Source organism: Centropristis striata, chromosome 10 (genome assembly GCF_030273125.1).
Source record: "Centropristis striata isolate RG_2023a ecotype Rhode Island chromosome 10, C.striata_1.0, whole genome shotgun sequence".
Lineage (NCBI taxonomy): Eukaryota > Metazoa > Chordata > Actinopteri > Perciformes > Serranidae > Centropristis > Centropristis striata.
This window is the reverse complement of record NC_081526.1, coordinates 2,017,782-2,089,870: the sequence shown is the minus strand read 5'-3', so window position 1 is coordinate 2,089,870 and position 72,089 is coordinate 2,017,782. Positions and strand designations below refer to the sequence as shown.

Below are 72,089 nucleotides of genomic sequence, written 5' to 3'. Positions count from 1 at the left end.
ACTAAACACCATATCTCTAACAAAAATATACTGTAACATTTAATGGTAACATCTTTAATTTATGCGTTTTTATTTATAAAGTATTTTCTTGTCAATTATATGGCAAAACAGCGTTTCTTTTGATGGAAAAACTTGTTATTTTTACGGTAAAAAATGGAATAAAATGGAAATTTTAAACGTGAAATCAACAGCAGTGCTAATATCTTTTTACCGTAATATTAGGAAAAGTTGCACCTTATTTTTTACGGTTAAATTCTGGCAACCACAGCTGCCGGTTTTTTACTATTTATACAATTTAATTCAACTGTATTTATAGAGCGCATTTCATGCACAAGGCAGACTCAATGTGCTTCACAATGGATATGCATAATTACAGTTATGAAAACAAAACAAAACAAACAAACATACGGTAAATATGGAATAAAATGGAAATCTTAAACATGAAACAATCAATATCTTTTTACCGTAATATTAAAAAAAGTTGCACCGTATTTATTACAGTAAAGTTCTGGCAACTTCAGCTGCTGGTTTTTTTTGTGTAAAAACAACATGTTTTTTTTTTTTTTTTTACAGTGTAGTGTGGGAATAAGTTATAGGATAAAGTATTGCACAAAAATCTACAGAGAGCCATTGTGCTCCAATGATCCAGTGCTCAAACAGTGAACATGCTAAAATTGATACACTGTCCCAATATATGGAGCACACACACACACACACACACACACACACACACACACACACTGTGAGCATCAACAGTGTGGTATAGCAGCATGCCAGAGGATGTGCTAACTCACTGCTTTAGCTGCCAGAGTGGGTGTTGGATGTCGGGGAAACAATGCCATTGAGTGTGTGTTGGGATCAGAGCGTGGGACTGGAAACAATGGCATTCTGTGAGCATCTCTGTCAACAAGGTGCTTTCGGGAGAAAATCCAGAGCCGGCCTCACCGGGGAGGAGAGGCCGGGTAATCAAATGATATTACATGGTATCATGTTTTAAAAGGCAGGGCTATTTCAGTCAATCACAGAAAACACCAGCAGCCATGGCAACAACAACAGCATTCTTCAACACTTCATTTTCATTTAAAAAGACACCAGTCATCCTGGGCTCGTTAGCTGTCACTCATGTTATTTAAATGTGGAGTGCGGCAGAAAAAAAACTGCTAAAACCGCAGTTTTTACTGCTAGAAAGATAATTTGTGCAATGAGAGGAAGTGACAGTGAAAAGAATATAAAAAAGTGACATCAGTGTGTTTTGTGTGTGCAGTAAAAAATGATGGGAACCAAACAAAGAACATTTTTGCCCTAAAAGTCTAAATTTGGTGCCTCTCACACATTCTTATGCCACTATTTCATCTTAATCGTTGCATATTTTAATGAGTTATTGTAAAGGAGAATAAGGGTTCTTCTATGTTTTATTTAAAGCGTCTTATTTTGACAGTTTTCTTGCAAATTCTGTGGTGGATTCTGCAAACACATCCATGTGCTTTTACTTTGAAAGCTACATGTTTTTGCTTTTATTTTGAAGGCGGGTCTAACATTTTCTTACTGTAACGCCTTATGATGCGTTTAATTTACACTGAATGTCAGAATATTTTTTTTGTCAAAGTTCCTGTTGAGCCTGCAAAGACACCAGTCATCCTGGTTCGTTAGCTGTCACTCATGGTATTTAAATGTGGAGTGCGGCAGAAAAAACTGCAGAGTTTTTACTGCTAGAAAGAGATTTTGTGCAATGAGAGGAAGTGACAGTGAAAAGAATATAAAAAAGTGACATCAGTTTGTTTTGTGTGTGCAGTAAAAATGATGGGAACCAAACAAAGAACATTTTTGCCCTAAAAGCCTAAATTTGGTGCCTCTCACACATTCTAATGCCACTATTTCATCTTAATTATTGCATATTTTCATGAGTTATTGTAAAGGATAATAAGGTTTCTTCTATGTTTTATTTAAGGCGTCTTATTTTGACAGTTTTCTTGCAAATTCTGTGGAGGATTCTGTTAACACATCCATGTGCTTTTATTTTGAAAGCTACATGTGTTTGCTTTTATTTTGAAGGCGGGTCTAACACGTTCTTACCGTAACGCCTTATGGTGTGTTTAATTAACACTGAAAGTCAGAACTTGGAGCTCGGAACAACGTTGAAAATTCTGACATTGGTGTAGACCTTGAACGCACCATTAGCCGTTAGACTCTCTATGTGCTGCAATGTCAAGAGTTAATTTCATCGTTGTGTCTTTTTTGGTCAATTTGTGTCTTTTTAATTGTCATTTTTACATATATTTTTGGTAATTTTGTGTCTTTTTTGATAGTTGTGTGTCTTTTTCGGTCAATTTGTGTATTTTTCGTCATTTTTACATCTACACTCATGGAAACATTCTTGATAATAACCAAAATCATCACGTTAAATGTCTAGATATCAGATCTTAAATTAAACTCTTATCAGATATTTTTGTTGTTATCATTATATTTGTCCAAACAAATGAACCTTTGTTTGAACCAGACATTAAATTAATATCTTGATATCTTGTTTTAAGAGTTAATTTCTTATTTTAAGTGTTCAACATGCTTATTTCTAGATTTAATAATCTTAATTTAATAAATCTTGTCAAGGTAAATTATCTGTCCATGCAGCGAGATCATTTCCCTCAGATTTACTGTTTGATCTGGTTTTTAGACTAAACACATTTTTTGCAGTGTAGAGCTCAATCAATGTCAATGAAAAGAATATAAAAAGTGACATCAGTGTGTTTTGTGTGTTTGCAGTGAAAATGATGCGTCATCAGAGAACGAGCAGCTGTTGAGTCGCAGCATCGACAGCGACGAGGAGCCGCCGTCCGATAAACAAGGATCCACGGAGACCACCAACCCAAACCGCTGCCTGGTCAACCTGGGCAACAAGCCCGACCTGTGCCTGCTCTCTCTGGGGCTCCTGGAGCGAGAGCGAGCCTGCAACGGGGCCCCCAACATGGCCGCCGGACAGGCCAATAACATCCAGAGTCCCAACCGGATCGGCAGCGTCAACCACATCAGCAGCGTAAACGCCATCAACAACAACAATAAAACCCCGGGGGTAGGAAGATGGAGCTCTTAAAAGACGTTACAAGAGTCAAAGATATGATTGTGAACAGATTCCCAGTTCAGTTTCATCTGGAAATCACAAAGTGTTCTTCTTTTTTATGACACAGATGCTGCAGAGCCGAAGGAAAAAGATCCTGGATCTGTACGCCAGAGCCTGCAACGTGACCGAGGGTGAGTTCCTCTGGAGAATCTCTCATAAAAATAATAAGATGACTCCATTGTCATATAAAAAAACATGAAAAACGATAGACAACATGCTCCTCAAAAGTGAAGCCAAAACCTCTGTATCGCCCCCTGATGGCCGGCTGCAGAATCGGTCATAAATCCTCCTCCATGTTAGTGGAGAGATGAAAAAAATCAAATTTACACATCAAATAATTTTCTCTCAAAGATGGTTTCAGTCATTTTAGGTAGTTCTTGTCGTGCTGACGTTCAATTTTCTAATAAGTTCATGTTAATTCGTTATTTGTTGCTATAAAACAAGGTTATAATGTCATGACTGTCAGCTTTGATTGACTTGTGTTTGAGTATGACTCTGATCACAATTGTTCAGACTCTGGCTCCAAATGACATCATCAATACAAGATGGCAGCTCCTTAATCCTGGAGATTTTTGCTTCACTTTTGCACAGTTGGAGGAAGACGAGACGTTTGAAAGAGCCCACTATGTCCTATCCACCAGGCTTAATCCTAGATTTTATTTTTTCGGTCGACTACTCCTCCCAGAGTTTTGGCCACATGCACTAAAAAGGTGACAAGTGTGCTATGACTTTTCTAAGGGTTCCGACAGACGGTTTTCAAATTATTCAGCAAAAACACACCAAAAAATCCCCCCAATGTTACCCTATGGAGAGGCTAGAGTGATGACATCATCGCTAGAGTGCAGAGGGAGAGAAAAATTTGTCAAAAAATAAATTTGGAAACTGCGCTCCAGGCCACAAATTCCACTCTACAGAGATAATTTATACATAGAAACGTAGGAAAATTAGTCTTCTCCCTCACAATCCTCTGGTAAAGCTGTCAGAGTTATAGTTTGGGCGTAGGACGCACAGATGATCCACCAACACCACCAACAGCCTCATTGGCTCCCATATTAAAAACGCAGGAAGATTTCTGAAAAAGGGAGATGGAACAGTTTTTTCAGATCGCTCTAACAAAGCTATTTTTTTCATTTTTCTGAAAAAAAACCATATGTAGACGTTCAGGAAGAACTCAGGACGCTCAAAGTGAAGTCGGATCAATGATAGGTATTATGGTTTTGCCAAAAATGCTTTCTGTTCGAGGACATGGGAAAAAGGAGGGAACATTTCTGGAGGAAAGCAGAGCTAACAGTTTCTTCTGATCGCTCTAAAAAGACAATTTATTAATTTTTCTTCACAAAAAACATATGTAGACATTCAGGAAGAACTGAGGATGCTCAAAGTGAAGTCGGATCAATGATAGGAGCTACGGGTTGGACTAAAATGCTTGTTGGTGTGCTGTTTTTTTCGCTTCACAGCAGCAGTTGATTTCAGTTGATTGCTCTGCTCTGATTGGTGGCCGCCACCTGGCCCTGGTTGCTTAGCTACCAAAGCCTTCTGTATATATATATATATATATATCAGTGATATAATCTACCCTCCTGTCCCCCTGCAGGTCTGAGCCCCACTGAGCTGCCCTTCGACTGTCTGGAGAAGGCGAGCCGCATGCTGAGCTCGTCCTACAGCAGCGAGGCGGCCGTGGTCAAGACGTGGCGCCACCTCGCCGAGAGCTTCGGGCTGAAGCGCGACGAGATCGGCGGGATGAGCGACGGCCTGCAGCTGTTCGAGAGGGTGAGCACGGCGGGCTACAGCATCCCCGACCTGCTGACCCGCCTGGTGCAGATCGAGAGGCTGGACGCCGTCGAGTCGCTCTGCTCCGACGTGCTGGGCAGCGGGGAGATGGCGGCCGCCGCCGGTCGCCACGGCAACAGCAGCTTCCACAGCCAGCTGGTGTGTTCGTCCCCATGTCCGTCCCCCTCCCAACGCTGCGCCAGCGTCTGAACACGGCAAAGACTCTAGAGACTCCACGCCTTATAGTATAAATGAACGTAGGGACGGAACACAGAAAACCACAAAACTCACATGAAGAACGTCCCTGTAACTCCTATTAATGGGTTCTCTCTGATATCTGTCTGTTCTGTCTTTATAAAGAGTTAAAGAGGTTCAGAAAGACACAAATCAGGGACCAAAGATTCAGATTATTCTCTGGTTTACTACTACGATATTTTCTTTCACACTGCAAAAAAGTTCTAGATAAAAACCAGATCAAACAGTAAATCTGAGGGAAATGATCTTGCTGCATGGACAGATAATTTACCTTGACAAGATTTATTAAATTAAGATTATTAAATCTAGAAATAAGCATGTTGAACACTTAAAATAAGAAATTAACTCTTAAAACCAGATAAATGAAAGCTGCCAGCAGTGATGAACTGGCCCGAGCAGAGTGACCTGATGATCATTTGGTTCTAACCAAGATAAAAAAACAAACTTTAGATTTAGAAGTGTTAGATCATTTATCTTGTTTTAAGAGTTAATTTATTATTTTAGGCATTCAACATGCATGTTGAACACTTAAAACTGCCTGTTTCTAGGAATTCTTCAGCGCATTTTCCTTCAATCTGCGTATAAATAATATGACTTTAGACCAAAAAAAGACTCAAAATTACCCAAAAAATATATTAAATTCCAAAAGAAATATGTCAAATGAACCAAAAATGACACACAAAAAAACAAAATGATCGAAAAAGGATGTAAAATGACAAAAAAAAAGACACAAAGTTACCCAAAAAGACTTCCAGTAGTGATGGCATCCTTATTTTAAGTGTTCAACATGCTTATTTCTAGATTTAATAATCTTAATTTAATAAATCTTATCAAGGTAAATTATCTGTCCATGCAGCAAGATCATTTCCCTCAGATTTACTGTTTGATCTGGTTTTTAGTCCTTTTTTGCAGTGCAAAGATTAAGAATATTCTCTGGTTAACTACTTCAGATATTTTTTTCACTGCAAGAGAAAATTGTGGGAATTTATTTCTTTTTTTATTGGATTTTGGTTCCTTTGGAAATGCCAAAGAATTTTTGGCAGCAAAAGAAAAAAAAAAGCTATAAACTCTGCGCTGGACGCAAGACAATGGACTCTTTTACAGCCTTTTCTCAAAACTTTTGATACAAAATTTTGTACACAGTTAAAAAAAAAATGATGGGAATGTGTCCGTGCTAAGAGACCGCAGCATCAGTTAACATTCATAAACTGTGCTGTCATTGTACAGGAAACACATATGAGCAAATATGAGCCCTCTACTTAAAATGCAATCATCATGGCCAGCTGGAAATGCTAAAACAAGACTCAGAGCAGTTTCATCTGGTAAACTTTGCTCAAGAACTTTGAGTATTTGGCGTTTGGGGACTCTGCTAACTCTCAACATTACACAACAGTATTTTTTTTATGCTTTCAGGTTTTATGCTTATTATTTCAGGTTGATTCTGTGATGATGTTTCCTTTAAAACGCCAACTCGCCAAAGAATAATTTATAGATTACCGTTTGTGTGGAAACGCTGATCACAAACAGAGAAAATGCACAGCAAAGTTCAAACATTCATATTTAAAAACCCAACATGCACGGAACTATTTAGATGAATTGAGGCTCCGTTTACACGAGGACGCTTGTGGGTAAAAAAACGACAAAATATTCTATTGGAAGTGCCTTTCGTTTAGACGGTGACGCCGTTTTTGGGGCTTAAAAACACTAAAATGTGCCTCCAGACGCAAAACTCTGATCTGATCTGCTCACGTCACGTATGTGTTTACGTCACATACATGCTCCAGGACAGGAAATAAAGAAACGTGGGATTATTTCCATGGTGGGACCTTCAAGCTGCTCTGGCAGCTCTAATAAACTTACAGGAGTCTTTCCACCAAATGTCCAGGATATGTACAGATAGTATTAGTGAACAGAGAAGGATCTGGAATTACCTCCATCACATTCTGGATGCAGCGATTGGTGGGAGTAGTAATTAGTAAAGGAGTAGTAATGGCCAAAAAAACACACAAAATGACAAAAAAAAGATGCAAAATAACCGAAAAAGACACAAAATTACACAAAAAACAAACACAAAATGGCCAAAGACACAAATTGACCACAAAAAGACACAAAATTACAAAAAAGAGATATAAATTGACCAAAAAAAGATGCTAAATAACCCAAAAAGATGCTAAATAACCAAAAAAAGATGCAAAATAACCGAAAAAAAGATGCAAAATTGCAAAAGAAAGACAAAAATTGACCACAAAAAGACAAACTGACCAAAAAGGACACAAATTGACAAAAAAAGACACAAATTGACAAAAAAAGATGCAAAATAACCAAAAAAGATGCAAAATAACCAAAAAAAGATGCAGAATAACCAAAAAAAGATGCAGAATAACCAAAAAAAAGATGCAAAATTGCCAAATAAAGACACAAATTGACCACAAAAAGACACAAAATTACAAAAAAGAGACACAAATTGACCAAAAAAAGACACTACATGGCCAAAAAATCCAGAGGGCTTTGGAGGAGAACTTTGTGGAAGGAGTAGCTGATGAAAATATGTGGAAAGATGCTCTTATGGCTTTAAGTGATGCCGCCAATCACATTCACACACTCACACAGAATAAAAAGTGAAGACCACTTTAGGTCTTCTGTTCAGACCGTCACCATGGAAACGGAGCCTTACTTTGTTTTGGGTTTAAAAAACAAACTAGAGTTTCAGGCTGTATGTTCAGTGTTAATCCCGTAGAGAACATGAAAGCAGCATCACTCTGCTGCTCACGTTCTGCAGAAATCCTCGTGCAAATCCTCTCTTCTGAACTTTAACTCTCTTACAGCTACTACTTCCTCAGCAGTGACCCAGTCTGTGACCCCCCCCCTGTATAATTCTTCCTCCCCCCCTTACTCCCCATACACCCCTATGCTGCGGTCTACAGCTGCCGCCAGCCCTAATTATTTGGCGTGTGGCTCCGCGGGCCCCTAATAGGCTGAAGTGTTGTGGTTTACAGAGCGGGTGCAAAGTGCCTGTGATTTCCAGCACCCAATTAAGCATTTAGGGCCACTTAACCACTGAAAGCCCAGTGGAAAAGCTGTAAAAACCTGCATTAAATAAAGGAGATGCCATGGCATGACTAACGGCCCCGGGGCCACGCAGCCAAGAATGTAGCCGGCCGCGGTGCAGCTCCGACCACAGCAGGCTGACCTGACTCAGCTCTGTGGTCGGCTCAGACGGGATCTAAGCTCCTCCCCCTCTGCCCGATGGGACCAACACGGTAAATTAGAACAATATGGAGTTATAAAGGTTCTCCACCTTTACACTGTAAAAAGGTGTTTAGTCTAAAAAACAGATCAAACAGTAAATCTGAGGGAAATGATCTTGCTGCATGGACAGATAATTTACCTTATTACATTAAGATTATTAAATCTAGAAATAAGCATGTTGAACACTTAAAATAAGAAATTAACTCTTAAAATAGTTAATTTGAGCAGAGTGCCCTGATGATTATTTGGTTCTTACCAAGATAAAAAGAAACTTTGTGTCTTTTTTGTGGTGTATTTACGTCTTATGTGTCCTCTTTATGGGTTTTTTGTTGTTGTTTTTTTGTCTTTTTATGTCTTTTTTGGTCATTTTAGGTCTTTTTGTGTCTTTTTTGTGACACAAAATGACCAAATAAGACACAAAATGACCAAAAAAAGACACAAAATCACTAAAAAAGGACACTAAAAGACAAAATCACCCCCAAAAAAGACACAAAATGACCAAAAAAGACACAAAATGACAAAAAAAAAGACACAAAATGACCAAAAAAGGACACAAAAAGAGAATACATGTGGGTTTTGGCATGTGACATGTCTTTTTTTCTAGATTTAATAATCTTAATAATAACCTAAATTATCGAACACTTCTAAATGTAAAGTTTTTTTTTATCTTGGTAAGAACCAAATAATCATCAGGTCACTCTGCTCGGGCCAGTTCATCACTGCTGGCAGCTTTACTTTATCTGGTTTTAAGAGTTAATTTATTATTTTCAAAAGTCATGTCAAAGTTATGAGACCAAACCGCTAAACCTCCTTTTTTTAAATATCTATATAACGTTATATATAACTTTATTGCCACGTTGCCGTGGATACGCATTGTTCTGCTTCTCTCCTGATGACGGCTCGCCTTGTCAGTGACCTGTCAATCAAAGGTAGCCCCGCCCCAAATCATACGATTCTTTATCTTCTATTTTCTTCTAAATGGGGCCATTATTTACACTATTAACATCAGATTGTCTTGAAGAAGATGTTTTACCAGTGATTGAGACCATAGTGTTGTCCTGAAAAACATTTCTGAGGTCATAAATCAAGTGAGAAGTTTTCTCATTTTGAATTTAAATGAATGGACCAAAATGCTTCTGCAGCCAAACTTAGTGCCCCCTGCTGGAATTTTTGGTAGAATGCAGCTTAAGGCACTTCCTGGTTTGCCTCCCTGCTCAGACCCGGAGGTTGCCGCCTGGTCCAACCCTTACATTCCCATACAACAAAACTGCATTCTCAATTACATTTTGAGAGAAAAAAACATTCTCATAGATTATGGTCGCAGTTTTAAGCAACAAAACTACTTGGTTAGGTCAAGGAAAATCATGGTTTGGGTTAAAATGAAATAAAATTGGTTATATAACTTACGTAGGTCATTTAAAATGTGTCCACGTTGGCTTTTTTTTTTACATTTCTGAGCTAATAAATCAAGTGAGACGTTTTCTCATTTTGCATTGAAATGAATGGACCAAAATGCTTCTGCAGCCATAAGCACCTCCTGCTGGATTTTTCAGTAGAATACAGCTTACGGCACTTCCTGGTTTGCCTCCCTGCTCAGACCAGGAGGTTGCCGCCTGGTCCAACCCTTACATTCCCATACAACAAAATTGCATTCTCAATTACATTTTGAGAGAAAAAAAACAGTCTCATAGATTATGGTCGCAGTTTTAAGCAACAAAACTACTTGGTTAGGTCAAGGAAAATCATGGTTTGGGTTAAAATGAAATAAAATTGGTTATATAACTTATGTAGGTCATTTAAAATGTGTCCACGTTGGCTTTTTTTGACATTTCTGAGCTAATAAATCAAGTGAGACGTTTGCTCATTTTGCATTGAAATGAATGGAACAAAATGCTTCTGCAGCCAAACTTAGCGCCCCCTGCTGGATTTTTCAGTAGAATGCAGCTTAAGGCACTTCCTGGTTTGCCTCCCTGCTCAGACCAGGAGGTTACCGCCTGGTCCAACCCTTACATTCCCATACAACAAAACTGCATTCTCAATTACATTTTGAGAGAAAAAAACATTCTCATAGATTATGGTCGCAATTTTAAGCAACAAAACTACTTGGTTAGGTCAAGGAAAATCATGGTTTGGGTTAAAATGAAATAAAATTGGTTATATAACTTATGTAGGTCATTTAAAATGTGTCCACGTTGGCTTTTTTTGACATTTCTGAGCTAATAAATCAAGTGAGAAGTTTTCTCATTTTGCATGGAAATGAATGGAACAAAATGCTTCTGCAGCCAAATTTTCAGGAATTTTTCAGTAGAATGCAGCTTAAGGCACTTCCTGGTTTGCCTCCCTGCTCAGACCCGGAGGTTGCCGCCTGGATAAGATGCTGTATGTCATATTTGCGCTTTCTCTACCAGTTAAGCTCTAAAACTCAGCATTAAGCTCCTCAGTCCGACTTTAACAAGCGATGCCAAGACTCCCTTTGATCTCCTTCCTGGGGAACAGGACTGATCTTTATCTGAAGTCTGATGTTGTCAGCATAATGTCCCATGACTGCTCTGCACAAAATCAAACACATCACCCGCTGCCAAATCCTTCTTCAAATGCTTTTTTGTTTATATTTTTACTTTGCTGTCTCTGGGGCTGGCCTCCAGTACTTTAAATTAATTAATGTGCATGTGTATCCAGCATGTATTCACTATTTTTTTTTCTTCAATATCTCCTATGAGGGCAAATTAAAAGCACACATTTCATTATACTGGGTTGTCTTCATCACATCCATTACAATCCAAAACAGGTTGGAGTAGTTATTATTATTTTTATTATGATGTTTTATACTTTTGTAAATAATCTAATTGTGGATTGAATTGAAATGAAATGGACCCAAGCAGCTGGTTTTAGACAGGCCGAATCTTGTCCGACATGTATTATGCTAATAGGAAGATATAAGAAGCCAAACATGGATTACTTACCTCAGCAGCACAAACAGTAGAAAACGTGCAGAAACACACAAAACTCATCACAGAACCAAAGTATAACTGTATATATAACTTATTATTGTACATAATGTATACTTTAATAAAGATGTATGGCAAAAATGGCTTGGTGTTGTTGGTTACTTGTTGGTTATTTTAAATAAATGTTGTTTTTTGTGATCAGTTTTTTATTGGTTTTTCCATTTAGTTTAAAACAAACAAACAAACAAGCATCAATTGGGCAATAATAGCAACAGCAACAAAGACGATAAAATGGTAGTGTAGCATAACAAACAAAAATAAATAAATAAATAACAATGGCAATACTACCAACCAAACATATCAACAATATTAAGTGTTGAAAAATAAGAACATTTTTGACTAAATGTTGAAGTTGTCATGGTAACGTGCTGATGTTTAACAGGTATGAAGTTGCTGTTGCAGCATCTTAGTTTAGCCTGTTAGCATGCAAATATTTGCTTAGATTAGGATTAATTAACCCTTTTTACACACAAGTCCACCTGGGGAGCTGTGCAGGGGGTTAGGTGCCTTGCCCAAGGGTAAATGGTAAATGGACTGCACTTATATAGCTCTTTACACTACAGACTGCACTCATTCACCCAATCACACACACATTCATTCTGGTGGCAGAGGCTACCCTAAACGCTGCCACCTGCCACCATTAGGAATTCATTCTCACACCGATGAACGCAGCATCAGGAGCCATTTGGGGTTCAGTATCTTGCTCAAGGATACTTGGACATGTAGGCTGCCATGGTCGGGGATCAAACCACCAACCTTCCGATCGATGGGCGACCGCTCTACCAACTGAGCCACAGCTGCCCCAAGAGGGTCCTTGACCTGTCGGTCCCAGGATTCGAACAGGCGACAAGCCCGATTCCTAACCTCTAGACCATGGTCTGCCCTAACAATTAGGGCAAAAAAAGTTAAGCTATAGGATAAAGGCATGTTAACAGGTATTTGGTCATGATATATTAAAACATAGATGGGTTAATGGGAATCAATTCAAGGGTTTATTAATCATTCATTCATTCTCCTTTAATCGAGATGCAGGGGGAGGTCTCCCTGGACAGTTAACCAGACTATGATAGAGACAGACAATCATCCACACTCTCATTCACTCCTACGGGCAATTTAAAGTCACCAATTAAACCTAAGCTGCATTTTTTTTGGACTGTGGGACCCGGAGAAAACCCACACTGACACAGAGAGAACATGCAAACTCCATAAAGAGCAGCAACACTGCAAGGATCAATCAAAATGTTCGTTATAATTATGCCCAAACATAACACACTCTATACCAGGGCTATCAAACTCTAATTACCTGGGGGCCGCTGGAAGCAGTATCAAAATGACCAAAAAAGACACAAAATTAAAAAAAAAAGACACAAAATGAGAAAAAAAACACACAATTATCCAAAAAAGACACAAAATGATTAAAAAAAGACACAAAATGATTAAAAAAAGACACAAAATTACTAAAAAAGACACAAAATTATTCAAAAAAGACACTAAATAATTAAAAAAGACCCAAATTATTCAAAAAAGACACAAAATTACCAAAAAAAGTAATTAAAGGACTAAAGGACTAAAGGACTAATTAAATGGACCTTCCACACACAACACGGTAAAGTGCCATTCATATAAAACTCACATTAAACTTTCATATCAAGGTGGGGGCCACAAAATATCGTCACGAGGGCCACAATTGGCCCGCGGGCCGCGGGTTTGAGACCCATGCTCTATACAGAACAGAAAGGGAAAAACATGAAACGTACAATAGAACAAAGTCATAGAATCCAAATAAGTTCAAATCACATTCGATTAAATACATCGAGGCTTAATCGTGCAGCTCTACGGACTCGTAAAAAAACATTTTTATGTTTTTCAGACAAAGAAAAAGAGAAGCGTTTTCATATAAAGAAACATAAAATGACTTTTATAAATCATAGCTTATACTGTATTTAGAGCACACAATGAAATAATGGAACAATTAAAACTTCACACACAAGCGTCAGTAAAGCTCTGATCAGATAAAAACGTAATGAGCCATAAACGTCATGTCAGAGGTTAATAAAACTGATATGCAGAGAAATAAATGATTCCATATGTCTCAGATTGTTTTACAGCAGGAACACTGACAGTCTGTTAGCAGCTCAGAGAAACCCAACGGAAAATCACTAATCACCAACATTTTCCACTTCATTCAACACCACAACATTTAATTATACATCATTAAATGTGACATATTAACTGGATGCTTCATCAGATGAGAGATGATTTCATTGGAAAATGACTGTAGGACAAGAAGAGTAGACTGAACTTCACCCAGACGTTAGTCCCGTCCCCGCAATGCACCTTCACCCTCCCACTGGCCTGCTACTGCAAGTTTTAAAGAGTTCAGGGAGTCAAACCACTTTTCTCTTTCAATTAGAATTAATTACTGCCTTTATTTAACAGCATTACTCACTGTTCATACTCTTACCTACGGAAATAATGCAAGAAAATTACTATATAACCAACAAAATCATGAGCTGGGAGACCGAGAAGAAGACTGTGGGACCCGGAGAGAACCCACACTGACACAGGGAGAACATGCAAACTCCATACATAACCCACTCTATACCAGGGGTCTCAAACTCAAATTACCTGGGGGCCACTGGAGGCAGTACCAAAATTACCATAAAAAGACACAAAATTACTAAAAAAAGACACAAAATGACCAAAAAAAGACACAAAAGTACATAAAAAGAAACAAAATTACAAAAAAAGACACAAAATTACAAAAAAAAAAGACACAAATTACTAAAAAAAGACACAAAATTATTTAAAAAAGACACTAAATAATTAAAAAAGGGGACCTTCCACACAAGTTTTAAAGAGTTCAGGGAGTCAAACCACTTTTCTCTTTCAATTAGAATTAATTACTGCCTTTATTTAACAGCATTACTCACTCAGGCTGTTCACACAGTTCATACTCAGAAATAATGCAATAAAATTCCTATATAACCCACAAAATCATGAGCTGGGAGACCAAAAAAGACCAAAGTTTGTCTCAAATCGGGACGGGTGTTTGCAAAAAACCTGCTGACTCCAGCATCTATAATGTTAACGATCAATTAATCGATTATTACATACTCCAGTATGTATAAAAAACATGCATATGTGAGCAAAATAAGAGATATATATACAGTGTTATGCAAAAGCCTGTTTTTATAACGCATGCTTTTATTTTGAAAGGACAAAAAGAGACTCTGTTGATCGTGAAACTAACTCAGTGAGATTAAACTGTAAAGAAAACGTCAAGAAGTTCAATGTTTTATGTTTTTTTTTATGTTTTACCCCCAAAAAGGAATATTATAGATGATAAAAGTCATCAAAACTATTATTATTAATGTCAACACACTGCAAAAAAGGTGTTTAGTCTAAAAACCAGATCAAACAGTAAATCTGAGGGAAATGATCTTGTTGCATGGACAGATAATTTATCTTGACAAGATTTCTTAAATTAAGATTATTAAATCTAGAAATAAGCATGTTGAACACTTAAAATTATTATTTTTTTTTTTTTATCTTGGTAAGAACCAAATAATTTGCAGTGCATAAGGTTAGATTTTACAGTGATCTTCATATTTAAATGTGTTTTGTGTTTAAATAAGTTTTGGATCAAATTAAACTCAGTAATTCATGCAAGCAAGGTTTGATACAGTAAGATAGTTTCTCTTGTATTTCTGTGTGTTTTATAATTGTTATTGCCACTTTCAGTTTGTAATTTGTAGCTTTATCCAACTTAATTCTCAGATTATTGGCTTATTGACGAACGGCCACAGAACTGAACGCTCGGCGTGTCTCATAGTTTACATTATTCACTTTATCTCTTTGTCTTTTGAGAGTTTGGAGACAAAAATGCCAATAAATCTCAACTGTGTTCATATCTCTGACAAAAGAAACAAGAGTTCAGATTTATACATTAAGGAAAGAAGGAAACACAAAGTCTGAGCAATAAAAACCCAAAGAGCTGATAATTAGAGTCAACATGTGTTCTAATAAGGGACTCTTTATAGAATAATCACCTTTATTTTGTTGCAAAGTATAGCAATGAAACTATGACCTTTTTTTGTACGAATTTAATCGTGCTTCCTCCTGTAGTGTAATAATTATATATTTATATACACTACCGGTCAAAAGTTTTAGAACACCCCAATTTTTCCAGTTTTTTATTGAAATTCAAGCAGTTCAAGTCAAATGAACAGCTTGAAAGGGTCCAAAGGTAAGTGGTGAACTGCCAGAGGTAAATAAAAAAAGGTAAGCTTAACCAAAACTGGAAAATAATGTACATTTCAGAATTATACAAGTAGGCCTTTTTCAGGGAACAAGAAATGGGTTAACAACTTAACTCTATGGAGTCTTGGGCTATTTTGTCCATTTTTCAATTCTTTTCATGTCTTTGTAAGTCATTTTGTGTCTTTTTTTTGGTCATTTTGTGTCTTTTTTTGTCATTTTGTGTCTTTTTTTAGTCATTTGTGTCTTTTTTTGGTCATTTGTGTCTTTTTTTGGTCATTTTGTGTCTTTTGGTGTCTTTTTGTGTCTTTTTTGGTCATTTTGTGTCTTTTTTTGGGCATTTTGTGTCTTTTTTTAGTCATTTTGTGTCTTTTTTTGTCATTTTGTGTCTTTTTTTAGTCATTTGTGTCTTTTTTTGGTCATTTGTGTCTTTTTTTGGTCATTTTGTGTCTTTTGGTGTCTTTTTGTGTCTTTTTTGGTCATTTTGTGTCTTTTTTTGGGCATTTTGTGTCTTTTTTTAGTCATTTTGTGTCTTTTTTGGTCATTTGTGTCTTTTTTTGGTCATTTGTGTCTTTTTTTGGTCATTTGTGTCTTTTTTTAGTCATTTTGTGTCTTTTGGTGTCTTTTTTGGTCATTTTGTGTCATTTTTTGGTCATTTTATGTCTTTTTTTGATCATTTTGTTTCTTTTTTAGTCCTTTAGTCCAACATAAAATGTGATTCAAATCTTTTTTTTTACTTTCAAAACACTATCATGCTCAATAAAGAATTTTAAATGTTGCAAATGTGCATTAATTTCAGAGTACACTGAGACATTAAACTGCATCATTTTCAATTCAATTCTGGAAAAGTTGGTGTGTTGTAAAACTTTTGACCAGTAGTGTGTGTGTGTATATATATATATATATATATATATATATATATATATATATATATATATATATATATATATATATATATATATATATATATATATATAAAGATATCAGCCACTTTATTGGCAGCTGTCACCTTTGCCCACCACTCTGTTATCAGACTTTTACCATGTGGACGTGAACTCCAAGATTCCTGATGCCTGAGCTAAACGATTAGGTGTGTGTGTGTGTGTGTGTGTGTGTGTGTGTGTGTCTGTCTGGCTCTGTAAATGTCAGAGAAGCTGCTGTGGGGCATCGGGGGGGCAGCACTGAGGTCTTTCTCTCATCATGTTTCAAAATTGCCCACAAATAATCCAAGTGTGGAGGCTTTTAGTCTGATAACACACACACACACACACACACACACACACACACACACACACACACACACACACACACACACACACACACACTGAGTGGGTGCAGAGTGTGTCTGCAGGGTGTGTTTGTGCGTCTTAAAGAGCTTGGCTTGACTTTAAATGAGCAGGATGAAGCCGTAGAGCCTCTTCAGGGCAGGGAGTGCCAACCAGGAGACTCATTAAACTGCTGCCAGTCACTAACACCTTCACCCCAACACCACCAGCTGCACACACACATCCCAGTCACTCAGCTGCTCACACATCAAACAGCAGCAGTGCAGTAGTGTCCAGACCTCCGTCTGTCTGTCTGTCTGGAGGACAGGCTGAACTGTGTTTGCTCTCTACGGGAATTAAACTGATTTTAATTTAATTAATTAATAACAGCCAGAGAGAATATCTCCTCTAAAATACTGTCACATTATGAAATATAGTATCTGTCAGCAGTGCAGCTATGATAGGAAGAAAAAGCCAGTTTGTTTTCAGGAGCAACAGTTTCTTTAAAGAGCTCTGAGGGTAAAAATCCTGCAGACTGACAGTGTGTTCGTCTATATTCACTGAAAATAAAAACTGTTCAGAACTACTGTAGCACAGTGAGCAGTCTAAAGTCTGAAGTCAAAGAGAGGTGGCTGAGTGTCTGTGGGGGTTTGAACCCCTGGAACAAGTTGTTTACGCTACATGAAGCTGGAGAGAAACCACACCACTGTCCCTCTGATCCCCTTGTTCTTAACTTGTTCTTAACTTGTTCTTAACTTGTTCTTAACTTGTTCTTAACTCTCTCAATGGGAATTAACATCATACTTTGACAGCTTCAACAACTTAAACAACATTCTCCGATGGAAAAAAAAAAAACGTTTAGCTTTCCAGTTGTGCAGGTACATTAGTTTTAGTAATTATAGAGCGTTGCTAGCTAACCACTACCGGCTATCGTTAGCTAGCTAAGCAGTTTCCTTGAAACGCTGGTCATTTTGTGTCTTTTTTTGTTGTTGTTATTTTGTGTCTTTTTTAAATAATTTAATGTCTTTTTTGGTCATTTTGTTCCTTTTCTAAGTAATTTCGTTTTTTTCTGTCATTTTGTGTCTTTTTTGGGTAATTTTGTGTTTTTTTTCTGTCATTTTGTGGGGTTTTTTGTAATTTTGTGTCTTTTTTTGGTCATTTTGTGTCTTTTTGGTCATTTTGTATCTTTTTTGGTCATTTTGTGTCTTTTTTGGTCATTTTGTGTCTTTTTTAAGTAATTTTGTGTTTTTTCTGTCATTTTGTGTCTTTTTTTAGTAATTTTGTGTCTTTTTTTGGTCATTTTGATACTGCCTCCAGCAGCGCCCAAGTAATTTCAGTTTGAGACCCCTGCTCTAAGACATAGTGGAGTTAAAATTACATTTGTGGAAATACTAAATTAAATGCTAAATGCTAAATTTAACTTCGGGACAGTACTTGAGTAAATGTTCCATTCCGGTTTGGACATGAAGTCTAGATGTTTCTCACAGTGAAGGAGCGTTTCAGCCTCAGGTGGCCCAGTAAACACCAGGGTGTCTGCAGCTCCTGGCCTGGGACCAGCACCATCCCAAACACCCAGTCCTGGTGAGAAACCACGCTGGTTGGCAAAGAAAACAATCATAAAAAAGTGGTTAGAGTGAAACAATTTACTACCAAGTGCAGACACCAAGATCGGGCATGTTGGAAAGCTTACGAGAAACAGGAAAACAAACAAAAATTTGGGAAATCAGGGACAGGATGTTAGAGAAGAAATACTGCAGAATGAGCAGCATGTATTTAACCCTGTGGAGTCTCCAAAAGCTCCAAATAATCCAGACTTGTTGCCTCCATCAGAGTATAAAACAAAGCAGCGTGGAGCCCTACTGTACATTTACCTCTAAAGTTCTGGCTGTAAACTCCATGAGGCCAGTTTCAGTTTGATGATGATATACCAAGTAAAACTGGAGACAAGCTCAAATAGATTTAGTATCAAATGATAGAACTGGATGGAACCCTCTTATATGGTAGATTTGACACCTTTGGTCACATTTGACACATTTACAATTCTTTATTGAGCATGATAGTGTTTTGAAAATAAAAAAAGAAGATTCAAAATCACATTTTATGTTGGACTAAAGGACTAAAAAAAGACACAAAATGACAAAAAAAAAAATACACAAAATAACAAAAAAAAGACACAACAACAGACACAAAATGACCAAAAAAGACACAATTTACCAAAAAGACACAAAATGACCAAAAAAGACAAAATGTGAAGACAGAATGACCAAAAAAACCCACAGAAGACACAAAAAGACAAAAAAGACACAAAATAACTAAAAAAGACACAAAATAACTAAAAAAGACACAACAACAGACACAAAATGACCAAAAAAAGACACAAAAAGAAACAAATGACCAAAAAAAGGCACAAAATGACTAACAAAGAAATGAAAAGACATAAAAAGGCTTCAAAAATGGACAAAACAGCCCAATAAGACTCCATAGAGTTAAGTCCTAAATCAGGATTGACACTTTATTTTCATTTTCTCATGAAGTCTGTGTTAATGACAGAAAAACAGAATAAAAGAAGTGAAAACAAACTGGAAGTTGGAAACCAGAATGATCCCAGTCTGCCCACTATAAATAACCTGACAGATGCTTCCACTCACACACACACACACACACACACACACACACACAGGTACGTTAGCACAGCCTCCATGTGCTTATTGCATTACCAAGCAGCATACTGATGCATATTTTGGCGGGTGTAAATAATATAACATGGGTTTCTGTGCCATGTATCAAATCGCTGATTGACTGGACTTTATGGTGGCGCTGGAGTGGAACCGCTAATGTTTCCCCCTGCCAGCCGCGTCCCACCCACCAAATAACATTTTAATGAGGTTTACCAGCCAGACCAGAGCTCACTGGGTCTTTAGGGTAATTCTCTGGATTTTTGGTCCAGTGAAAAACCCCAAACATAAATCAAGAGGAGTGTGTTAAGTGGTGTGTGTGATGCTGTGCAGGGCGGACTGGCAGCGCGGAGCGTGAGCTGGAACTGGGAGCAGACACGCAGCAGACTTCACTCCAGTCCTGAGAGTCCATAAATCAGCCGCTGACAGGTCCTGGAGTCGCCGTAGAGGCCATAAATCCCAGTAAAGTAGTGATACTCCACCCAAAACATAAGTGAGTATCAAACGTTTACCTTGAGACGCAGCTGGAAGGATTTTATAGATTTCTTTTAGCTCGAGTTGATACTGAGGATACATTACGAATGGTTCACGTCCACCAGTTATTATTCAGAGTCCTGTCAGTGAACTCAACGTTTCTTTTTCTTTCCACGAGGAAGAAAGCCGTAGCGGGATATTACATGATTATTTTGATCAATATTGTATCACGATTATTCATCATGTTAGGGAAAACATCTTTATTTTTCTTGCACAACTTTTAAACAAACAACAGGAACAGTTTTTAGTGTCTGGTGCTTGTTGTAAACAAACAGAGATCGCTAAGCTAACACCTCCTGCAGCAGCAGCACATACACACTGTACTGCTACAGAGCTAACTGTTAGCCTGTTAGCACATACACACTGTACTGCTACAGAGCTAACTGTTAGCCTGTTAGCACATACACACTGTACTGCTACAGAGCTAACTGTTAGCCTGTTAGCACATACACACTGTACTGCTACAGAGCTAACTGTTAGCCTGTTAGCACATACACACTGTACTGCTACAGAGCTAACTGTTAGCCTGTTAGCTCATACACACTGTACTGCTACAGAGCTCACTGTTAGCCTGTTAGCGCATACACACTGTACTGCTACAGAGCTAACTGTTAGCCTGTTAACACATACATACTGCACTGCTACAGAGCTAACTCTTAGCCTGTTAGCAATTTGCAGACTGGACGCTAAGGGGTTAACATTCCCTCCGGCTCTACAGCTGGGAGAGACTGCTGCAGGAGGACTGTGCCGCTTCGGCTTGTTCTTACTCTTCTTAACGAGCCTCCGGTCCCCGTGGCTCTGCTACTATTTTTTCACTAAAAATGAGAGAACTGTCCGCCATGTTTTTTGTTCTGACCGCCGGGACCTTGAAAGTCACGTGACTTGGAACAAACCAATAGGAACAAATATCCATGGAATAGCCACGGGATATGACTGTCATTAACTTGCATTGTAGCGAAATCCGTGTCAGTTTCACGGAAATTTGAGTGATTCCGTGGCTATTCCACGGATTCCTGTGAGACCAGGTTCGTACCTTTACATAGCTTATAATATAATATAATAATAGTTTTTGTAGTCTGTGGAAACTTGAAGTATTTGTAACGTACTCACAATAAAATTGACAACTTAAAAAAAACATTTTACAAAGTGTCACTTTAAGGTCTTTTCTTTAATCTGCGTCAGGCTGAAATCCAAAGGGACTGATTGATTTATGAGGGGAAATGTGGACAAAATTAAGATCAGGACAATTTTATCAGGTGAGAAAAGGAGCGATTTTGTTTTGTTTTATTTTATTTAGTACGGTGTGTCGTGATGCTCCACAGTTGTCGTCTTTGTGAACAGAAACACATTGAACACACTAACACACATTCAGACCCAGATGATAAATGAACCAGAGAGAAGAGACAGAAACAAACTCCTTAAACAGTTACTGAAGCAACTGGCATTTTCATACAAACGCAGATTTATGTATTTATTGTTTTTTTCCGCTGTACCGAACTCACACTGAACCGCAGAACCTAAACCAGGAAACAAACATGACGGACAGTTAATCTAAAAACCAGATCAAACAGTAAATCTGAGGGAAATGATCTTGCTGCATGGACAGATAATTTACCTTGACAAGATTTATTAAATTAAGATTATTAAATCTAGAAATAAGCATGTTGAACGCTTAAAATAAGAAATTAACTCTTAAAACCAGATAAAGTAAAGTTGCCAGCAGTGATGAACTGGCCCGAGCAGAGTGACCTGATGATTATTTGGTTCTTACCAAGATTTTTTTTAATTTATTTATTTTTTTGTTTGTCTTTTTTTGTATTTTTTGGTCATTTAAGGTCTTTTTGTGCCTTTTTCATGTTTTTGTGTGTCTTTTTTTGTCTTTTTTGTGTCTTTTTTTGTCTTTTTTGCGTCTTTTTTTGTCTTTTGTCTTTTTTGTGTCTTTTTATGTATTTTTTGGTCATTTAAGGTCTTTTTGTGCCTTTTTCATGTTTTTGTGTGTCTTTTTTTGTCTTTTTTGTGTCTTTTTTGTCTTTTGTGTCTGTTTTGTGTCTTTTGTGTGTCTTTTTTGGTCATTTAAGGTCTTTTTGTGTCTTTTGTGTCTTTTTAGTGTCTTTTTTTGTCTTTTGTGTCTTTTTTGTGTCTTTTTTTGTCTTTTGTGTCTTTTGTGTCTTTTTTGTCTTTTGTGTCTTTTTTGTCTTTTGTGTGTCTTTTTTTGTCTTTTTTGTGTCTTTTTTTGTCTTTTGTGTCTTTTTTGTCTTTTGTGTCTTTTTTTGTCTTTTGTGTCTTTTTTGTCTTTTGTTTCTTTTTTGGTCATTTTACATCTTTTTATGTCTTTTTTGGTAATTTTAGGTCTTTGTGTGTCTTTTTGTGTCTTTTTGTGTTTTTTTGTGTCTTTTTTGGTCATTTAAGGTCTTTTTGTTTCTTTTTTGTCTTTTGTGTCTTTTTTTGTCTTTTTTGTGTCTTTTTTGGTCTTTTTTGTCTTTTGTGTGTCCTTTTTTTGTCTTTTGTGTCTTTTTTGTCTTTTGTGTCTTTTTTGTTTCTTTTTTGGTCATTTTACATCTTTGTATGTCTTTTTTTGGTAATTTTAGGTCTTTGTGTGTCTTTTTGTGTTTTTTTGTGACTTTTGTGTCTTTTTTGGTCATTTTAGGTCTTTTTTTGTCTTTTTGTGTCTTTTGTGGTCATTTTAGGTCTGTTTGTGTCTTTTTTGTGTCTTATTTTCCTAGATTTAATAATCTTAATTTAATAAATCTTGTCAAGGTAAATTATCTGTCCATGCAGAAGATAATTCCCTCAGATTTACTGTTTTATCCTGTTTTTTGTAGTGTGTGTGGCTCTCTGTGTGTTTACGTGGCTGCCGTGTGCAGGATTGTTGATCATAAAGTCAGTTTCCATCTGATTTCATCCAGATGCAACAAAATCCACAACAGCCACATTAGAGAGCAATGTAAATATTCTCCTCTCCAGCTGAATGTGACCTCCTCTTTTATATCTATAATATAATCTGCTCTGCTTATGGCTGCTGACAGCTGGTGAAGTAGTAAAAATGTAGAAGAATTTCAGGTTGGCTGAAACTTAATTAGGCTGATTTGCTCCGTAGGGTTTCTCCTCTCTGCATTAATGTCCCCGCAATTTAGTTTCCGACCCCAGTGGAGAAAATTAAAATTATACTACTTACTCAGAACAGCGCAGTAACTTTTTAAAGGGCACTAAAAATAAATTGTTTTCCAGTCATTTTGGGTATAAACAGTTCTGTTTTAACATTGTTCTGCTGCCTGCCACATATTAATACAAGTGGTTAGAAAACAAAGTCATTTAGGCTAATAACATTCTTTATCATTAAATGGGCTCAAATATCAGTTAAACATGAACTTTTATCACACGCAACATAAGGATGAATGATCCAGGATTTAGACAGGACCGAATATGGGAAAAACCCTTCATAAATGAGGCATTCTGGGGTAAAAGTGTTTTCTTGGTTGTTCCTTCAGTATTTTTTTGTGCTGAATCCATTCCTGCCAGATGTCAAGCTGTAAAAGTTACAGTTTAGTCATAATTATTGATTAGTTAGCATAATGATTGATTCATTGACCACAATGCTGCTCCAAAGAATGAATGGAGGTAAATTGACTTCTAATTTAAGGCTCACAATAACCTCTCACAGAGAAATAGTATGGGTTTATTATACTTATCCTGAACTAACAGAGTCTATTAAATATTACAGTTGTTGGTTTTTGGGTCCTGATGTCCCTTGATCCTACAGGGATCACATCAACTAGAGAGTTAAGGCCAAAATTGTAGGAAAATGTGTGTAATTTATGGTTTTAAGAGGTCATGTGACCTCAGAAAGATACATTACATCAAAATGACATTTAAACATTTATGCAGCATTTATAAAGTATTTTCTTGTCAATTATATGGCAGAACAGCATTTCTTTTGATGGAAAAACTTTTTATTTATACAGTAAATATGGAATAAAATGTCAATCTTAAACATGAAATCAACAGTGCTAATATCCTTTTACCGAAATATTAGAAAAAGTTCTGGCAACCACAGCTGCTGTTTTTTTACCCTAAAAACAACATTGTTTTTAGTTTTTTTTTTTTTTACAGTGTACCATATTTTAATTTCTAACTGCCCTATAATTATTTGCATCATATCAAAGCTTGTTGCCAACACTAATAATCCTGATCTGAGCAGCGTTTCACTTCATTCAGGAACTCAGATGCTTTTAGAGGCCTGAACAATGGGAAGCGCTCCTTTAAACCAGAGCAGCCGAAGCACCTCGAGTCCGTTTTAAATATCAGCTGTAATTGTTCCAATGCGTCCGATCCCGACACCAGCAGCGTGTCCCATCCTGAGACCATTACACCACCCACCCAGCCAGCCAGCCACTCTGGAACAAACAAATAGGACACGTTTATACAAAACATATGGATCTCAGCATCTCATACGCTCTCAGTGTCCTTCAGTTCTTCTGGTTTGTTGTCATTAAAAAGCACATCAGACAAACATTAGGGACACTGGCTCGTCTTCATCACACAAACAACACAAGACAACACATCAGATTAGCATGGAGGAGCAGCAAAACGGGCCAAAAGTGCAAAAATATACACCACGACGCTATAAAAAACACTTTTGGCAGACAAAAGGACTTCAAAAACACATCAGGAGGACAAAAAACAAGGAATGTGCATCTGCATATGTTGTTTTTTTGTTTTTTTCTGAGGTAGATGGAGCCTTGAAGTACAGTTGGAAATATGGTCATTACAGTTTGAGCACACATGAAAGACGGAGCAGCATCTTTATACCAACTGGGTCCAAGTCTGAATTGTTAAAGAGTCTTTTAATGGAGCAGAGAAACACATGACAGAGCTCTGAAAAACAGGTTTAAAAACCAGATCAAACAGTAAATCTGAGGGAAATGATCTTGCTGCATGGACAGATAATTTACCTTGACAAGATTTATTAAATTAAGATTATTAAGTCTAGAAATAAGCATGTTGAACACTTAAAATAAGGAATTAACTCTTAAAACAAGATCAATTATCTAACAAAAAGCCAAAAAAAGACACAAAAAAGACAAAAAAAAAGACACAAAAAAGACCTAAAAACACACAAAAAGACCAAAAAGACAAAAACCAAAAAGACACAAAAAAGACAAAAAAAAGACAAAAAAGACCAAAAAAGACCAAAAAATACACAAAAAAGACACAAAAAGACAAAAAAAAAACACACACAAAAAAAAAAAAAAGACACAAAAAAGACCAAAAAAAGACACAAAAAAGACCTAAAAACACACAAAAAAGGCACAAAAAGATCAAAAAGACAAAAACCAAAAAGACACAAAAAAGACAAAAAAAGACAAAAAAGGCCAAAAAATATACAATAAAGACACAAAAAGACAAAAAAAGACAGAAATAGACACAAAAAAAGACAAAAAAGAAACAAAAAGACCAAAAAAAAACCACACAAAAAAACAAAAAGACACAAAAAGCCAAAAAAAGACACAAAAAAGACCTAAAAACACACAAAAAAGGCACAAAAAGACAAAAACCAAAAAGACACAAAAAAGACACAAAAAGACAAAAAAAAGACACAAAACAAAATCACCATAAAAAAGACACAAAAAGTTTTTCTTTATCTTGGTAAGAACCAAATAATCATCAGGTCACTCTGCTCGGGCCAGTTCATCACTGCTGGCAGCTTTACTTTATCTGGTTTTAAGAGTTAATTTATTATTTTAAGTGTTCAACATGCTTATTTCTAGATTTAATAATCTTAATTTAATAAATTTTGTCAAGGTAAATTATCTGTCCATGCAGCAAGATCATTTCCCTCAGATTTACTGTTTGATCTGGTTTTAGACACCTTTTCTGCAGTGTGTGTGTGTGTGTGTGTGTGTGTGTGTGTTAGTGCAGGTTGTGTAGGATGGACTGCAGGTTGAGGCAGAGGAAGGTGTGTGTGTGCTTGTTTCTCTGGTTTAGTTCTTGTATCTGCAGGTGGAGGGAGGAGAGTTCAAACAGTCGACGGTTCCTCCTGATGAAGAAATAAAATACACAACAACCGTCAGTTCAGAGATGTTCTACGGAACAAAGTGAGTCAGTCACTGAACCAGAACTAAACCAGTACTGAACCAGTGGATCCAGCTGTGATGAAGATGTGTGTGAAAGCTCCTTTCAACAGAGCAACTCAAAGAGTTTTACACAAAACACTTAAAGCTTTTAAAAGACTCAAATATAAAATGACATTCAAATATTACAATTTGAGACTAAAACAAACAGATAAAATATTTAGGAAAAAATATAGAAGTACATTCAAATATAACATTTTCAAATTGAAAGTGAGCTGATAAAATATATATTTTTTAAACATAAAATTCTCTACTCTACTGTGTCTTTTTTTGGTCATTTTGTTTCTTTTTTTAAGTAATTTAGTTTTTTTCTGTCGTTTTGTGTCTTTTTTGGGTATTTTTGTGTCTTTTTAAATCATTTTGTGTCTTTTTTAAGTAATTTAGTGATTCAAATATTAAAACTGAGACTAAAAACAAGCAGATGCAATATTTAGGAAAAAATATAGAAGTACATTCAAATATAAAATGTTCAAATTGAAAGTGAGCTGTTAAAATATATATATTTTTAAACATAAAATTCTCTCCTCATATCACTAAACGAGGTGTTGAGTCGAGGAAATACACACGACTAAACTCCTCCAGATGTGGAGGTGCTAAAAGAAAAGTCAGGGGTCACCACAGCAATAAGGATTTATTATCTGGGAAACATAAATGTCATAAAAGATTATATTCATCTTCATTCTATCGCATAGATTTCTGTATAAGGCCAGAAATGACAGAAAACACCATATTATGCAATGTCCAAAAATGACCCCCTTAAAAAAAATATTTATTTATTTATCTATAACGTCTAAAAATACTTCAAATGGGTCAATTATAGTCTGTTGATCCATATGAGAGCATAATATCAGGTCCGCTGGGTCAGTGATCTCTTTTAAATCTTAAAACAGACTTTTATCGGAGAGACTTTCCCGATTTTACCTGTTACCTGTCCTTACATCACATGCATGGCTCCTTTTTCTCAAGACAAACTTGGCTATCAGTCAGATTTTACATTTTATTTTGAAGTATAAAGCTGCCAGGAACCAAAAATACAAACAAAAGACACAGGTTTCTATGGAAATGTACCTTTTTTTTTTTTTTTTTTTAAACTAACTGAATTTGAAAACAAAAAATCACAATGAAATTAAAACTAAAACTCATGAAAAATTCAAAACTATTATAACCTTGGTTGGAACCAGCGTAATAGTTGAAATGTTGCTGCTGTTTATGAGGAAAAGATAACAAGTAGTTTGAATTTTGAGTCATTTTTTTTTGGTCATCATTTTTTTGGTAATTTTGCGAATTTTTTTTTGTAATCTTGTGTATTTTTTTGGTCATTTTGTGTCTTTTTTGGGTAATTTTGTTTCTCTTTTTAAGTGTTTTAGTTTTTTTCTGTCGATTTGTGTCCTTTTTGGGTCATTTTTGTGTCTTATGGTAATTCTGAGTATTTTTTGGGTAATTTTGTGTCTATTTTTGGTCACTTTGTGTCTTTTTTCAGTAATTTTGTATCTTTTTTTGTCATTTTGTGTCTTTTTTAAGTAATTTAGTGTTTTTTTCAGTAATTTTGTGTCTTTTTTGGTAATTATGTGTATTCTTTTGGTAATTTTGTGTCTTTTTTTAAGTAATTCAGTGTTTTTCTTTCATTTTGTGTCTTTTTTTGTTTCTGTGTCTTTTTTTTGTCATTTTGTGTCTTTTTTTAAGTAATTCTGTGTCTTTTTTTGGTCATTTTGATACTGCCTCCAGCGGCCCCCAGGTAATTTGAAATTCGTAACAGAGTTGATATTTGGATCCAGGTTTTAGCATTTGTCAGATAAAGATCAGTGTGTGCAGACACATAAATGGATTATAAGTGTGTCTATTAGCCTGAGCATGCAGCTATTTACTCCTTGCTCTGTGTGTGATGTCATCATCAGTGTGTGATGTTATTATACCTGATGCCTGAGAGCTTCTGCAGCAGGATGGAGATCTGCTCCAGCGTTCGGAGCTCCACATCGGGCTTTTTGAGAATCTGGGAGGCCGTTTGGAAGAATTGCTCACAGCTACAAGCCTCCAGGAAGAGATTTAAGTAGCCTACAAGGACACAAACACAAGCCCAGCGCAGAAATCAGGATATTATGAAAACAATCCCTTCTAATGAAGAACACATTTTTTATTCCATTTTGAAACTTCTGAGGAGATGGAAATTATCAAGTTCAGATTTGCATAGAAATGAAAACTACATGGGAGCATAAACAAAGCATGAAAAGACATTAGGGATCAAACCGAGTGGGACGGGGACACAGATGCTCGTCAGCGCTGATACCATTTGGAAGAAAGTCCAGATTGTCGGATTGAACCCGACCTCCCTTCATCAAACATCACAACATCACTCCTCATACACTCGCACAGGGAGATGAGAGAGAAAGGACCACAGCATCAACACACACACATGGAGCTGCACCTTTTTCACATTAATAAAAGCAAATGTGAACCTCATGAAGTCCTAAAATTAATCGATTTCCTAGTAAACAAACATTTGTTTCTGCTAAAGTCGCATTCCTGCTGCTCTCAAAACTAACTCTCCTCCGTCAGAGGACAAAGAAGAGAAGAGAGAGAGAGAATAAAATATGAGACACAGAGACGACTTACTGGGACAAAAGGTTTTACTGGTATCCAGTCACAGCAGACTGGACAGAAGGACAGGGTCAGGGTCAGATAAGAAAAGATACAAGACGGGAATAATACGAGATGATATGAGAAGGACGAGGATTACTTTATTAATCCCACAATGGGGAAATTCAAGGTGCCTTGCTCAAGGGCACTTCAGTCCTAGACCTGTCAGTACCGGGATTCGAACCGGCAACTCTCCAGTTGCAAGCCTGATTCCTAACCTCTAGGCCACGGACTGAGATGGACGAAGCAGGAAAACATAGTTTGATCAGTTTAACCTATGACCTTTAACCTCAAGATATATGTGTGTGTGTGTGTGTGTGTGTGTGTGTGTGTTTGTGCGTGTGTATCTGTAACTGTAATCACATCAAAGCATCAAAGGCGTTGGGGTCGACCAATCAGAGCAGAGCAATCAACGGAATTAACAGCTGTGGAATCTTCTGGCAGAGTGAAAGCAGCCAGAGGTGGGCAGAGTGAAATTTCTGGCCTCGAACAGAAAGCATTTTTGGCAAAACCATAATACCTATCATTGATCCGACTTCACTTTGAGCGTCCTGAGTTCTTCCTGAACCTCTACATATGTTTTTTTTTTAAGAAAAATTAAAAAATAGCTTTGTTAGAGCGATCTAAAAAAACTGTTACATCTCCCTTTTTCAGAAATCTCCCTGCGTTTTTAATATGGGAGCCAATGAGGCTGTTGGTGGTGTTGGTGGATCATCTGTGCGTCCTACGCCCAAACTATAACTCTGACAGCTTTACCAGAGGATTGTGAGGGAGAAGACTAATTTTCCTACGTTTCTATGTATAAATTATTTCTGTAGAGTGGAATTTGCGGCCTGGAGCGCAGTTTTCAAATTTATTTTTTGACAGTTTTTTCTCTCCCTCTACACTCTGGCGATGATGTCACACACTGTGACACGAACATTCCGTGCAATACACACCCATTATAATCTCAGAATTTCTCCAAAAATGATCATGGTCATTGAACAGGGATTGATAAAAAACTATATGACCTATCGAAACGTGGATTAATACACCGATACACAAGACTTGTGTCTACTGTTTAAAGTTTAAATGGAGTCTCTAGGTGAAATTATGCCGGAGAAGTAGACGTTTAAAAATCTACAATTATTGTTCTTTTTTGCTCTTTTTTTTCGGCCGTCCCATTCATTTAAATGCAAAATTCTGGGCAGTTTTTCATATTCCATAGAGAAAAGTAATAGCACACCGATCCCGATCAAACCGCACGTTCTGATATATAATTTGTAGCAGGACGAATGAAACGTCCCGGGAAAAAAAATCTTGAAGTGAACTTATGAGGTGGTTATTATAACGGCATTTGCAACTTCTTTGCCCCAGTATTATATCTGTTTGTGAGGCTCTGATGGTGTTTCTTATTAAGAGCAGGAGCCTAACAAATGTTAGCAGCACCTCTTTATACACTGGCCAGTCCTCTGATGGCTCTGGATCCTTTTATTGTGTGCTACATTCTACACATATGCAGCTATACGGAGACTGATGGAAGCAGACACATTCACTAAAATACAGATGCATTCCTCATGAATCTGATGGTTGACAACATAAGAGCTCACAGAGTCAAAAAACAGGCAAAAAGCCCTCGTCGTCAGTCATTAAAGCAGGTCAGGAAAGGCTTTTTTTAACTGCAACACTATGAAAACATAAGAGAAACACTTTTATACACCATGTCGAGCATGGAGAGAACACAAACGCACATATGTGACCGTGGAGGTTAACCCTTTGATGCACAACATATTTTAACCCTTTCTAATGCACAACATGGGTCAAAAATGACCCAAAACTTTACCGTGTTGTGTGTGGAAGGTCCCTTTAATTACTTTTTTTGGTAATTTTGTGTCCTTTTTTAAATTAAATTAAATGTCTTTTTTAGTAATTTTGTATTTTTTTGGTCATTTTGTGTCTTTTTTAATAATTTTGTTTCTTTTTTTAATAATTATTTTTCTTTTTTAAAAATATTTTTTTTTCCTTTTTTGTAATTTTGTCTTTTTTTCTAGTAATTTTGTGCCTTTTTAAATAATTTTGTGTCTTTTTTGGTAAGTATGAAGAAAAATCGTTTTTGTATTATTACATCAAGTTTACACATATGGGTCAAAAATGACTCATTCGTCCAAATTTGATTTAAAATTAAATGACCTAACACTAAATAATAGTAATTTGTTTGAAATAGTTACTTTAGCAGTAAGAGGGGCCAAACACTCATATATTTAATATATTTAACATGTTTATGTATCATTTTGTCACACATACAGTGGATCAGGAAGGTTTTCACAGCGCTTCACTTTTTCCACATGTTGTTATGTTACAGCCTTATTACAAAATTCATTAAATTAATTTTTCCTTGAAATTATACACACACTGACTTTTTTTTACCCATGTTGTGCATTAGAAGGGTAGTGATACAAAAAGGGTTTTTATTCAAAAAATAAGAAATAAAAACAAAAAATGAGGACTTATGATGATTATAAACAAGTTGATTGAGGAAAACCTGGAATACTGAATAATGAAATTAATTTATTGAAAATATATAGAATATAAAAACCCAGTCAGGTCACTTTAGGCCATGTTGTGCATCAAAGGGTTTAACATACAGCAGGAAGCAGTTTGGTTGCAGCCACAGTTTACCAGTAAAATAATGTATGTTTGCAGAGGAGGACAACTGCAGCCACGATTAAACAAGATGTGTTGTGTAACTTTATACAAGCAGCCCAGTTGTCCCAGGATGACGACAGACGTGTGTGTGTGTGTGTGTTAGGGCTGGGCAATATGGACCAAAAGTCATGAATTCCAGCATTTACGTACATTTATTTACTGTTTAAACTGTCTTTTTTGATTTGGTCCAAAAGTCATATCCTGATATATTTAGGCTGAATATCGATTTACGACATATTTTCTGATATTTTTATCTCAAAGTGAGAGCAAATGTTCAGTCAAAAATGTCACAAAAAATACCGTATGATATAAAATAGGCCAATTTTTATTATATGAGAAAAGAATAACGAATAACGAACATTACAAAAGAACTAAATATGACAAACCCTAGTAAGGGCAGCATTTATATAGAAAGAAATAATTTTTTTTAAAACTACATCCATATATGCGATATATGGTCTAATTCCATATCACATTTAAAAATATATCGATATATTTTTTATATAGATATATTGCCCAGCCCTAGACAAAGCCAGTAAACAAATGTATGTTTGCAGAGGAGGACAACTGCAGCCACTTTTGTGAACAACATGTGTTGTGTAACTTTATACAAGCAGCCCAGTTGTCCCAGTATGACGACAGACATCCTGCATATGTGTGTGTGTGTGTTCTTGTACTTCCTACATAGTGAGGACCAGGACACGTTTTTAACCAACAGAGTGAGGACATTTTTGTAAATGTCCGGTCCTCACTTCTTTAAAGGCCTTTTTGAGATTTCAGACTTTGTTTTAAGGGTTAAAGGTTACAGTTAGATATATGTTAGAGTTAGGGTTGGACATTTAGTTGTGATGGTGAAGTACGGCTGGGCGATATATCGATATATTTTCAAATGTGATATGGAATTAGACCATATAACACATATTGATAGTCAATTTATTTTCTTTCTTTCTATATAAATGCTGCCCTTACTAGGGTTTGTCATATTCTTTTGTAATGTTCATTATTCTTTTCTCATATAAATATATTAGGGATGCACGATATCATCGGCATGTTATCGGTATCGGCCGATATTGGCTTGAAAATTAACTATCGGACATCGGCCAACACGATATAATAAACGCAGATATAAAATATATGTTTACTTATTATGTCAATTGGGAAATTGGCCAAATTGTGCATCCCTAAAATATATTTATTTCAGAAATAGACTGGCCTATTTTATTTCATAGGCTATTTTTATTTAAGATATTTTTTATTTAAATGTGCACTTTATGGAGCTTTTTTGCACGTGTGTGTGTGTGTGTGTGTTTGTGTGAGAGTGTGTGTGTGTGTGTGTGTGTGTGTGTGTGTTGTCCACCTTGACTTTAGGGTTTTCTTTTGTTTTATTGGTAACCTTCAGGTGAAAACCTTTCTCCCCTCCTGCTCATTACTGCTTGTAAAACACAATAATTAGCAAGTTTTGCTAGACTTGAAGTCCCCTTAAAACACACAACTGTAAGTACACACACACACACACACACACACACATTCTTGTACTTCTATCTTTGTGAGGACCCTCATTGTAACAGTGAATTCCCTTGCAAGGTTATAATAGTTTTGGATTTTTCATTAGTTTTAGTTTTAATTTTGTTGTGATTTTTTGTTTTCAAATCCAGTTAGTTTTAATGAGTTTTTAGAGTGAGTTTACAAGTTTTAGTTTAGTATTTATTTTTTTGAAATGCTTTAGTTTTAGTCTAGTTTTTATTAGTTGTAGTGTTTTGTAATGGGGTATTTGTTGGGTGGGAGATTAAAAGAGGTCACAGTAAAGTTTGCCTTTATTTCCTTTGTCTGATCCATCTTCATTATGTATGAAAAAATTGACAAAGACGAAAACGAAGGACATTTTCACTATAATTTTAGTTAGTTTTGTAACCACACAATACAGTTTCAGTTAATTATCATTATCATGTAACCTTTAACCCTTAAAACAAAGTCTGAAATCTAAAAAAAGCCTTTAACCCTTTATCGGGCGAAGAACTATATTTGGGTAGTATTTTCAGAAAAAAGTTGCAAATTTACTACATTAAAGTGGCAAATGTACAACAAAAAAAGTCGCAGATTTAAGAGATTTAAAGTGGCAAATCTGCGTGAAAAAAAACGCAGATTTACGAGAAAAAAGTGTGAAAAAAGCAACTTTTTTCTCCCAGATTCACCACTTTAAATCTCATAAATCTGCAATTTTTTTCTCGTAGATTTGCCACTTTAATCTAGTAAACTTTTTTCTCAAAATATTATTTTCGTATGTTGTTTTTTACACATTCTGGCAGTATGTAATATCCTCCAATATTCTCTAGGGTTGAAATTTGGAATTTGCAAGTATTTCAATGAGTGTCCTGTTAAAGTAAAGAAGTGAGGACAGGCCAAAATGTCCTCACTTTGCAAAAATGTCCTCACTCTGTTGGTTAAAAAACGTGTTCCGGTCCTCACTATGTAGGAAACACACACACACACACACACACACACACACACACACGGTCATGCTGCATATTTCTGCAGCATACAGCAAAACTAAATGATTCGGCTCATAACCGTCCATGGAAACATCCTGCAGCTGCTCTCCATCGTCCACCTGAGTCAAGCCTTCTGTCTGTTTTAGTGAAGAGGAGGAGGAGGAGGAGGAGGAGGAGGAGGAGGAGGAGGAGGAGGAGGAGGAGGAGGAGGAGGAGGAGGAGGAGGAGGAGGAGGAGGAGGAGGTCCGAGTTTTTATGAGGACTTGTAAATCTTTCCTCCTGACCAGAGCTTCTGATTGATGTGTGAGCTCAGACATACTGTTACTTTTCACATGTGTTTTTTCTGTGGGATGATGTGAAGTGATACTGGAGGAGAAGCTGGTATAAATCACAGTAAATAGTGATAGTGAAGCTGGTATAAATCACAGTAAGTAGTGATATTAGAGCCAGTCTATAAATCTGAGCTGGAGTTAGTGATCACAGAAGCTTTCGAGGCCACGTCAACCACAGATGATTGCCCCGGCAACGTTAAGTTTAAAAGTAAGTCTTGAGAAAAAATGTTATGTGATACGGGAGCATATAATGAAGATATATGAATATGAAAACTTTATTATCCTGAGTGGAAATTCCTCTTTGGTTTCACCATAGACATATAAATAGTAAAACAAGAAAGAAAAAAAAATCAGTGTTACTGTGCTGGATTGCACATTTTGGCTGTGTTACAGCTTGGGGTATGAATTTTTGCAGGAACTTTTCTTTTTAGTAAAATTTTTGAAATCCATTGTCATTAGCCATTACATGTCTTTTATACTCCATTGGTGCATTTACTACCCTCTGGTGAAAACCCCAGCTCCCAAATATTTATTTTATGGGAAAAAATTCAGTTTTTTTTGTAGAAATTATGGAAAACTTCAAGTATATAAACTGGCATATAAAGGGTTAAAATTCGGAAAATTATTTAATGATTGGTAGTTTCCAACAAGTCTGAAGTTGTTTAAGATATTTAAGAAAAAAAATCTGAAAAAAATATTGATGTTTGTTGATTTTATAGCAGTTTTAGTGTGCGTGGCCTTTTTTGGCCACGAGTGCCACCAGAGGGAATATCTATTACTACATAAAAAATACTAATGCAATCAAATTAATTTTGTTGCTAATCTTTGACATATCCAAGACTCTTACCACCACCAAAACTCTCAGCTCCATACTATTTATTATATGGAAAATAGTTAATTTTTTGTGGGGTTTTTTGGACGAAATTATGGAAAACTTCAAATATATAAACTGGAATATAAAGGGTTAAAATTCAGAAAATGATTTAATGTTTGGTAGTTTTCAACAAGTCTGAAGTTGTTTAAGAGATTTAAGAAAAAAAAATTGAAAAAAATATTGATGTTTGTTGATTTAATAGCAGTTTTAGTGTGCATGTGCTTGGCTGGTATTCTGGTTAAAAAATTTCACGATCGCAGGGTGTATTTATTTTTAAATGATGTTTTAATGATAAATAATATAGCCTAAACATGCTTTGTTTGAGCTGAGAGCAGACTGAGATCTGATCCTCCGCTCACGTTTAAACTGATAAATGCCGAGCCTTGTAGAAATGATCGTACGCCCACTTTACGCTCACTTTCTGTCGTACGCTCGTTCGATAAAACTCCATTTCTCCATTTTTCCAACTCAACAGTAGCTTCAAGACTTTCTCACTGACTAATTATGGACTCCACTTCTTAATCTTGCTCATAACAATGTAACCTTAACCCTGAAATCTTCGGCTATTATGTCCTTTAAAAAATCTGTTAAAAAATCTTCACCATGTCATGTTGGTATCAGTTTTTTCAGCACAACCTCACCTTTATGTCCTGATAATTAACTTTTAACTTTGACTTACTTGATCAAATGTTAAACTCAAAAGAAACAAAGGAAAACATAAAATCTGATATTGAAAATTATATTTCAGGATTTTAAATGTTGCAAATATGAATACAGGTTGCAAATATAACATATAACAGGTCAAATGAGGATAATCTCTAGTTCTATATTTTATACTAAATATATTTGGCATTATCTCTGGTTTTACTTGGCCGAACATAATTAAAAAAAAATCTGGCATGGAGTTTCTAGCCAGAACTTTAGAGAGAAGATGATGGTAAAACTCAATGTTGCTTCATTTTTATGTTTTCACATCATGAAGAAGTAATGTGCCGGTGGTTTAATGGACTCTAGAGGGTTAATACTATGCCATCTGAGCTTTTGTTATAATTTCTTGGCTTTAATTTATATATAAATGTTCTGACAGCCACTATTATTCATGCTGACTGTGTTGTGTTGGACTCCCTCAGTGCAGTAATGTGCAACAATATTCCTTCTACATTTCTGTAACACATCTATAATTTGTTTCCATAATTCACCATCAGCCAGCTTTCTAAAAGTAATCACGGCAATTATTATTATTTCAACAATAACTGGAACAGGATGAAAATCTTCAACACAATAAGTGAGTGAGGAAACAGCAGAGAGGTGGTGGTGACAGAAATATACCAGGGAGGTTTCTGTGTTGTTTCCTCTGACAGCCACAGCCGTTTTTCTTGGTGCTAATTATACTGATTGATTGGCTCTATTGTGTATTGTCTCCAAACTCAAATTACCTGGGGGCTGCTGGAGGGAGTATCAAAATGACCAAAAAAAAGACACAAAATTACTAAAAAAAGACATAAAATGACCAAAAAAAGACACAAAATGACCAAAAAAGACACAAAATGACCATAAAATACACAAAATTACCAAAAAATACACAAAATTAATTAAAAAAGACACAAAATGACCCAAAAAACATACAAAATGACACAAAAAGACACAAAATTACAGAAAAAGACATAAAATTACAAAAAAGACACAAAATGACACAAAACAAGACATAAAATTACTAAAAAAAGACACAAAATTACAAAATGACCAAATAAAACCCACAAAATTACAAAAAAAGACACAAAATGACTGAAAAAGACACAAGATGACCAAAAAATACACATAATTACCAAAAAATACACAAAATTATGTCAAAAAGACACAAAATGACTGTATTGTGTTCTACTTACGGGACGGTCCAGTGAGCTGCAGCAGGACGTCTACAGGAGTGTGTCGACCTCCTCGACCGGCCCGAAGCATCCACAGCAGCACACACACTCCTCCATAGTGGATGAAGAGGCCTCTGGAGTCCTCAGACCTCAGATCAGAGCGGAGAGAGTCCAGAACCTGGGCCACAACATCAGCTGGAGATAGGAACACAGAGAGAGAATTAAATACAGAGATAATTTATTACCAACTGTTTCCACCTGCAGAGTCTCAGAAGTGGTTTGAACACTTTGCCAGGTGATTAAATGTGTGTTTGTCTGTGGACAGAAATGTTTCAGCACGATATCGTTAAAACCATGAAAGATGCAGTTACGAAACTCTACAGGTGTTTAGTTGAGGTTAAATTAAAAGATGGGTGTGATCTGGAGGAAGGGGGGGTGGAAGTCAACGTGTGTGTTTACATAAGAGATGTGTCTTTTCAACAACGCCTGACATTAAGACTGTTTCAACTACAGTCCAATATCCAGAATGAGGCGGTCTCACTCGCCCAAACGCCTCTAATCTGAATATGAGCCGTACTGAGTGGACTTTTGTCAGGACTTTTTTCATCCCTGTAGAAGAGCAGGGCCTTTTTTCTCCCCTGAAAAAAGCCTGGTCACTGATTGGATAGAACGCTAAGCAGGATGTGATGTAGTACCATTTATAAAAGACGGTGAAGCAGTATTGCCAACTTAGCGACTTTGTTGCTATATGTAGCGACTTTTCAGACCCCCTTAGCGACTATTTTCCAGAGACTTTTTCTTGTGTTATTGGAGACTCGTTCTTACTCTTCTTAACGAGCCGTGGGGGCCGGAGGCTCTTCTTAACGAGCTGCGGGGGCTGGAGGCTCTTCTTTACAAGCCGCGGGGGCCAGAGGCTCTTCTTAATGAGCCGCGGGGGCCAGAGGCTCTTCTTAACGAGCCGAAGGGGCCGGAGGCTCTTCTTAACAAGCCGCGGGGGCCAGAGGCTCTTCTTAACGAGCCGCGGGGGCCGGAGGCTCTTCTTAACGAGCCGCGGGGGCCGGAGGCTCTTCTTAATGAGGCGTGGGGGCCGGAGGCTCTTCTTAACGAGCCGCGGGGGCCGGAGGCTCTTCTTAACGAGCCGCGGGGGCCGGAGGCTCTTCTTAACGAGCCGCGGGGGCCGGAGGCTCTTCTTAACGAGCCGCGGGGGCCGGAGGCTCTTCCTAATGAGCCGCGGGGGCCAGAGGCTCTTATTAACGAGCCGCGGGGGCCGGAGGCTCGTTAAGAAGAGTAAGAACGAGTCGAAGCGACACATAATTTGAATTTGTATCGTTTAATTTGAATCGTTGCATTGAAAAAACTCTCGAATCTGAATTGTAATTTGAAATTGAATTTATTAGTTTGGAACTGAACATTCAGTTCTCACAATTCAAATTCAGCTCACCAAATTAAATTTCAAACTAATAAATTAAGTTTCAAATTACAATTCAGATTCAGTTTTTCCATGCAGTGATTCAAATTGAACAATACAAATTCAAATTATGTGTCGCTTCGACTCGTTCTTCTTAACTCCCCCGTGGCTTGTTAAGAAGAGCCTCTGGCCCCGCGGCTTGTTAAGAAGAGCCTCTGGCCCCGCGGCTTGTTAAGAAGAGCCTCCGGCCCCCGCGGCTCGTTAAGAAGAGCCTCCGGCCCCCGCGGCTCGTTAAGAAGAGCCTCCGGCCCCCGCGGCTCGTTAAGAGTAAGAACGAGAAACAAAATTACAAAAAAGACACAAAATGACCAAAAAAGACACCAAATTGCCAAAAAAAGTAATTAAAGGGACCTTCCACACACAACATGGTAAAGTGCCATTCATATAAAACTCACATTAAATTTTCATATCAAGGTGGGGGCCACAAAATATTGTCACGAGGAAATTTTAGGTGGAGGCTTTAAATAAATTAGCCCATCTGGGTTCAAATGATGTGATTCAAATTCAGTTTTTTAATGCAATTATTCAAGTTAAACAATTCAAATTCAAATATAAATCATTCAAATCCAGTTTCTGGAGGCTCATATTTCAGCCTGTACTACCTGTTTAACAGAAGGACCCTTATCTTCCATCTACCTTTTCCCCATCTCATCCCCACTATCCAGACTCTTTTCTTTCTTTCTCAGACCTCTTCTGTTACTGTATATCTCTTAAGGCATGCCATTCTTCTGCAGTCACCTTTTTAAGTCCAGAACACATTTTGCCTGACAAATTCAAACACATTATGAGAGAAATAGTTCTGAGAATTTCCAAAGTTCTAAGAAAATGCTTTTCAAATGTCCAGGAGTGGTGGATTTATAAAAGCTGACATGGGATAAAAGCTTTTCTCTTTAATTCTGGACCCAGTTTGGCTCGCTCTGCCTCAGAATGGTACCTATTATGTGTTAGATCCCAGCAGGGGGAGAAACATCTCTCCATTATATTCAATCTGCTTCCACGTCAATCCAGAGAGAAAAAGCAAACCTGGTGAGCAGATTGACAGAAATAAATCCGTATAGAGACGTAGTGAGGACCTGAGGCCAGTCAGTTCAGAGGAGAGAGCTTCAGAAAATATGTCAGGAAGTGAACGCTGCACCCAGTGAGAGAAACTAGATTTATAGAGTGAAGACCAGGCAGCAGAGTCTGGATGCAGCTCCCAGCTCCCTGCCCTGCTCAGATATTTATATCAGAAGAAGACTGAACCCACTCTAGAGGCTCCGAGAGGCTCTTTGGGAAGAAAAAGTTAACATAGACATAAGAAAAGACTCAGAGATTGTGTCAGACAGATAAAAGTTAGCAGATATTTAGTTACAATTTAGAGCAGGGGTCTCAAACTCAAATTACCTGCAGGGGGGCGCTGGAGGCAGCATCAAAATGACCAAAAAAAGACACAAAAAGACACAAAATGACTAAAAAAAGACACAAAATGACTGAAAAAACACAGAAGTACTTTGAAAAGACACAAAATGACTAAAAAAAGACACATGACCAAAAAATACACATGATTACCAAAAAAGACACTAAAAAAAGACACAAAATGACAGAAAAAAGACATAAAATTACTAAAAAAAAGATACAAACTTACCAAAAAAAGACAAAAAATTTGGAAAGACACAAAATGACAAAAAAAGACACAAAATGACCAAAAAAATACACAAAATGACAAAAAAGGACACAAAATGACCAAAAAAAAGACATCAAATGACCAAAAAAAGACACAAAATGACAGAAAAAAAGACATAAAATTACTAAACAAAAGATACAAACTTACCAAAAAAAGACAAAAAATTTGGAAAGACACAAAATGACAAAAAAAGACACAAAATGACCAAAAAAATACACAAAATGACAAAAAAGGACACAAAATGACCAAAAAAAAGACACAAAATGACCAAAAAAAGACACAAAATGACAGAAAAAAGGACATAAAATTACTAAAAAAAGATACAAAATTATTTTGAGAAGACACAAAATAACCCAAAAAGACACAAAATGACAGAAAAAAAACTAAATTACTTAAAAAAGAAACAAAATGATCAAAAAAGACACAAAATTATTTTTAAAAAAGACACATCATTATTAAAAAAATACACACAATTACCAAAAAAAGTAATTAAAGGGACCTTCCACACACAACAACTCACATTAAACTTTCATATCAAGGTGGGGGCCACAAAATATCGTCACGAGGGCCACAATTGTCCCGCGGGCCGTGAGTTTGAGTCATTATAACTTGTTGATGTTATACATGTTTTTTCTATTATCAGTTTATTATGTTCTTATAACTATGACATTTTAGGTGGAGGCTTTAAATAAATAAGCCCATCTAGGTTTTCTGCCTCTGCCTGCACTTTACACTATGTGTTATCTTTGTCATTTTATGTTATAATAACTGTGCAAATAAACCTGAAGCTAAAATAAGCAGATCTGATTGTGTTCATCTCTGTAATAGATTGAGTACAGAAACAGGACAGCAGGATAAACATTCCAGCTCTAGTTGTGTTCAGTGACGTGTTGTATTGACAGTAAGTGTGAGAGTCTCTAACATGTTTAACACCTGCTGATTCTGTGGATTCACACCTGCTCAGGTGTTCTGTTAATGTGGTGAGAAGTGAGAAGAGCTTCACCCGTTTCCTCAGCCTGATTATGATTCTGACCTGAAGCTTAAATTAGTCTCTGATGACATCACTACTTTTCTTTTAGCAAAATCTACTTATTGATTACTCAAATTATTATTACTACACATTTATTTAACCCATTTAGGCCTAAAACGGCTGTAAAAACTGCCTGTAAAACCTCTGGGTGATTTTAAAATCAATCAAAATCAATCCTATTCCTACTAAATAATCGTTTTTTCAGCCTCTGTAGCAGATAGAAATGAAATTCAACAAGTATTTGAGAGCTTATAGCTGTTATATCTGAGCTCCCTCTGCTATGTCCCATGATGCATTGTGACACTCCCACATGTATTCTGATGCATTTCATTGGCCAAGAGACCGAAAATAGGTGGAAAAAACTACAAATACTACAAAACGACGTATCCTCTTTCTGCTTTAATGGTAGAATAACACAACAGCGCCCCAACAGGTTCTAATGGTAGAAATGCGATAATGCTTTCCCGCCTTAAATTGGTTAAGTGTATTTCAAAATAACAGAAGCTCTGCCTGGTTCATTATTTTAACCCTGCTATCCTGTTTTATGTCCATAATTTAATGTCTGTTTGTATTTTCTAAAGATAATACTGGAGATACAGTATGTGTGTGTGTGTGTGTTGAGTGTTGTTACCTTGTGTGACGGTGCGGAGGACGATGAGGCTGGACAGGACTCGTGTGTGAGGACAGGGACTGAGATAGAGGGACCAGCTCCTGCAGGACTCGGACCGGTCCAGATCTCCAGGCTGACCCCCCGTTAACTGGACTGGAGGCTTTGAGACTTCCTGTCCGATCCGCCGCAGAGTGGCAGGTAGAGCTACCTGCTGCACAAACACACACACACACACACATTTTTTAAATAATTTTGTGACTTTTTAAAATAATTTTGTGTATTTTTTTAAAATAATATTGTGTATTTTTTTAGTAATTTTGTGTCTTTTTTTGGTCATTTTGTGTCTTTCTTTAGTAATTTTGTGTCTTTTTTGGGTCATTTTGTGTCTTTTTAAAATAATTTTGTGTCTTTTTTGGTAATTTTATGTATTTTTTTGTAATTTTGTGTCTTTTTTGGTCATTTTGGGTCTTATTTAGTAATTTTGTGTCTTTTTTGGTAATTTTATGTATTTTTTGGTCATTTTCTTTTTTTGTTTGTAATTTTGTGTCTTTTTTGGTCATTTTGGGTCTTTATTAAGTAATTTTGTGTCTTTTTTGGTCATTTTGTGTCTTTTTAAAATAATTTTGTGTCTTTTTTTGGTAATTTGATGTATTTTTTGGTCATTTTGTGTCTTTCTTTTAGTAATTTTGTGTCTTTTTTGGTCATTTTGGGTCTTTATTTAGTAATTTTATGTCTTTTTTGGTAATTTTATGTATTTTTTGGTCATTTTGTGTCTTTTTTGGTCATTTTGTGTCTTTCTTCAGTAATTTTGTGTCTTTTTTTGGTCATTTTGTGTCTTTTTAAAATAATTTTGTGTCTATTTGGGTCATTTTGTGTCTTTTTAAATAATTTTTTGTCTTTTTGGTAATTCTGTGTATTTTTTTGGTAATTTTGTGGGGTTTTTTGTAAATTTGTGTCTTTTTCTGTCATTTTGTGTCTTTTTTTAGTAATTTTGTGTCTTTTTTGGTCATTGTGTCTTTTTATGGTCATTTTGTGTCTTTTTTAAGTAATTTAGGTTTTTTTCTGTAATTTTGTGTCTTTTTTTGGTAATTTTGTGTCTTTTTTAGTCATTTTGTGTCTTCTTTTGGTCATTTTGTTACCTCCAGCGGCCCCTAGGTAATTTGAGTTTGAGACCCCTGGTCTAATCCCACATCATATTTAAAAGCATACCAATATATCTTTTATATCGACATATCGCCCTGCCCTAACACACACACACACACACACACACACACACACACACACACACCCTGGTCATTGCTCATGAATGTGCCTGCAATCAGTTACTTTTGTTTGAAGAACTGGAATGATGTGTCTACAATAATCTTCATGAAACGCCAATGTAGAAAGTAGAATCTGAGGCAGACAGGCAGCCAGCAGGCTTCTCCTCCTCCTCCTCCTCGTCTCCAAACAACTAATGGAACCAATAAATCACAGCAGGAAGCTACAGCCACCATCCAACATTTAGATGTTTCCAGAGCAGAGAGAGGCTGAAAGTCTCCATCAGCTCCACAGGGAACCAGATCTAGACTCATCTTCTCTTTCTGCCTGGTGGCCCAGTAGAAGGTGGTTCTGGTCCTAACAGTGAGCTCATACTGCAGCAATAGAGGCGCATGTGATTCCAGTTGAACATGGGTGGAGGATTGTGGGACCAGGGTTATTAGAGTTAACGAAAACTAAGGAAAGAACCAAAACTAGAATTGGAAAAACATTTTCGTCAACTGAAATAAAAATAAAAAGGAGAGTTTTTTTTAAAAACAGATAGCGCAAACCGTTTAGTTATTATGGTAAAAGTGTCGCCGGCGCAACACTCTGACCAAATGACCAAAAAAGACACAAAATGACTGAAAAAACACTAAATTACTTAAAAAAAGACACAAATTGACCACAAAATGATCAAAAAGGCACAAAATGACCAAAAAAAGACACAAAATGAATGAAAAAACACTAAATTACTTAAAAAAGACACAAAATCACTAAAAAAGACACAAAATTATTAGGAACAGACACAAAATTACCAAAAAAGAACCGGAAGTAGTGGAAATGTTATGTCATGTAATTTTGTGTCTTTTTTGGTAATTTTGTGTCTTTTTTGTAATTTTGTGTCTTTTTTGGTAATTTTGTGTCTTTTTTGGTAATTTTGTATATTTTTTGGGTCATTGTGTTTTTTTCAGTAATTTTGTTTTTTTTCTGTTATTTTGTGTCTTTTTTTTTGGTCATTTTGTGTATTTTTTGGGTCATTTTTTGTCTTTGTCTTTTAATTTTGTGTCTTTTTTAGTCATTTTGTGTTTTTTCAGTCATTTTGTGTCTTTTTTTGGTCATTTTGTGTTGTTTTTATGTAATTTTGTGTCTTTATTTTAGTAATTTTGTGTATTTTTTGGGTCATTTTGTGTCTTTGTCTTGTAATTTTGTGTCTTTTTTAGTCATTTTGTGTTTTTTCAGTCATTTTGTGTCTTTTTTTGGTCATTTTGTGTTGTTTTTCTGTTATTTTGTGTCTTTTTTTTTGGTCATTTTGTGTATTTTTTGGGTCATTTTTTGTCTTTGTCTTGTAATTTTGTGTCTTTTTTAGTGATTTTGTGTTTTTTCAGTCATTTTGTGTCTTTTTTTGGTCATTTTGTGTTGTTTTTATGTAATTTTGTTTTGTTTTTTTAGTCATTTTGTGTACTTTTTGGGTCATTTTGTGTCTTTGTCTTGTAATTTTGTGTATTTTTTGGTCGTTATGTGTCTGTTTTTTTATAATTTTGTGTCTTTTTTGGTAATTCTTTGTCTTTTTTTGGCAATTTTGTGTCTTTTTTAAATCATTTTGTGTCTTTTTAATCATTTTGTGTCTTTTTTAGTAATTATGTGTTTTTCTTTGGTCATTTTGTGTCTTTTTTAAATTATTTTGTGTCTTTTTTTGGTAATTGTGTGTATTTTTGGTCATTTTGTGTCTTTTTTAAGTAATTTAGGTTTTTTTTCTGTCATTTGTGTCTTTTTTTTTAGTAATTTTGTGTTTTTTTTTGGTAATTTTGTATCTTTTTTAAGCCTACATATGGGACTGGACAATAGAGAGAAATGTGTCAACCTTCAGTCAGAAGCAGCTGATGTACAGAGTTTCTCCTGAGGGGTCCTGAGGGCCCTTATCAGAGCTCCAGGGACCGCCTGCTCTAACGTCTAGACTCTGTTGAACACAGAGAGGCTTCAGATAACAACACTGAACATCTGAACACAAGATGCAACTCGACAGGACCTCCAACATTAAAGCCTGCCTCGCTGTGAAGGGAGATGGAGCGATAAAGTGGATCTCCCCTGCTAGAAGTGGAAGTGTACCTCTGTGATGTGGAGCTGCAGAATGTCTGCAGGGAAAACTACGTGTCGTGTTTGGTTTCTGCTACAGAGATGTTGTGAAAGTGACCCAGCAGCTTTCTGTATGAAAACACACTGGTGTCTTGCAAGGCCACACACTGAAAACTAAAGAAAGGTGCAGACCAGAGAATTACCAGCCTTTTGTTTCAGATTAATCTCAGTCTGTGTTTTTGCTGTTTGAGAGATAATCTATTACCAAAGATGCTGCTGAGAGGTGTAGATACCCTAAAACACATTTCCTTCAGGATTAAATTGGCTTTCTGTTGCATAATTAATCCTTCTGGCAGCCAGTTTTAAATGCAGCCACCTAAGTAATACATATGGACACTAAGGGGTTAACATCCCCTCCGGCTCTGCAGCTGGGAGAGACTGCTGCAGGAGGACTGGGCCACGAAGCGGAAGCAGTGCACGTAATTCAGTTTGTAGGGGAAACACTGGAACTTAAGGTCGTGTGAGACCATCTGGCCTACAAATGACTTTTTGGCCGAGTCAATATAAAAGGCTGTCGAGCTAACTGGAACATTTCCTGAACATCACACATTGTCACAGTTTCAACAACTGGCCTGAATCCTAAAGTCCAGATATTATAAAAAACATAAAAACATCGAGGCCAAGAGCCCACATACCCCTTGTTTTTATTGTTATTATGGACAGACTGTTGTCTGGATGTTCTTTGATGCATCTTATCACTACTAGCTGCAGCAGCCTAGTTTACCTACAGTAATAGTCAGATCTTATATATTCTACCTGTGTGCTGCTTTTTGGTCATTATGTGTCTTTTTTTTAGTAATTTTGTGTCTTTTTTGGTAATTCTGTGTCTTTTTTTGGTAATTTTGTCTTTTTTTGGTAATTTTGTCTTTTTTGGGTCATTTTGTGTCTTTTTTAAATAATTTTGTGTCTTTTTTGGTAATTCTGTGTCTTTTTTGGTCATTTTGTGTCTTTTTTGGTCATTTTGTGTCTTTTTTTTTTAGTAATTTTGTGTCTTTTTTGTTCATTTTGTCTTTTTTGGGTCATTTTGTGTCTTTTTTAAATAATTGTGTGTCTTTTTTGGTAATTCTGTGTCTTTTTTGGTCATTTTGTGTCTTTTTTTAGTAATTTTGTGTCTTTTTTTAGTAATTTTGTATCTTTTTTGGTTATTTTGTGTCTTTTTTGGGTAAGTTTGTGTCTTTTTTGATAATTCTGTGTCTGTTTTTGGTAATTTTGTCTTTTTTGGGTCATTTTGTGTCTTTTTTAAATAATTGTGTGTCTTTTTTGGTCATTTTGTGTCTTTTTTTGGGTCATTTTGTGTCTTTTTTAAATAATTTTGTGTCTTTTTTGGTAATTCTGTGTCTTCAGCCTAGTTTACCTCCGGTAATAATCAGATCTCATATATTCTACCTGTGTGCTGCTGTCGTTGTGTCTCATGGTCCAGTGGATGAGGCGTAGAAGTTGAAGGAGGAGCTCCGGTTCTGATGAAGGAGTCTGATGAAGCTGATCTGCTAATAACGGCAGCACCTGAAGAACCAAAGATGGCAATAAAAAATAGTAAACCAACATATGCATCCAAATAGAGATCATAGTGAAGCTGGATTGAAAATGCCACCTTGAGGCATCTCTCGTTGAGTGAGACGTCTGGAGGAAGACTCTGGTCGACTCCTTTCTCCTCATTTCCTGTTTCAGATGAGAACTTCTGTCCCTCCAGGACCCAGTCCAGCAGCAGGACCAGCAGCCTTACTGGGACCGGACTGGAACCACTCTGGAAGAAGGAGGAGAGAGTTTAAATCTGCAACTTACAGGTGAGTCTCAATAAATTAGAATATCATATCATAACATATCATAGAAAAGTGTATTTATGTCAGTAATTCAATTAAAAAAGGTGAAATAACACATTCTATAGATCCATTACACACAGAATGAAACATTTCAGGTCTTCATTTATTTAATTTATTCTAATTATAATGTTTATGGCTTACATTTAATGAAGACCTAAAATCCAATGTCTCAAAAAAGTTGATGACATTTTAAAAGTGTTTAATGGTTTCCTTTTGTTTTCACATGTGTGACGGTCCCCGTCTAGTGTTGAGATGCTGATCATGTGACTGACAGTTGTTTCTCCCATGTGTCCCTGAAGGCACCATCAACAGATTGCAGATTGGGAGCACCTGGTTCAGGCGCTCCTTAAAGCATAAAAACCCAGAGTCAAGGCGGCTCTTTCTCTCTGGACTCTCTCTGGGCTGCATCCTGCCAGCAGCATTTTGTCTTTGTTTGGTTTCTGCTTTGTTTTCACTTTACAACATTTACACTTCATATTGCTCACACATCCACACTTACATTACTGATGTTACTGACTTACACACTTCATATTTGTACTTATTACCTCGGTTGTTTAATTTAATTTAATAAATTCATTTAATTTCTAGACATCCTTTGTGTCCGGTTCCATATTTGTCATGGCCTAGGAGCCGGGTTATGACAAATTGGGGGCTCGTCCGGCCGTGTTTGTTCCCGTTTTGTGCACGATTATTTGTAAATATTTTGGTAAATTTGGTATTTGGTTACAGTATATCAGTAGGGTGTTTGCTAAGAGTTTCTGTAAATCATTTTCTGGGGGGTATTTTTTAACCCTATGGTCTAGTGTTAATGTGGTAACTCACACTTAGTATTTGGTGCGCGTGTGCGTAAAGTTGTCAGTAGCGCTAGTGGTGCGCTCTGGTATAGACCCTTTGTTCTCCGGTTTACCTGTGCACGTGCAGGCCGGTAAATGTTTGTTTGCTCTTCTGGGAGAGTGTAGAGGAACGGACGCTTTGGATGAGTGCATTTTGGGGTAAGTAAACTTATTCAGAATGACTGTGTAGTGTTTCTTACCTGAATTTGGCCATTTAAGTATTTGTTTGAGTGCCGGTTGTTTTGTGCGGCTATCAGCTGATCGGATAAACAATCGCAGGTTGCTTGTGCGCAGTCTTGTAAAATGGTGAGGAGTTTTCCCTTGTAGGCTGTAGCAACGTTCTCCTTTGAGTTCGTTGAGCGGGGGTGTAGTGTTGTGGTGAACGTGGCTGAAGCTTTGCTTGGGAGCATGTCCGTGGTTTCGGGAGGGTTGCTGGCTCGCTAGTCGCCTTCCTGAGCCAGCGGTCATCAGTGCATAAATACCCACCACAACTAACCACATGAAGACTAGGGAGGAGTTTAGTTAGCCGGTTGGTTTGAGATAGCGGGGAAACTCCAAACTGGATGGAGGTTTGTTCCTCTCTGGTGCGCACGAGTGAACGGCGTTGTGGTTATTTGATCCTTTGATGTGCGTAAAAGTTTGGTGTTGGCCTGGTTTGTTGTGCTACATGTTTTGTAATGGCTGAGGTTGAAGCGTTTATTTCAGACCCATCTCAGGAGTCCCTGGATGAATGTACAAAAGAGCAGTTGTTGCGGATTGCTGCACATTATTCAGTGGAGGTCGAAGGTGACAAACGTATCAAAGAAAACATTAGAGCGGCTATAAAAACTAAACTAATTGGAGATGGTGTAATGTCTGCTAAGGGGAATTTTTTGCCAAATCCTCCTGCTGTGTCTTTTCAGACTCATGGATTGACTTTTGAGCAACAAAAAGAGATTCTGATGTTGCAGTTGGACCATGAAAAAATTAAACAAGAACTAGACGTTAAAAAACAGCTTGAAATGGAAAGAATCCGTCAGACATCTGAAAAAGCGAAAATAGATTTGGAGAGAGAGCGGTTGTTTCTGGTGAGAGATGGCTTACTGTCCGGCGAGGCTGTGAGTGGGCAGCTGGCGAGATCTTCTGATCGGTTTGATATTAATAACTTGCGCTTGTTGCCACGATTCAATGAAAAAGACCCAGACACCTTTTTCTTGCTGTTTGAACGTGTAGCTAAGGCTAGGCGTTGGCCTGATGCGGATTGTGCACTCATGCTTCAGAGTGTGTTATCAGGAAGGGCGCAGGAGGCGTATTCATCTTTGACTGTGGAGGATAGCTCTAACTATGAAAAAATAAAAGCAGCCGTACTTAAAGCGTATGAACTTGTACCGGAAGCATATCGTCAACGTTTTAGGTCCTGGGAGAGGAAAAATGGTCAAACATATGCAGAGTTTGCCAGAGATTTGTCAACTCATTATAAGCGGTGGTTAACTGCGCTCGAAGTCACTACTTTTGAGGAGTTATGCGAGTTGATGATTTTGGAGCAGTTTAAAAATAGTCTTCCAGAACGCATTGCCACATATATAACGGAACGGAAAATGACTACAGCTGCTGAAGCTGCTTTTTCAGCTGATGAGTACGTATTGCTCCATAAGAGCAGTTTCAGAGAGCGCTCCGTGGCTCCTGATGTTGGTGCGCGAGGTCAGTACTTTGATACAGGTACGTTTGACATGACGCGTTCAAAGAAAATTGGACATGTCAAATCTGTCCCTAACGCAAGTCCTAATGTTGACAACGCGGATAGTTGTTACTATTGTAAAGAGAAAGGACATTGGAAAGCAGATTGTGCCGCGTTAAAGGCTAAAACCAGGGGAGTGAAAGCTAATGTGAGACCTGTTGCATTTGCTGCGCCTGTTAAAGATTGTGTTTCTGAGTTGCTTACCCCTCACAGTTGTGAATCACAGGTTTTGGAGGCTTATGCTCCTTTCATTCGTGGTGGATCAGTGTCACTGGTGGGAAGTGATGTAGAAGTCCCAATAAAAATCCTGAGGGATACAGGGGCATACAATTCCTACATTGTTGACTCTGTATTGTCTTTTTCAAGTGACACTTTTACCGGTGACTCTGTTCTTAGCCGGGGAATGGGTTTAAGCGTTTTCCCAGTACCTTTACACAAGATGGTTCTGAACTGTCAACTGGTTCAGGGTGAGGTAGCTGTGGGTGTGCGACCAGCGTTGCCTATTGAAGGCATACACCTTATTTTAGGGAATGGCTTGGCTGGAAGCAGAGTTTGGCTCGACACTCCTCCGTCACCTGTAGTCACACTTTGTCCTTCTGATTTGGTCTCTGAGAAGAATCCTGATGCGTTGCAGGAGGTTTCTTCGTCCTGTGCGGTTACACGCGCTATGTGTAAAACACAGACTGAGGTGTCACCTGGCAGTAACAGTACTGAGGTGGTCTTTGAGGTTCCATCTTTGTCTGAGCTTCCTTTGTCACTGTCTCATAGTGAGGTTGTTCAAGAGCAGGGTAATGACGTCTTTTTGAAGGAAATATTTGAGCGTGTTTTGCCTGCCTCGGAGATGAGTAATGTAGCAACTGGTTACTTTTTACATAATGGTTTGCTGGTCAGAAAATGGGTTCCTGTGAGTGAGGATGGGGTAAGAAATGATGTTTTCCAGATAGTGGTTCCGACAAAGTTGCGTTCCCTCGTCTTGAAAGTGGCACATGATGAGTGTGGACATTTTGGTGTCCGGAAAACATACCTCAACATCCTGAAACATTTCTTTTGGCCTCGGATGAAAAGGGACGTGTCGGCATACATTAAAACCTGCCATGTATGCCAGCTCACAGGAAAGCCAAATCAAAAAGTTAAGCCTGCACCACTGCAGCCTATCCCGGCGGTGAGTGAACCTTTTACTCATCTCATTGTAGATTGTGTGGGTCCGTTGCCATGTGCCAAGTCTGGTTGTAAATATCTGCTTACTGTGATGTGTCAGAGCACTAGGTATCCAGCTGCGTACCCGTTGAGGTCAATTACGACCAAAGCCGTCGTGAAGGCATTGTCTCAGTTCATTTCTATATTTGGCATACCCAAAGTAATCCGGAGCGACCAGGGGTCGTATTTTTCGTCTCATATGTTTGGACAGGTGTTGAAACTGTTGCGAATAAAAAAAAAACCAATCATCGGCCTATCATGCACAAAGCCAGGGTGCTTTGGAAAGATTCCATCAAACTCTTAAGTCTCTTTTGCGTGCCTACTGTACTGAGCTGGATAGAGACTGGGAAGAGGGGCTTCCCTGGTTAATGTTGGCTGCAAGGGAGGCAGTACAAGAGTCAGCTGGGTTACGTTGGTTAGATGATATATTTGGGCGGAGCAGGCTATCGGTTTCCACCTGTTTACAGTCTTTATGCTAGACTAAACTGTGTGTGAATGGTGAGCAGAGAATGTCATTGCAGATGCACTGTCTCGTGCTCCTCTGTAGTGAATCAGTTTGTGTGATTTTCCAATTGATATGACCTTTTGTACTACTGTTCATCTGTTCCTGCTGTGCCTATCTTCTTAAATTGCTTCTCAGGTACCGGGTTTGCTGACGATGGGTGGGGGAGGTTACAGTTGAAGAATCCAGCATAAAGGTCATGTATTGTCATTGTATTTTGAATATTTTTTTGTTTTTGTACCTGCGTGGTATGGTGATGGTATGCCGGTGATCCTTGTGGGACACCGACTTTTTAAGGGGGGGGGTGTGACGGTCCCCGTCTAGTGTTGAGATGCTGATCATGTGACTGACAGTTGTTTCTCCCATGTGTCCCTGAAGGCACCATCAACAGATTGCAGATTGGGAGCACCTGGTTCAGGCGCTCCTTAAAGCATAAAAACCCAGAGTCAAGGCGGCTCTTTCTCTCTGGACTCTCTCTGGGCTGCATCCTGCCAGCAGCATTTTGTCTTTGTTTGGTTTCTGCTTTGTTTTCACTTTACAACATTTACACTTCATATTGCTCACACATCCACACTTACATTACTGATGTTACTGACTTACACACTTCATATTTGTACTTATTACCTCGGTTGTTTAATTTAATTTAATAAATTCATTTAATTTCTAGACATCCTTTGTGTCCGGTTCCATATTTGTCATGGCCTAGGAGCCGGGTTATGACACATGGGATCCCAGAGCTGTTCTCATCTCATTTTATGTCTTTTCTTTTGTAATTTTATGTTTTTTTTTGTTTTTACGTCTTTTCTTTTTTTATTTTACGCCTTTTATGCCTTGTTCATTTCACGTCTTTTTTTTAGTCATTTTATATCTCTTTTTGGTCATTTTACGTCTTATTCCATTTATTTTACTTCTTTTTTTTGGTCGTTTCACGTCTTTTGTGGTTATATCACGTCTTTTTTCAACATTTTACGTCTTTTTTTAGTCATTTTATATCTCTTTTTGGTCATTTTACGTCTTATTCCATTTATTTTACGTCACGAAGGATCAGAGAATAATGGAATTCAATTGTATTTATGTTTTAGAAAAAAAAAATGTTTTTCATGTTAAATCTCGACCTGTAAAGTAACTAAAGCTGTCAGCTAAATGTAGTGGAGTAAAATGTTACATTTTTGCCTCTAAATGTAATAATGTAGAAGTATAAAGTTACATAAAATGGAAATACTCAAGTAAAGTACACATACCTCAACATTTTATTGAAGTACAGTACTTGAGTAAAAGTACTTAGTTACTTTCTTCCACTGGTTGTGGGACAGAAAGTAGACCTAGCCTTAAAAAAATACACCGGTGATGAAACAATAATACTCGCGTATATGGAATTAAAGAGTGTTTAAACACATCCAGTAAGAAGATGAACCGAGTTAGAGACAAAGACGAGAACTCCAACTCTCTCTCTCTCTCTGTTTTTTATTTATCTCTCATTGGAACAAGTCGAACAGAAAACCTAAACCAGGGGTGGGTAATTCATTTTTTATGCTGCTACTGGCTACAAAAAATGTTATGACAAGAATATGTTAATGTGAAGTAAATCAAATATAACTGTAAAAATAGTAAAAACTCCAATCATTATCTAACTTTTCCATTTATTTTAATCATAACATGCATTCAAACCACAAAAACAATATAGAGCATGTATGTTATGCAGTAAACCAGCAATGTATTAACTTTATGCAAACAGCATAGGTTTTTGTGTTTTTGACAAGATAACAAGCTAACACATAAATCGCCTTCAAAATAAAAGCATCGTGGTGGTATTGATTTCCAGGACAAACACACCCTCCCGCAAGGTGCTATAAAAAGGTGCTGAAGTTGAGTTTTTATGCCAAGCAAAACTATTTTTATTATGGAAATCATTTTATTCTTAGAAAAAAAACTTTATTTCATAATTGGGACGGCGAGCATCTGGACGGTTTAAACTGTATTTTGGGCCGTCATTTGGTGTCTTTTTCTAATAATTTTGTGTCTTTTTTAGTAATTTTGTATATTTTTTGGGTCATTTTGTGTCTTTTTCTAATAATTTTGTGTCTTTTTTAGTAATTTTGTATATTTTTTGGGTCATTTTGTGTCTTTTTCTAATAATTTTGTGTCTTTTTTAGTAATTTTGTATATTTTTTGGGTCATTTTGTGTCTTTTTTAAATAATTTTGTGTCTTTTTTAGTAATTTTGTATATTTTTTGGGTCATTTTGTGTCTTTTTTAAATAACTGTTTTTTTTTTTGTAATTTTGAGTCTTTTTTTAAATAATTTTGTGTCTTTTTTAGTAATTATGTGTATTTCTTGGGTCATTTTGTGTCTTTTTTTAAATCATTTTGTGTCTTTTTTGGTAATTGTGTGTTTTTCTGTCATTTGTATCTTTTTTTTCCGTCATTTTGTGTCTTTTTCTAATAATTTTGTGTCTTTTTTAGTAATTTTGTATATTTTTTGGGTCATTTTGTGTCTTTTTCTAATAATTTTGTGTCTTTTTTAGTAATTTTGTATATTTTTTGGGTCATTTTGTGTCTTTTTAAAATAATTTTGTGTCTTTTTTTAGTAATTTTGTATATTTTTTGGGTCATTTTGTGTCTTTTTTAAATAACTGTCTTTTTTTGGTAATTTTGAGTCTTTTTTTAAATAATTTTGTGTCTTTTTTAGTAATTATGTGTATTTCTTGGGTCATTTTGTGTCTTTTTTTAAATCATTTTGTGTCTTTTTTGGTAATTGTGTGTTTTTCTGTCATTTGTATCTTTTTTTTCGTCATTATGTGTCTTTTTTTAATAATTTTGTGTCTTTTTTAAATAATTTTATGTCTTTTTTAAATCATTTTGTCTTTTTTTAGTAATTATGTGTTTTAATACAAACAAACCCTCCCGCGAGGTGCTATAAAAGGTGCTGAAGTTGAGTTTTTGTTTTTCTGTTTTCAGTGTTTTTCTGTCATTTGTATCTTTTTTTTCGTCATTATGTGTCTTTTTTTAATAATTTTGTGTCTTTTTTAAATAATTTTGTGTCTTTTTTGGTAAGTCTGTGTCTTTTTTTGGTAATTTTGTGTCTTTTTTAAATCATTTTGTCTTTTTTTAGTAATTATGTGTTTTAATACAAACAAACCCTCCCGCGAGGTGCTATAAAGGTGCTGAAGTTGAGTTTTTATGCCAAGCAAAACTTTTTTTATAATGGAAATCATTTTATTTTTAGAAAAAACTATTTCATAATTGGGACAGCGAGCATCTGGACGGTTTAAACTGTATTTTGGGCCGTCATTTGGTGTCTTTTTCTAATAATTTTGTGTCTTTTTTAGTAATTTTGTATATTTTTTGGGTCATTTTGTGTCTTTTTCTAATAATTTTGTGTCTTTTTTAGTAATTTTGTATATTTTTTGGGTCATCTTGTGTCTTTTTTAAATAATTTTGTGTCTTTTTTAGTAATTTTGTATATTTTTTGGGTCATTTTGTGTCTTTTTTAAATAACTGTCTTTTTTGGTAATTTTGAGTCTTTTTTTAAATAATTTTGTGTCTTTTTTAGTAATTATGTGTATTTCTTGGGTCATTTTGTGTCTTTTTTTAAATCATTTTGTGTCTTTTTTGGTAATTGTGTGTTTTTCTGTCATTTGTATCTTTTTTTTTGTCATTATGTGTCTTTTTTTAATAATTTTGTGTCTTTTTTAAATAATTTTGTGTCTTTTTTGGTAAGTCTGTGTCTTTTTTTGGTAATTTTGTGTCTTTTTTAAATCATTTTGTCTTTTTTTAGTAATTATGTGTTTTAATACAAACAAACCCTCCCGCGAGGTGCTATAAAGGTGCTGAAGTTGAGTTTTTATGCCAAGCAAAACTTTTTTTATTATGGAAATCGTTTTATTTTTTGAAAAAACTTTATTTCATAATTGGGACAGCGAGCATCTGGACGGTTTAAACTGTATTTTGGGCCGTCATTTGGTGTCTTTTTCTAATAATTTTGTGTCTTTTTTAGTAATTTTGTATATTTTTTGGGTCATTTTGTGTCTTTTTCTAATAATTTTGTGTCTTTTTTAGTAATTTTGTATATTTTTTGGGTCATTTTGTGTCTTTTTCTAATAATTTTGTGTCTTTTTTAGTAATTTTGTATATTTTTTGGGTCATTTTGTGTCTTTTTTAAATAATTTTGTGTCTTTTTTAGTAATTTTGTATATTTTTTGGGTCATTTTGTGTCTTTTTTAAATAACTGTCTTTTTTGGTAATTTTGAGTCTTTTTTTAAATAATTTTGTGTCTTTTTTAGTAATTATGTGTATTTCTTGGGTCATTTTGTGTCTTTTTTTAAATCATTTTGTGTCTTTTTTGGTAATTTTGTATATTTTTTGGGTCATTTTGTGTCTTTTTCTAATAATTTTGTGTCTTTTTTTAAATCATTTTGTGTCTTTTTTGGTAATTGTGTGTTTTTCTGTCATTTGTATCTTTTTTTTCGTCATTATGTGTCTTTTTTTTAATAATTTTGTGTCTTTTTTAAATAATTTTGTGTCTTTTTTGGTAAGTCTGTGTCTTTTTTTGGTAATTTTGTGTCTTTTTTAAATAATTTTGTCTTTTTTTAGTAATTATGTGTTTTAATACAAACAAACCCTCCCGCGAGGTGCTATAAAGGTGCTGAAGTTGAGTTTTTATGCCAAGCAAAACTTTTTTTATTATGGAAATAATTGTATTTTTAGAAAAAACTTTATTTCATAATTGGGACGGCGAGCATCTGGACGGTTTAAACTGTATTTTGGGCCGTCATTTGGTGTCTTTTTCTAATAATTTTGTGTCTTTTTTAGTAATTTTGTATATTTTTTGGGTCATTTTGTGTCTTTTTCTAATAATTTTGTCTTTTTTAGTAATTTTGTATATTTTTTGGGTCATTTTGTGTCTTTTTTAAATAATTTTGTGTCTTTTTTAGTAATTTTGTATATTTTTTGGGTCATTTTGTGTCTTTTTTAAATGACTGTCTTTTTTGGTAATTTTGAGTCTTTTTCTAATAATTTTGTCTTTTTTAGTAATTTTGTATATTTTTTGGGTCATTTTGTGTCTTTTTTTAAAACATTTTGTGTCTTTTTTGGTAATTGTGTGTTTTTCTGTCATTTGTATCTTTTTTTTCGTCATTATGTGTCTTTTTTTAATAATTTTGTGTCTTTTTTTAATAATTTTGTGTCTTTTTTAAATAATTTTGTGTCTTTTTTGGTAAGTCTGTGTCTTTTTTTGGTAATTTTGTGTCTCTTTTAAATCATTTTGTCTTTTTTTAGTAATTATGTGTTTTAATACAAACAAACCCTCCCGCGAGGTGCTATAAAGGTGCTGAAGTTGAGTTTTTATGCCAAGCAAAACTTTTTTATTATGGAAATAATTGTATTTTTAGAAAAAACTTTATTTCATAATTGGGACGGCGAGCATCTGGACGGTTTAAACTGTATTTTGGGCCGTTGGAGAGGAGGAGTGAAGCCCTGCAGGTGTGTGCAGAACAGTGTGAACATGGAGACTGAGACTCCACTGGGAGCCTAAAGGTGTTAATTAAAAGTGTGGAGAAGAATGGTAATGGGATAAAAGTTTGGCTTCGTCAATGTTCCTCTGAATAAGGAAAGAAAAGTGTTCAGTGAGCTCAAAACCTCAAAGCTCCATTGTATCCACTGATAATTCATTTTCTGTAACAACTGTGATGATAATGAAATCCCAGTCTGTGATTTATCACGTCGGCTGGCAGGAAGAGGAGTGTGGTTAGTGGAAAAGGACTGTTTTAGTCTTTGATATGTGTTAATGAGTGTGTTAGTGTGTCTCTAACCGTGTTAAATGATGTGCACAGGGGTTTTTTTTGGGTTTTTTTTAGAAACACATGGAGCGTAAATGAAGTGTGGCAGCTTTAATTAGAGCAACTCTTGCCGATTGGCGGTAAATTCACCTGAAACACAAACACACACAGGCTTGTTTAACTACCTTTTTACAGCTGGGTTTTTTTCCAGAAGAAGCACTTTTCTCTTTTTTGGATGAATTAATACACTCGGAGCTCTTCACACTCACTCTTTGACAGACTCTCAGTGAGATGCTGTGCTCATATTTCCTCTGGAAAAACAGAAAACAATAAATCAATTAATAATCAAACTTGAACTAAATATGCAAGACATCTTTAACCCATTTAGGCCTAAAACGCCTGTGAAAAATGCCTGTAAAACCTCTGGGCGATTTTAAAATAAGCCCCTAAAACCTGAAGTTTTTCTGTAAATCCAACAAAAGTGTCAACTCTTCCTACTAAATAATAGATTTTTCAGCCTCTGTAGCAGATAGAAATGAAATTCAAAAAGTATTTGAGAGCTTATACTATATTATTTGTCCAAACCTTCAATAAAGTTTTATTTAAAAAAATCAATGTGTTGCATTTAGACACTCCCACATGTATTCTGATGCATTTCATTGGCCAAGAGACTGAAAAATAGGTGGAAAAAACTACAAATACTACAAAACGACGTATCAGTTTTCCAGGTTTTAATGGGTTAACGTCAACAATTTTCATGCTATAAAATTTTTTTAGAGTGGACAGTCAGAATAAATGTTACAACTCAAAGAACTTTCCATACAGAACTGCCTTCACACCTGTAGGGTCTCTTTCACAATTATTTGTATTGGATTTTCCTTGGATGCATAATTATATCAGCTGTCAGAGCACACAATTTTATCAATACATCCATAGATTAGTACAAAAGAAATATAAACACCAACATGATATAGTAAAAATATACAAAAACAAAGCAAATAAAAAATAAACAAATAAATGGAGATAACCATATATGAGAAAATAAATGACCAAAAATGACACAAAATGACAGAAAAAAAACTAAATTACTTAAAAAAGACACAAAATTACTTAAAAAAGACACAAAATTACAAAAAAAGACAAAATTATATAAAAAAAAAAAAGACAAAATTACCAAAACAAGACACAAAATAATCAAAAAAAGTAATTAAAGGGACCTTCCACACACAACACGGTAAAGTGCCATTCATATAAAACTCACATTAAACTTTCATATCAAGGTGGGGGCCACAAAATATCGCCACGAGGGCCACAATTGGCCCACGGGCCACGAGTTTGAGAGTAATTCTGTGAATTTTTTTTGTAATTTTGTGTCTTTTTTGGTCATTTTGTGTCTTTTTTAAGTCATTTTGTGTCTTTTTTGGTCATTTATATACGGTACTTTGAGTTTGAGACCCCTGGTTTAGAGAATAAATCAAAGAAAGAGGACCAGAATCGGTCCAGTTCAGGGCAACCCCAGACTGCAGGAAGCATTTTGCTTCTGTCACAGAAGGGCTCAATGTGTGGGAACATTTCAGTCTTACAGTAGTTTAGACGGGGCAGCAGCTTGAACTGGATCAGATTACGATGGTAACATAACATATGGATGAGGACCGTACTCTATCCAGGCTCCTGGTCCCAGAGCTGGTTTATAACAGTCAGAGTCCTCACCTGCAGGTTCTCTAGTCGGGCCTGGACCCTCTTCCACTGGCTCTCCAACCTCTGGTTCTGTTCACTGATCTCATTCAGCTGGTGATGGAAAAACACAGAGTGACAATCTGTCTGTCAAAAAACATCCCTTCATTTCTTACAGTTCATGCAAACACAGTGATTTGCTGTTTCAAGCATTTTTAAAGCACAAGCAAAAAAACAAACACTTAAAGATACCAACGGACACCAAGATAACAGACACAGATTGAGTGATGTTCCTCCAGCAGGGTGATGTCATAGCGCCCTCCTGTGGTCAGAGCTACTAACTGTTCTACTGATCCTCCAAACATGAGAAAAGATTGAACTACTCTTGGTTACTTTATGTTTGAAGAAAGATAATTACAGTTAAACACTGCCTGGTTCTTATCTTACATCAGGATTGAACACTGATAAGTTGAAGGGCTTTTAACCCTTTAACTGCTCGCTCAACCATCAGCACATTTTGAGTCACTATATCTCAATGAAAGGAGAGTTTAAAACCAGATAAATTAAAGCTGCCAGCAGTGATGAACTGGCCCGAGCAGAGTGACCTGATGATTATTTGGTTCTTACCAAGATAAAAAGAAAATCTTTTTGTGTCTTTTTTTGGTGTTTTTTTATGTTTTTGTGTCTTTTTTGTGATTTTACATCCTTTGCTCCTTTTTTGGTCATTTTATGTCTTTTTGTGTCTTTTTTTTTTGGTCTTTTTGTGTCTTCTTTGGTGTTTTTGTGTCTTTTTTTGGTGTTTTTGTGTCTTTTTTGTGTCTTTTTGTGTCTTTTTACATCTTCTTTTGGTCACAAAATGACCAAAAAAGACAAAAAATGTACAAAAGAGATAAAAATTAAAGCTGCAAGCAGCGATGAACTGGCCCGAGCAGAGTCTCTTACCAAGATAAAAAAACTTTAGATTTAGAAGTGTTAGATAATTTATCTAGTTTTAAGAGCCAACTTATTATTTGTGTGTTCAACATGCTTATTTCTAGATTTAATAATCTTAATTTAATAGGACCATGTGGATACCCTGGTTGGTATAATTTAGGAATATTGTAGAACTTTATCAAACCTTGAAGATACCAACAAAATGCAAACACAATATAATAATATAATAACATATAATATATAATAATTCAGTGGTCCCTTCTGACCTGTTTCTTCATGTTGTCATTCAGCTCCTTGATGGAGTCAAAGCTGGACTTCAGCCGTCGGGTTTCTTTGTTTCTCTCTCGTAGGAGTTCCTGCAGCTTGTTCACCTCCTGCTGATGTTTCTGGAGACAAACAGAGAAAATACACAAACAATGCTTCAACTATTTGGTGAGACATTATACTGACTCCAGTTCCTGAAAACGTGTCTGTGGATCAAATGTCTAAAGCAGGGGTCTCAAACCCAAATTACCTGGGGGCCGCTGGAGGCAGTATCAAAATGACCCAAAAAAGACACTAAATTACTAAAAAAAAAAAAGACACAAAATGACAGAAAAAAAACTAAATTACTTCAAAAGAAAGACACAAAATGACAAAAAAAGACACAAAATTATTATTATTTTTTTTTAAAAGGCACAAAATGACCCAAAAATACACAAAATGACAAAAAAAACACACAAAATTACAAAAAAACACACAATTACCAAAAAAGACACAAAATTATTTTTAAAAAAAGACACAAAATTATTTTAAAAAAAGACACAAAATTACCAAAAACAGTAATTAAAGGGACCTTCCACACACAACACGGTAAAGTGCCATTCATATAAAACTCACATTAAACTTTCATATCAAGGTGGGGGCCACAAAATATCATCAGAAGGGCCACAATTGGCCCGCGGGCCGCCAGTTTGAGACCAATGCTCTAAACACTAGACACACCATTAGTCTCCACCTGTTATCTTATACATAAAAAGCAGAATCTGGTGTTAAATGTGACTGGATGGAGAGTGTGTGTGTCTGACCTCCTCTACAGCTGCTATGTGAGTCTGTATTATCTCCTCCTGCTCCTTCAGCCTCCTCTCTCTCTCCTCCTCCTGCTGCTGCAGCCTCCTCTCTCGCTCCTCCTGCTGTTTCAGCCTCCTCTCTCGCTCCTCCTGCTGCTGCAGCCTCCTCTCTCGCTCCTGCAGCTCCTTCTCCCACTGCTGCTGGCCTCGTCTCTCTGCCTGTAAACACACAAACAAACACACAACAACAGGCCTTAATGCAGCAACATTTTCATATACTTGTATCTTAACTTTGTCTTATGTTACAATGTATTTATATCATTTATAATCATGCCCATCATCACAATGTTTCTTCTTCTTCACCTTCAGCTGCTGGTAGACGGTGATCATCTCCTGGTAGACTCTGACCAGGACTAGAGACGAGGAGCGGCCCGAGTCAGGACCAGGTCTCTCCAAGTCCCTGTCGGTCTCAGCTTCATAGGACCCGGGACTACCGTCGAGACAGGACGGCAGGGTCACATCTGGACATACAGGGACATTATAATAAAGTAGGGCTGGGCGATATGGACCAAAAGTCATATCCTGATATATTTAGGCTGAATATCAATATATATCCTGATATTTTTATCTCAAAGTGAGAGCAAATGTTGAGTCAAAGTCAAATATGACATGTCACAAGTAGTTTTATTGATTTATTTAAGTGAACATAAATACTGTATAACAGGAGAACCTTTTTTTTTTTTTGTTTGTTTTTTTTTAAATCAAAGCTCCATAAAGTGCACATTCAAATAAAAAATATCTTAAATATAAATAGCCTATTAAATAAAATAGGCCAATGGTGGTATAGTTTGTCCGAAAGTAGCTGAAAAATACAGTTATATATGGGCAGGTCTGTGGCCTAGAGGTTAGGAAATCAGCTTGTCCCAGGACTCACGGGTCAAGAACTATTTGTCGAAAAATAGCAACAAATTACCACAGTATGGGATGTCCAAAAAAATGACTCCCTCAAAAAAAAAAACTCTCTAAAAAATGCTTAAAATGGGTCAATTATAATCTGTTGAAACACATTGGAGCATTATATGGCCAAAAATGACAGAAAAACACATTTTTATGGAATGTTCAAAAATTACCCTTTCAAAATAAAAGTCATACTCTATATAGTATGTTGATTTTTGTCAAAAATGGTCACATTTTAAAATGCCTAAAATGCTTAAAATGGGTCAATTATAGTCTGTTGAAGCATATTAGAGCATAATATGGCCAGAAATGACAGAAAAACAACATATTATGGGATGTCCAAAAATGACCCTTTCAAAATAAAAGTCATACGATTTATGTCGATTTTTGTCAAAAATGGTCACATTTTAAAAATGCTTAAAATGGGTCAATTATAGACTGTTCAAACATTAGAGCATCATATGACCAGAAATAGGTAAAAAAAAAAAAAAAAAAGGTAAGTCCAGTTCTGTCTATATCAGAGGCAGAAGTTTGAGCAATTACAGGAAAGTAAATCAATAAATTACACACACCTGTTTCTGTAAACAGAACCTGAGAGTCCTGATGCGGGGCGATAGAGTCCTCACTGAGGTCCTCATTACTCTCATGAAGACCGTGATCACTGCTAAACCTGAGAGCAGACAGCAACATGTTGATCAAGGCCTTAAAGTCAAACACTAACATGAAGAATGTTTCTGTAGGAGGATTCTCTGGTCAGACTTACTGGTCTGGATGGTCTCTAACAGCTCTGAACAGATCAGTTAAAGCTTTACTGGAACATTTAAAGTCTCTGTTTGGTTGTTTGGATCTGTTGGCCAACACGAGCTGTCGGACTGCCTCTAAAATATTAAAACAGAAAATAATGAGAGGCAAAGCATGATTCATGTCAAGGATCATCAAACAGATGTTGGGGTTAGAAAAATGATTTGACTTAGGGCTGGGTGATAGAGACCAAAAGTAAAAAAAAACATTCATGAGAAAAGAATAACGAACATTACTAAACTAAGAACTAAATATGACAAACCCTAGTAAGGGCAGCATTTATATATAAAGAAAGAGAAAAAAATGATCTATATCAATATATGCAATATGGTCTAATTACATATTACATTTAAAAATATATTGATATATTTTTTATACTGATATATCACCCAGCCCTAATTTGACTAGGGCTCAGTTTAAAAAAAAACAAAAAAAAACCTGTCCGTAATATTAATGTGCACAATTTTAAATGTGTATTACACTGAAGGAGACAGTAAAATGAGGCAATAATCAATAGTCACCCTTCTTATGTTCTCTATACTTATGTATTAGTGAATATAAATAGGTGTAAATAATGTTAGAGACGTTCTAGATCCCAGTAAAGAGAATAAAGCATTTACCATCACTGGATCCTCCTTCAGTGTCTTCTGGTAGCAGCAACTAAAAACCAGGACAACAAGATGTTAGGAAGCAGCAACTTGATATTATTAAACCACACAAAAATATGAATGCTAAACTTTTGTTTATGTTTTTGCCATTTTCATTAGTTGCACTAAAGGATCTAAAATGTTTGCTATGCACACAAAAGGCTCAAGGCTATACATACTCAGCAAAAACAGACAAATTTCTCTCAAAACTTTAAAAAGGATTTTAACAAATCTGTGAACAAAGACTAAAAGAAATCAGCCTATAGTGAGCTATTCAATCTTTTATTTCAGCTCTTGACAAAATGTATTAAGAACAAAAGTGTTCTTGTATTGTATTATGTTCTGTGTGAGCTGTGTCCACTGTGTTCAATTAGCCAGTTACCTCTCAAGGAAAGTTAATGTTGAATTTTCTGCCATAATAAAAGCTGATATCTCACACGTTGAACGTTAATTTGTAGAATTTTTAAAAAAGGAATCAAAAAAGCACACAACATTATCAAGGACAATTCACACCCTTGACATTCCCTGTTAGAACTGGGCAAACACTAAAGAGTAGTAATAATAATAATAATAATAATATGTTCCCATGTTTTGTCACTGTCATTTTAATCTGAAACTGGCAACCAATCTTGGCCAGGTCTCCCTCGAAAAAGAGCTTGCAATCTCAAGGGACTCTCAAGGGTAAAATAAAGGTAAAATAAATAAATAAACAAATAAATAAATAAAAACAAAGGCAATCAGATTAAAAAACCGTTTTCATCCATATTCAATACTCAAAAAAATCATTTAATTGTGTGTGCATGAGAGATGGTTATCTCTTTTTCTTTTTTTTAGCAGCTTTTATTTATACGTTTTATTGATTTATTTTATTTGTGTCACATATGAGATGCCACTTTTAAATCTCGTTGTACTTGTTACAATAACAATAAAGATATTCTATTGTATTCTATTCTATATTATAACAAGATTTATATATGCATAATGATGTAGAAGCGACGTTTTGACACATGAAGCGACAAAAATCAACCATTTTTTCCCAATTTAGTGAACGTTGTGTTACTTTTATAAGTGTTGCTTAGCAACAAATGTGTCTAAGAAGTGACGTAGTAACGTCCAGTACACATGTTAGCGATACGTTAGCATGTTACTGTGCAGGTAGCAAACAAACTACTAAATACTTCCAGTTGTCGTTAAACTCAGACCTGTTTCCTTCTGTCCGAATATTTCTTCTGGAGCTTCTCGACTGTTTCCGCCCCGTTAGTGTCTTTAAACTGGTTCATATCTAAAGTTATTGGAGCTTTATTATCGATAAACTTGTTGCAGGTTTGTGTTTTCTTTTCTCCTCGATCACTAGCGTCAAGAATCACAAATTACACTGAACTTCCGGTTACAACTTTCAAATTAAAACATTTTCACTCATATCGATAGTGTTTTTTATCAAATTAATCAATTAAATCACAATCAAAATTACTTTATTTATCCCTGAGGGTGAATTCAGTCAGTCTGGTAACTCTGGAAGAATGAGACAGCCTTATATCTATGTCTTTATATTTGACGTACCTTATTTTGAAATTCCAATCACAAAACTTCCGGTATCATTCTATCTAACTACGAAACTTGTCTAAACGTGTCTCGGCGGTGTGTGAAACTGTAAACTGCTCTGAAACAAAACACAATCTGAATTTGGCGGATGATGGTCATGTGATGAACGAGTGGCGCCCTCTAGAGGAAGGACATCTATAACCCGTTAACAACTCTGTTTTAATCATTTTTATTCCACATAGTAGGTTAATTAAATATGATTTGAACAAAAATAAAGACGGTATTAACCCTCGAGGCAAGTGTCACATACGTGGGTCAATGACGTATAAGGATTTTCAACAGGCCAAATTTTAAACACAAAAAAATAGCATATCTATTGTAATTGTTCAAACATTCTGAATGTTGTGCACACAGAAATTAAAATAAAAAAATGAAATGAAGCGTTTTTAGTGTTTTTTTTACCCATATGAATCGGCCATGGCCTTAAAAAACGTCATGTGGTGCGACCGTGATTTATCTTAAAATTAGTTATTTTCCATAATGTGCTTAACTTTTTTTTACAAGTTCTCAGTTATTTAAAGTGTTTAGAAACAAGTATTTAAACTTCTTTTGATATTTTGTCAATAATGATTTCATATTTTTGTTCCATAATGTTACAGTCCCGTTCTTCATTGTGCTGACACAACTATAGTTCTTCTAAATTTCATTATACTGATTTAAAAAAATAAAATCTACCAGTCACCTAAGTATACTGTATCAGTGATTAATATTCCAGCTACAGAAACTAGATATTATATTTTGAATTCAATACAGTTACTGCTTTTATTGGTCGCACCACATGATGAGTGGTCGCACCAAATGACATGAAGATATTATATAATAAATATAGGTCAATAAACAGGTCAATAAACAATACTTTTAATACAAAACATAGCATTTCATGTGATAATAAGGACATTACAATAATAACAATACAAATAAAACAATTTAATTACATTTTCAGAAACATGAAAAATCTCAAACATAAACGCACAGTGTTTTGAACAAACATTTCATACTTTACAATAAAGATCTGAATGTGCACCACATTGCCTTGGTGTCCTGAAATGTTTTTTTAATAACATTTTTAAAAGTAAAACAATCTTAAACACAAGTGCACAAAAATTGGATTTGTTTTAAACAAAGACTTCATAACCATTTTAATTTTTTTTATAAATCCATCAAACATACAGTAACTGCAGTAACTTGACAAAAGAATTAATCAATTATGTTTATCATACTATTTTCATCAGAGCCTTGTATTATAGTAAATCATGTAATCATTCACAAAGCCACAAATGTGTGCTTCTATTAAAACAGTTTGTGATGATGCATAATGATTTCATCACACTTGAAAATCATAACATGACTTCTGGGTATTTTAATGCATATGTCAAAGTGGGGGTATATTGTTAACTGCAGGCAGTTTTTAGCCCAGGCATTCATTCCTTTCTCTGTAAGCACAAGATGCAGCCCTCCATTTCTCTCTTTGTTTAGTTTTCTCTCTCTGTGGCAGATCATCTGACTTTATATATAGAATCTTTCCCTGTTGTTTTCTTCTCTGATAGCTTTCTTTTCTTCTAGCAAGGTACTCCTCTCTTACCACTGGGTCAGTTTTTGTTTTGCTTGACAGTGGCATCTGGTAAAATAGATTAAAACAGTAAATAAATGACAAATGACTAATGAATACATAATTACCACAGTGAAATTGCATGCTCCATCTTTTTTTACATTTTTCTCATGATATTGTACAAAAAACTAAATGTTAAATTTCATTTCTGAAATACTGAGAAAACAATACTCAAATTGTACAAAAAACTATTCCAAAAAATGTTAACATAAAGTATTTTTTGTATGTTAGTCTTAAATTAAATATAAAAGCACAATAACTGCCTATCTAGGACATATATTTATTATCAAAAACACTCAACAATGGTCGCACCACATGATACCTGGTCGCACCAAATGATATTTTCATGTTCAGTCAACATTTACAGGCAAATAATTAGAATCCTTAACAAAACAAGCTAGCTTTACACAAAAGGCAAGTTTAAATTTTCTAATCAAAATATATATTTGTAGAAATAGTTTAATATTCATAATTTTTTGGAGGTCATACCACATGACATCCAGATATGGCAACTACATACCAACCGTTAAAAGCGATATGTTTTATCAAATTTGAGAAAGATTAACAAACCTGCTTGCTGTCTCCAAGGGTTCTTGGCAAACTGTTGGATGATGCAACTTCCTGTCTTGGTCTGGATTTCAAAGTTAATGTCCCAAAGTGGTAATTTCTTGATGGTCGCACCACATGATATTTCATAAAATGGACATCCTCGGACAAAGTTTGCTTGTATGTTATAATGGAACTATAACTACAAATGCCTTGAAAATTTGTACAGGACGAAAAAACACTTTGAAAATCATGCCAAATGGGAAAGAAAATATATTTGAACAGATTTAGGGTAATTTTATAGACGTTTTCCAAACAAAAATGAAGGCCGGACAGTCGCACCACATGATATTTTGACACTTTAAAGAGCACAAAAATTGCCAACAACTAACTGTTTTTGAAAGGTTAAAGTAGGTTTATATGTGGGAGATATACTGCATACCTGTGGTTTCTTTTTACGAGTTTAAACCTTTTTTTAACTGTAAAAAATACAGTCGGACAAAAAATTTGGGCGTCACGTCATTGACCCACAAGTGTCATAAAAATGTGATATATGATTTTTTTTTCATTTTCACCGCATCAAACCTTTTAGCAGCTTATTATTATTATTATTATTATTATTATTATAATTATTTTTATTTATTTATTTATTTATTATTATTATTATTATTATTATTATTATTATTATTAATTATTGTATTTTTATTATTATTATTATTATTATTATTATTATTATTATTATCATTATTATCATTATTATCACAGTTACAATGACCTACATCATAAAAAAGTTTCATTTCTCTGATAAAAACAGATAAATAAAAAAATAATATATACATATAAAAACAATTTTTTTTCATTTTTTATGCTTTTATGCCCTTTTTGTCATAAGAACCTGATTTTCTCAATAATGGGAGTCAATGGGACCAAAACGTGTGAGTGTTATGTGTATCTCCTATTCTATACATCTTGCAAAAGAGGAATTTTGGATTTTTTAGAAATTATAATAAAAAACAAATCCTGGCCAAGCTTCATACAATTAGCCTTCAAACTGACCGATATATTGAGAATCAAAAACATAAAATTAGCTGAATGTACATGTTTGGTCAAAAACAGAAACAAAACTGTTGTTTTTAGATATTTAAACAATTTATTCTGTGTTCTTCGAATTGTAATATGTCATACTTTATGTATTGTTTACATTTTGTCATCTGATTAGCCTGTCCATTATTCTTCATATTAAAATAGTGTTTTGTTATGGTCATACCAATGAAGCCCTCTATCAGGAGAATTTTAGTTACTCAAGCCTATATTTTTGCTGTGATATTGATGTCCATCTAAACATATCAAGTTAAGACAATAGTACAGTTAAGACTGTAGGTCTTTAATAATCTACTACAACATCAGCTGAGCTCTGTTCTGGTGGTTTTCATTGTAACTGCATAAAAAAAGAGATGATTAACCTCAATGAGGTGCTTTTTTTTTAAAGGGCAGTTTTCATTTTGGCATAAAACCTACATTTGAGTTTTATAAATGAACAATTTTCATCTCATTTCAGTTCTCAATGTCCTGAGGCAAGTTATTTTCTCTGAGGCTGATGGATGGAGGCTTCACATCAGACACACTGTAGTTACACGTCTGAGCCAGAGGGTGGCGTCAGAGACTCATCAGAGACCACAACAAGCAGCTTAACTCTCACCTGATTTATATATAAATATACAGTATATATAGTCTGTGGTCTCACTATGCTTTGCTGCTTTACTGACTTTGTTTCCAACATGCTAACAAGTGGAGTCAGGCCACTGGATACCAGCAGTTCAATAATATACACACAAAAAATATGAATTAATTAAATAAATATTAAATTTCATTTCTACCACAAGACTGATCCTGAATGATTTGTTTTTTTTTACTTGGGCTGCAACTAACGATTATTTTCATTATCGATTAATGTGTCGATTATTTAAACGATTAATCGATTAGTTGTTTGGTCAATAAAATGTATGAAAATATCAATGAGTGTTTCCAAACCACAAGATGACGTCCTCAAATCTCTTGTTTTGTCCACAAACCAAAGAGATATTCAGTTTATTGTCATAAAGGAACAAAGAAACCAGAAATATTCACATTGAAGAAGCTGAAATCAGAGAATTTGGACTTATTGTCTTTAAAAACTGCTCAAACCAATTATTAGATTATCAAAATAGTTGGCGATTAATTTAATAATCGATTATTGTTTGATTAATTTAATAATTGCTGCAGCCCTATTTTCTACAATTGAACTTTTTCTGATTTATAAAATATTTTGTATATATATATTATTACAAAACTGCAATATTGGTGGTATAACAATAACACGTGTTAAATATATATATGAATATTATAGGACTCTTAAACTGCTGATATCACAATAATTCATAATAATTAAAAATACATAGCCATTCCTTAGTAATAAAATTCAAACAGTTGAATAACAGCTCTATAAATTCTAAAATACAGTACTGAAAACTCCCTGCCAGCTCATTTATCAGTAGCTCAGCTCATCCTGAGGAGCTCCAGGGATAAAATAAGTATATTAAAGTGTGTTTTAGGGACATTAACCTCTCTGCTCCTGAGTTGCTCCTTCACCCACAGCCAAGCATTCAGACATGATGTTTAGCCAGCTGGGCCAAGTTCTCCAGACCTGAATAGTCGACAACTGGCTGAAAGATTAATGCCCTCGCTCTCAGTTTGGCTAATTAGCAGCCACCTCCATTAATACACACTCTCATAATTCAATCACTTTGTCCCTGCAGGCTGCAGAGAAATTAGACCAACACTGATCTTCATTAGAGAGCTGTTTGCTTTATCCCCTTTATATGGAAATCACTCTTCGCTTATGTTAATTGGTCATCATAGAAGTTCCTCATTCAGGGCTTTGCTGCCAGAAGGAGACAGAGTTTACCAGTTTTAAGGTTAGAAGTCATCAGGTCAACAGCCGTGTTGTCTCAGGCCACGCCATCTCTAATGTCCTCTCACTCTGCGTGTCTCCATTATAAAAAAAGGCTCCAGAGAGATTTAGAGACTCTGGAGGTGACGTTTGTTTTTCAATCGTCGCATAAACGCTTAGCAACAGATTCTACCGTGATCATATAAGCGACTGTTAGTCTGTTAGCACATACACACTGTACTGCTACAGAGCTAACTGTTAGCCTGTTAGCAATTTGCAGACTGGACGCTACGGGATTAAAATCCCCTCTGGCCCTGCAGCTGGGAGAGACTGCTGCAGGAGGACTGTGCCGCTTCTACTCGTTCTTACTCTTCTTAAGGAGCTGCGGGGGCCAGAGGCTCTTCTTAACGAGCCTCCGGCCCCGCGGCTCATTAAGAAGAGTAAGAACGAGTCTCCAAAAGTCTCCAATAACACCAGAAAAAGTTGCTGGATTTGTCTCCAGTCGCTTTTTTGAAAAATAGTCTCTAAGGGGGCCTAAAAAGTCGTTAAATATAGCAACAAAGTTGCTAAGTTAGCAACACTGCTTCTCTGGCTTTTACAAATATCGCGTGTTGTTGTCACATCCTGCTTAGCGTTTGCTTAGAACATTTTGAACTCATGGCATTTACTTGTAATTGAGTATTTTTAGGCTATTAAGTGTCTAATTGTATTTACGTAAAGGACTGTTGTACTTCTTCCATCACATAATAAAAGTAAAACATCCCTCAGGGACAGAGACAACATGTGGAGGTTTAAAGAGCAGACAGGGCATTTATTCTTTGGATCTAAAACACAGACGTGTTCCTGTTTAACCACTTTGTAATTTGACAAAAACAATCTACAGATAATGATAAAATAATTGGAGCTCATTGTCACTAAACAGTGGGACATTAATATCAGGAGCAATCCTCCTCTTTTATTGTGGAGGAGTTAGTTTATCCACCCACTTTTTAGCATGCAGCTCATATTAATGTGTGTGTGTGTGTGTGTGTGTGTGTTCTTGTATTTCCTACATAGTGAGGACCAGAGCGCATTTTTAACCAACAGAGTGAGGACATTTTTCCGAAGTGAGGACATTTCGGCCGGTCCTCACTTCTTTAAAGGCTTTTTTATATTCCAGACTTTGTTTTAAGGGTTAAAGGTTACATGATAATGATAATTAACTGAAACTGTATTGTGTGGTTACAGAACTAACTAAAATTATAGTGAAAATGTCCTTCGTTTTCGTCTTTGTCAACTTTTTTCATACATAATGAAGATGGATCAGACAAAGGAAATAAAGGCAAAATTTACTGTGACCTCTTTTAATCTCCCACCCAACAAATACCCCATTACAAAACACTACAACTAAAAAAAACTAAACTAGAACTAAAGCATTTAAAAAAAATATAAATACTTAGCTAAAACTAGCAAACTCACTCTAAAAACTAGTTAAAACTCACTGAATTTGAAAACAAAAATTCACAACAAAATTAAAACTAAAACTAATTAAAAATCCAAAACTATTATAACCTTGCAAGGGAATCCACTGTTACAATGAGGGTCCTCACAAAGATAGAAGTACAAGAATGTGTGTGTGTATTCTTGTACTTCCTACATAATGAGGACCGTAACAGGTTGTTAACCGAAAGTGAGGACATTTTTGCAAAATTAGGACATTTCAGCCAGTCCTCACTTATTTTTTAAGGAAATAAAGGCAAAATTTACTGTGACCTCTTTTAATCTCCCACCCAACAAATAGCCCATTACAAAAAACTACAACTAATAAAAACTAAACTAAAACTAAAGCATTTCAAAAAAATAAAAACTAAACTAAAACTAGCAAACTCACTCTAAAAACTAGTTAAAACTAACTGGATTTAAAAACAAAAAATCACAACAAAATTAAACTAAAACTAATAATGAGGGTCCTCACAAAGATAGAAGTACAAGAATGTGTGTGTGTGTTTTCTTGTACTTCCTACATAATGAGGACCGTAACAGGTTTTTAACCGAAAGTGAGGACATTTTTGCAAAATTAGGACATTTCGGCCGGTCCTCACTTCTTTAAAGGCTTTGTTTAAGGGTTAAAAACAAAATTAAAACTAAAACTAATTAAAAATCCAAAACTATTATAACCTTGCAAGGGAATTCACTGTTCCAATGAGGGTCCTCACAAAGATAGAAGTACAA

At 35.8% G+C, this 72,089-nt stretch overlaps 2 protein-coding genes across 2 annotated transcripts in view; one reads left to right on the top strand and one right to left on the bottom strand.

Annotated features, from left to right (window-relative positions):
* Window positions 1-5,495, top strand: part of edar (ectodysplasin A receptor) — a 78,051-nt gene extending 72,556 nt beyond the window's left edge. Inside the window, 3 exon segments of the mRNA XM_059343617.1 lie at window positions 2,761-3,067; window positions 3,183-3,246; window positions 4,710-5,495. Of these exon segments, the coding sequence (XP_059199600.1) occupies window positions 2,761-3,067; window positions 3,183-3,246; window positions 4,710-5,095 (757 nt within the window). The 3' untranslated portion in view covers window positions 5,096-5,495.
* A 20,540-nt stretch (window positions 5,496-26,035) lies between these two features.
* On the bottom strand, window positions 26,036-64,520 carry LOC131979626 (coiled-coil domain-containing protein 138-like). Its single transcript, XM_059343680.1, has 16 exons — window positions 64,395-64,520; window positions 63,166-63,205; window positions 62,508-62,622; window positions 62,317-62,414; window positions 61,151-61,308; window positions 60,951-61,006; window positions 60,806-60,890; window positions 60,005-60,124; window positions 58,842-58,919; window positions 57,317-57,442; window positions 46,879-47,031; window positions 46,674-46,790; window positions 41,934-42,123; window positions 37,163-37,336; window positions 28,176-28,314; window positions 26,036-26,168 (listed from the first exon to the last, which is right to left on the bottom strand). The coding sequence occupies exons 1-16, from the start codon at window positions 64,470-64,472 to the stop codon at window positions 26,042-26,044; spliced, it is 1,854 nt and encodes a 617-aa protein (XP_059199663.1). The 5' UTR covers window positions 64,473-64,520; the 3' UTR covers window positions 26,036-26,041.
* Between the last annotated feature and the right edge of the window lie 7,569 nt (window positions 64,521-72,089).

What these genes read in the sequence shown, in the direction of transcription:
- LOC131979626 (XM_059343680.1), bottom strand. Translation starts at nt 64,472, where the DNA reads ATGAACCAGTTTAAAGACACTAACGGGGCGGAAACAGTCGAGAAGCTC. An exon ending in ATGACAACATGAAGAAACAG is followed by an intron (nt 58,920 to 60,004) that starts GTCAGAAGGGAC and finishes TTCCATCACCAG; the next exon opens with CTGAATGAGATCAGTGAACA. An exon ending in CAGAAGCTCTCAGGCATCAG is followed by an intron (nt 26,169 to 28,175) that starts GTATAATAACAT and finishes TTTCTTCATCAG; the next exon opens with GAGGAACCGTCGACTGTTTG.